The sequence below is a fragment of the Diplotaxodon limnothrissa genome, linkage group LG22 (genome assembly GCF_057381915.1).
Source record: "Diplotaxodon limnothrissa isolate DT_005_m linkage group LG22, D_limnothrissa_male_GT1.1, whole genome shotgun sequence".
NCBI classification, from domain to species: domain Eukaryota; kingdom Metazoa; phylum Chordata; class Actinopteri; order Cichliformes; family Cichlidae; genus Diplotaxodon; species Diplotaxodon limnothrissa.
In genome coordinates, this window is record NC_140616.1 from 4,388,876 (window position 1) to 4,449,775 (window position 60,900).

Sequence of the window (60,900 nt, forward strand, 5' to 3'; positions counted from 1 at the left end):
GCAGCTGAACTTGCAGGAAAACGTGTGGTGCTGTAGACGTACAGGAGGGTTGGTTTAATACCAATCGGCGGCAGAAACAAAGCCCTCGACCCCTCTACAAGCTTGCCATGAAAAGTTTTGAACAGTTCAGGGTTTCCGCCAGAGAAGTTGTCGACCCCAGCCACCATTTAACATTGCTGATGTTGCACCTATAGCAGAAACATTTTGGCCATTTTGTTGAGCGATAACAAAACAACCCTGTTTCTGGGTCCAAATGTAAAATTAATGGTGTTAAAATGGGATTTTTGGTTTTTGAAAATGATTGCAGCTCCATCTGAAATCTTAATAACTGCCATCCAAAATCACTTTACCAAAAATCAGAAACTATTAAAATTTTTTCCTCCAAAGCTAGCTATCCTAGCCATGAGCTAACGGTGTCTCAGACACAAAATATTTAGCGTGCCGACTAAGATTTCAGTGTAAGCAGTCAACTTAGGCTCAGGACTTTTTACATTTTTCATAACCTTGTGTCATGGATGAGGCTCAGATGTTATCTTAGGTGAAGTGCGTTCCATTTTTATTACCTTCTTCCGGTCAATGAAATCATAGGAAACAAAAGATGGACTTGGCTTCTTGGTCTGATTCAATGAAGACATCGGTCTCAGCGAGAAACCTCAACTTGGACTTTATATTAGTTTGTTTTAGACTAAACATAGCTCTATATGGCAAATGGCACCAGTTATATGTCAACTAGCTTAGCTTCACTTGACAAGATCAACTAACCTAATTCTAACTCCAGCTTAGTAAACCTTCTTTTCCATGATTGCTGGAATGTTAAACTTTACTGGGAGAACGAGCGCACAGATCCTTTTATTCAAGCTTGGAATTTGGAATTTTTTAACTCTCAAAGTTTCCTCAATGACTCTTTTCTTTTGGGACCCAGAAATGCCCAATGATGTCAGACTTAATATGCAGTTAGCTCTCACTTTATATCTCTGGATACAAATTGAGTGTTTTTTCCCACTTTACTGTGCTATACCACCCACAGAGCCCACAATATGGTTATAGTTGTTCACTTATGGCTAGGAATCATGTAGCTTACTGTCATTTGTAAATAGTAGATGTCCACCAAAGCTAATGCTTTAAGTTTAACATTGTTTTCTATTTTCTTTTTTAAATTATTGTACTATTAGCTGATCTGAAAAATGGGTAACAATAAAAACAGGATAATAAGATACATTAGCTAACGTTACAAATGTAGCTTTTGTTTATAAAAGTGTGGGAGGTGGTCAATTAAAAAGCTGCTAAGTCTATGGTAGACTGGCGGAAACCCTACAGTTGCTGAAGAATGTTTGGTCAGTCAGTCAATGTATGAGATTGGCTCAGTTCAAAACTTTCTTAGCCTACGAATTACACAATGTTTCATAGATGATATACACCCACTAGATTTCACTGTACAAGAGCATAGTCAGCTAAAATCATACTGCAAAGTGGACTTCACTTGTAAAGCCCGGTCACACCAGAAACACAGGCGAACATCTGGATTCAAAATGTTTTAGAAGTAGCAACTTGAGACATTCACAATAGCTCCTCAACCGTCTTTATTTTTATCCTTCCCTTTATCATTAACTGGCACTTAGTTCTTGGGAGTTTTCGTGAAATGCTGGTGTGACTGGGCCTTTATGGCAGCGCTTTGACTTGCTTTTCGTCTCTAAACGGCTCATTTTATTTATTTATCTTTAGCTTGAGTGAATCGAGCTATAAAGAAATCAAATGAGAGTTAACTGCTGCATTATTTCAGCAGTTTTACTTTGATAGTCCAATCACGACTAGAGAAAGAAATGACAGACTGATCATATGACCAGTCTTTACATTACAAAGTGGCTGGCTAAAGGATAAATATGTTTTCAACTAAGTATACACAAAATCCTACAGGGCTCAGTTATGCTAATATTATTATTATTATTAGTAGTAGTAATAGTATCAGGTTAATTTCATACAAAAGCAACTTGTTTGGTTTTAAATACTTGTATAAATACACTGACAAGCAAACCCGTCTGCCTCTGCCTCGGCGCTCTGACATCCACAGTGGATTCAAAGATGGATGAATTTCTGTCGGAGCACTCGAGGACTCAGAGGACAGCGCAACAAAACTCAAGGACAATTCAACAAATTTGACTCAGTGGATATCCTTCAATAAAAGTCACAGCGAATACCCAGCAGCCTTTAACTGCTTTTTTCTTTTCTTTTTTTTTTTTTTGCTCTTTACTTGGGCATTTGTCTTCTCTTCACAAAGAATAGGTGAAATTTCTCTTTTCCAATACACAAGTGACAAAGAGAGAATCAATTGGCTTTACTCACTAATGTTGCCATCCACCACTTTTTATTTTATGAAGGGGGCTGTGTGCAGCTGAGAGCAGCCCTGTGAGGGAGCCAGCTGATATCAAACCACTTGCTTGTTTCTTTGCCATTTCCTGCTCATATCTTCACACTAAAAACCTCGCTGCTTCCCTCTCTTCATCTGGTCTTCAGCTTCTTTTCATCTGCACCTCTTCTCCACCACTCTTCCTCTCACACTGTCACCTCATTCTTACTCCCAGTCCGGAGTCCCTGGCCTCCACCTCCTCCGGGGATGAAGTGCAGCTGTTCAATCGTGTTCTGCCTCTTGCTGGCGAAAGCCATACGTCGGGCGTTGGGGTGGCCTCCACCTGTCCCGCCGTGGGAGTCCCAGCCACCGTGCATGCCCATGCCGGACATGGTCGTGGTGCTGCGGTCGTGCTCATGGCCTGATGTGGGGTGGGAGTTCATCTTGATCATGTGGTGGCGGTCCATGGATGGCGTGACACAAATGTTCTGCTGTGACTGAGCCTTCTGGTGGTGGCTGAGCCGGCCCATGGTGGGAACCATCCCGGTTCCTCCCCCTCGCTCACTCGTTCCCGGCAGCAGACCCATCGTCATCAGCCGGTCCTCCAGACGGTCAGGGGAGACCAGGAGCCGCTCATGGGACCTGGAAACACAGACTTCTTGTCAGTGTCATAAAAGTATTACAATATTTGAATATTAATTTTACTGGAAGCTTTATGATTTGAAAATGGTATAGAGTACTTTCCTGGGTATTGGAATTGAATTCAAAGTTCTAGTATCACGACAACTCTAAGGGGGACCATCTTAAATTGTGGAAATTTGAAGTATAATGCACTTTTTCAGCTCCATGTTTTTATTTATTAGAGTAGCTTTGCATGATGATAATGGTTAGTCTATGGGTATTCATGGAAATGGCAGAAAGGCACAGCTGGAATTCATTTTATTTAAGAGTACCGACAACGAGACAGCCTGTTAGGAAAAGCACTAAAATCAAAGCTGTGTTTTGAAGGATGGATGAGCTACACTGTGTCAAGCTCAAACTTTAAAGATTACTTTTAGGACGTATACGATTTTAACTAGTTAAATAAGGTATAATATGGGACCTCTAATATATCCCAAACAGAATTTTTGTTACCTAAATTTAATAGCGTGAACCCTCACTTTGCCAGACTCTTTAAACTTTGATGAAACTGTCCCACTCTTGATACTGATTAAATATTACACCCTGATTCCCTTTGTTCTTGTGTTTTCTTAATGGGATTTGACTCATCTCACCTCCATCTTCTCATGTCATCTCATATCTCTATGATCCCTTCTTTTCTCTTGTCTTCCTCTTCTCTGATCTGACTCCTTTGTCTTTAGTATTTCATCTGCTGCTTCTCTTTGTCCTATCTGATCACACCTCACCTCTTATCCCCGATCTCACCTGCGGAGCGTCTGTGATGTAGAGCTCCTGCTGGTGCTCATCATGGCTTTGTAGTACTGGTGTTGCTGGTTCTTGGACAGGCGGGACAGAGTGTTGCCTTCCCCAAATGCCAGCAGCTGGTCCTGGGAACGGACACGGCGTGGTGGCCTATCGAAGCTGGAGCTGGTGTAATGTGTCTGGGAGGGGAGCGGGTATGGGTTGGGGGTGGAGGGCGGCATGTGGAGGTGGGGCCGAGAGCCATGGAGTGGTAGCGTGCCTCTGGATCCCAGCGTGTAGTCCCCTCCAAAGGGCAGGTGGTGCTGAGAGGAGTAGAAGGAGGGCGGAGCGTTGTTGGAGCGGCGCTTGGAGTTGTAGTAGCTGGAATACTCATCAAGTTCTTTCTCTGATTCACAAAAACACAAAGAGAAATGTGTAATATGTAAAAAGCTATTTTGTATGTTGATGATTAACACAGAATGATAATTATTGATGATTATATACAGCTGATTGTTTGGTTTGATAGGAAAGGTGTAATCACTGTAGTCATTCTCAGGTAAGTCTCTGGAATTAACATAAAGATACATTGTTACAAATTTAAAGTTTGATTACTGAACAAAACTTTCACAGAATCAGAAGTTGTTGCCTTTATGGGACTGGAGATAACATGGACAACACATTACTCCACAAGCTTGCTGTGAAAAAAGAGGGGGACCACAATTTGCTCATGTTGTATTAATCAAGGTAGAGGCCATGAACTCATCAGGAAAGGGTCTCTCTTTTATACAACACCCCCTGCAAGTCTTAAGAAAAAATACAGGTTTAGGTTCGAAATGCCTTCATGTATAATCTAAGCTTGCTGGCTACATTTGCAGTATCATGCATCTTTTACTACTGTACACATATATGAGGTATCCCATTAGTTTTGCATCCAGGGTCCATTGTCATCACTCACTGTAAAAACTCAACCGGCCGAGAAAACAGAAAGTATAAGGGAAAACTAAAGGAATCCACCCAGCTTTTAGAAATGATGAAGCCTTTCAGATGAGAGGTGAAACCTCTTCAAAAAGCCTTTGACTGAACACTTAAGATTACTATGACCTGGATGACTGAGACAAAGGACAAAGCACAAATATGCTAGGAGGAAGTGATAATTAAATATGTCACTGGAGGTGGATGCTGGTGTGGTGGAGGTGTTGAAAGAGCATGCAGGGCAGCACCGACTCCATCAGGTCTGAAAGAGAGATGGGAAATGTGGCAGCTTAAACTGAGAGGCTGTGTTTGATATATGACGTGCGAGTGAGCCGTATGTATGTGCGGCTCAATCTCAATCTATGTGCAGTTCAAAACCCCATTTGTATTGAATCCGCTTCAAAAGTTTAGTGATGTCCGGAAAAATGTATATAGCATCAAATCAAAACAGTCTACTCCTGACGCTTTATATTGTCAGGTAAATAGGCTACAAAAATAGAGAGAAACCCCCAACAATCAGATGGCACGCTATGAAAAAGCACTGGGTGACAGTGGGAAGGAAAAACTCTTAACAGGAAGAAACCTATGGCAGAAGCAGGCTCAGAGAGGGGAAGATACAAGATTCAAGTACAGATTTCACACCGTTATGGTGTCCCTAATGACTCAGTTCAAACATCGTGCTAATTCCAATACAATATTTTTAAGCCTTTGTTTAAAAAGGTTAAAAAACTGCATTTACATTCATGTTTACTACAGCAATGACATTTAAATTGTTAATGAGGGCATCCGTCAGTAGAACAGCTACCTAATGGCCTCTTTGCCATCTATTTTCCCATAGATCTTTGAATGCCTCCTTAAATAATGTCTCTGTTTTAATGTCCGACTGTGCACATGTGACAATGGTGCAAGTAACTGTCCTGTGAATTCACAAGTGTGCAAGTGGGCGTCATGTGTCATGACTCCTACATGCTCCATCCTCATGAAAACAGTATTTCTAGTCACGAGAGGCAGCAAACGATCCCCTGCTGTCTGCTACATGTGAGAAAGGACAACTGCAGATCCCAAAAATGTGGCTCGGTGGTACTGTTAGTTACTCATGTGTGAATATGGCTTCAGTTAAAATAAGGAAGACAAGAGATTTAGAGAAAACACATCTTGAGAGGTCCATTTAGTAGCTGGAGAGCAGCAGTAATAAAATATTATGATCTTCATCAACATCAAGAGATGTTGAAATTAAAATCGTTTACTAAAAATTTTAATGCTTCTTGTCCGTGCAGGAAAAAAGTATCAAAGACCTGCTCATGAAGATCATGCAAAGAGCTCAAATTCACTGACATAATAAAGCTATAAAGCTACTAAATGGTCTTGTGAGACTGTGAGAATCAGATAAAGAGTGGAGCAATAAAAAGGGAGAAGCAGGTGAAAATGAAAGAAAATATAATATCAGAAAGGGCGAACAAATTAGAGCAAGAAATGTCTTGTGTAGCAAGAAACTGACCTTAAATGTCTTGAAAGAGAAGAAAGAAGAATCCAAGAGAGAAAGGAGGAAATGAAAAAGTGAGAAAGACATTTTGTCACAGGAGGACAAAGACAGAAGGCACAAATGGATAATGCAAAAGGAGAGATACGCTGTATATTGCATGAGGCATAAAAGAATAAAGGTAGAAGACAAGCTCAAGGCCAAAGACAGAGAGGACGTGAGGTGAAAATAGGCTTTAAAGGTGGCGAAAGAAGATGTTTCACAGCATAAATGATGTGAAAACAAAGAAGTCGAGGGACAACGTAAAGACAGAAGAAAGGAATGACGGAGAGGGAAGCAGTTAGTCAGTTTCACTAACAGTGAGAAGCAGTGCTTCTGTGCGTAGCCCGAGCCCACTTTAATCTTCAAAGCATTTCCATGGAAGCAGCTCCCCAAGAGCCAATTTAAAGCTGACCTTTAACCAGCCACCTCTCTCTACCTCTGCATTCCCTCTTTCCTTTTCTTTGCTCTCCCTCTCAGGTCTCTTCCCCTCCTTCTGTTTGCCTCTTTGTCTTCACTATTCTCCACACTTTTCTTTTTTTCAGTCTAGTTGTTGTTGCTTTTTCACCTTCTCCTCGCTGTTCAGGCTTTTCTCTCTGCTTCTCTTTCCTCTCTCTGTCCTCAACCTCTCCCTCCTCTCAGTCTTTCTCCTCACTCTCCCTCATGCTCTCTGTTTACTCCCCTCCAATAAGGCTAAATTATCTCAAGGTTTCTCCCTGGCTGCCCTCCTTAGACAAAGAAGCCTTTATCAGTGTCCTTTCTGCAGCGCCGTCTGGGGAACGGCATCAAAAGGATCACGTTTCAGAGAAAGGCTGACGGGAGGCCATATTCCCTCTTTATGTGTCACAATGACAACTTTTTATTCTCCATTTGAAGGAGTGTTTCACCAAAACTGACATTCAGGGTGGTTTTCTTTGAAAAAGCAGGAATCTAATAATCAGACAAGTAGAAGTGAATGAATGATTCAGCCTGAATCTGCTTAACAAAGGGTTTTACATTCCTCTGTGAAAGCGATCAGTGTCTGGGAAATAAAATCATCCAGCACAGACAAAGTGACTGCTTCATGTTTAAAGTGCTCGCTGCCATCACTGCAAGTCTGGTGTAGTCAGATCCTACAGTCCTTAGTAGATTCAGTAGTATAATGTCAAACGTGAGCTACAGCTTAAGGCAAGTTATCTTTGGGATGTCTGAAACTTAAGAGCAACATTGACTGAAGTTAAACGTAGCCACAATGACTGGCTGCGACATCGTGATGTAAAGCTTCTAGCTGAGCATTTTGAAATCAAACCTGGTAAAAGACAACGGACCAAAAGAAACACTGCACGCTCATATGACTTGAAATTTGAAAGGTAGAGTGTTTCCGGTTTTTCCTGTACATTTCTCATTGCACTTCCTTTCAAAGCCAGAGGAGTCGCCCCCTGCTGGCCATTAGAAAAAAAGCAGATTTTGGGCACTTCAGCATTTGGGGTGAAGTTAGTCTAAAAAAATAGCTCCTACCTCCTTTTCTTCTTTCTTGTCATTAGTGGAAAACATCAGGTGAAGAAAAGGTAAATGTGATTTTAGAAGGACCTGAACCTCAGAGTACTAAATCAGCATATTACCCCACTTTTTCCAGCTGATTGAAGTGAAAGTTCATTCACGATAATCCTGAATGGATTACCAATGCAGCCTGGACCTTAAATGCACTTTGATTAATTAACATAACTCATACTCTGGATTTAGAGAGTTTATATAAATCCACTTTCTTCACATGAGGCGTAAATAAAGAGGTTACTACAGAAGTTTTGAGTTCAGCTCTGGCATGAACTGGAAAACTATAAGTAACATTTCTACAATCTGCATCAGTTTATGTGTCAGATGGTGTGTTGGTATGAACGTTGGGATGGAAATAGCTCGAGTCCTTTCATAAAGGATGCTCCAGTCCACTGCTAAACGAGGTAACACAGGAAGCACTGGTGCACCTTTCCTCAGTATTTGGAGAATCTGACCAGCTCTACACGGATGCTTCCGGGTCGCTTCTCTCAGTTAGGAAACACTGCCATGAAAAATCGTCTTTGACTGCATCATTTTTGGGGGATTTTGTTCATGTTTACGTTTAAGTCATTTCCTGCTGTTACTGTTACTTCCTGTCTCTGTTAGTGATCCCTCTTCTGCAACTGTCTGCTTCTCCCGCAACACTTCCACCTCTGTTGAATCTGCCACACCTGTTTACGATTAGCTAAGCTGTGTGTGTGTGCGCGCGTGTATATGCAACCTGTGGAGCTTCTTCTGTTCATGTAGTCAGTTCATGTAACTCCATGTAGTCAGCTTTTCAGCATTACATTAGTGTATCATAGTGTTTTTCCTTTTTCTTTTCTCATGTGGGTATGGGCTGAGACGTTTTCACACACAGCCAGCTGATCTGTGTAGGTTATCAGTAACTAATTTGCTCATTGGAAGTTTGAATTTCACTTCTTTGATTGTCATTGTGAGTTTGAAATTTCCTCCATAAAACACACCAACCCTGTACATTTCCTGGTTCCAGCTATTCTGTTAAATTCAATTTGTTTATACAGCACCAGTTAACAACAGCTACCCATAAGTGCGTTATATTTTAAATAAAAGATCCTACGTTATCAGAGGAAGAAGTCAATCAGACAAATCTCTGAGTAGATTCAGACTCAGGGAGGGGCAGCCATCTACCACGATTGGTTAGAGTGTGAAAAAAGGACAAAACAAAATCAGCAAGTTTCACTTAAAATTAAAAATATGCAGTTTTTCTAAACTCCTGCACGTATTCCCTCGCATCGTCTCTCAGTCATGGAGCAGAGAGAGAAAACAGAGCCACCTGCACACAAACCTCAGAAAACACTCTGTCAAAGTGAAGTGCATGCTACAGCTCTACTGCAAATGTTTTCCTTGGTTTTTTCTTCATTATCTAGAGGTGATTTCTAATTATCAAACAAAATGCAGTGCTCATTCATGCTGCAGGAACACGGCCGCCTGCAATATAAATTAATGTGCTCAGTCATTTGAGGAAGTGCAATTATATGAAGGAGGGACAACAAAAGAGAGAGAAAAAACATGGTGACCAAACAGAAGAAGAAAAAGGAGAAAATAAAGAGGTGAATTATGGGAATGGCATCTGCTTCTCTCTGGGATTTTTCGAAATTTCCTTAAAAAGGCTGCAGGACATCGACCGAGATGCTCATTCATGAATATGAAGGTTTCTGTTCTCTGATGTGAGGAAGCCTTTTTATCTGTTGAAGTGTTTCCTTATTTTGATTGAATTGAAATAGTAAAGAATCTCATCTGGACTCTTCTTCCACCTCATTAATGCTTCCATGTTCACGAAGCGCCACACCGCTTACACACGCACACATATGACCCCCCCACGTAGTAACAATCCATCACTCAGCCTGCAGAGGCGATTCCCCTCCCCCTGCAGTCTTCGGCAATCACAGGGCGAGAGAGGCGACCAGCCACTGCCTCTCCAACGTCTTTTCTTCTCCGTCGAAGGCAGCCAGGCCCCTGCGGACCAGCCAGCCAACGCCCCTCCCCCTGCCTCCACATCTCTTTTTCCTTCAAATCCCTTCTTCCTTTCTTTCACTGCCTCTCTCTCCTTTCTTCTCAGTCTGCTCACTCGAGCTCACAGCATCTCCATCTTCCTTACCATCTCTTTTCCCCCATTAATGCTGCATCCTTATTCACCCAGCCAGCCTTCCCCTGATTTTCCTCTTCTGGTTAACAAACCTGCTTCTCTACCCTCACCCTGCCTCATGTTACCATGCTGCCTTCCCATCTCCTTCAACTTCATTTATCTTTCCTCTCCTCCTCCTCCCTTCCTTCTTTCTTCTTTATTATCCTCTTTTCCCCCACTGTTTCCTCAATTCTCCCTCATCTCATCATCCATCTAACTCCATCTTCTTCTCCATGTCTTTGGCTGTTTAGCAGAAGCAGTTTACACATTCAGACAACACACTGAGATGATTATTTGTCACAAACTCAGGTGGCCATGCCTGGTACCATCATTTAGGTTCCCTGCAGAATCAGCAGCCTGAAATTTTACTAACCAGGCCACAAAAATGCAAACACAGTCATGGCCAGTTTATATGAATAAAACCTGCTCACAGTTTAGTTGGCAGAGACATGATTTGGGATTTGGATGACCAAAAATCAAACAGTAACGTAACCAACTATTTCTATCGACCTCAGTTATGAGTTCATCCGTATAGCAAACCAGCTGAACTGAACCCTCCCTAGCAAATACTTTCTTCATGCAGTCAGTATTTTCACATTAAAGGGAACTTATAAAGAAAGTGAAGTCGTGAATATGGGAAAGAGTAAAGCTGACGGTGCAGTAACACCATTTCACTCGCGTCTGTAACTAAAAACAGATCTGCGAGGACTAAAATGTATTTACAGCCACTTTAATGAGAATCAGCGCAATCAGTCTCAGTTTTTCCTCAACAGGTTAATAATACGACATCAGTGATCAGGACTCTCTGACAGCGAGCGGCAAAGAGGAGGAGGCGACACGACTGAAACAGTCAATCCAGGTTGAGTGAAACATAACATTTTCAAGTAAACACCCGTGCAATTAGTTTAATCAAAATCAAACCCCTGTTCAGCTGTTCAGTAACTTTAAACGTCAAGAAAAGCCAATTTTCACCTACTTCGTCTGCCCCCAGGTTGATCAGCATAGCAGCAGCACAGTATAATCAAGAGGAAACAAACACAAAAGTGTGTGTCACTGTTATGCAGAGACCCCAGATGACGGGCAGTTTGTGTTTGACACCAAAAAGTTTTAAAGGGATGCAGAAGAAGTCAATCTTTAGGCAGGAGTATGTGCAAAAACATGGTAATTAACAGCAAAAGAAAAAAAAATCAATCAAGGAAACTAAAATAAAACTAAAGAAAATACTAAAATACTACAGAAATCACTCTCTCACGTTCCCCTGCTTCTGCCCCAGTCACTCTCTGCTCTGGACCTAATCAAACATGTCTTCACTCCCACTGGTTACCAGCTGAGTCCCAGGAACACTGAGGACTCATCAGAGGCAAAACAATTAAACGAATTAAGTCTGGTTGAATTCAGCTACCAAAATACACCAAAAACAGAAACACACGTGATCAGTGATGACACACTCCACTGACAATATCTGGGAATTGGGCACAGTGAAAAGGGGGAAGGCGTGACAGCTCCACTGTCACACTGACAAACTGCTTGTTTAGCTTTCTACTTTAAATTTGGTGCATTTCTTTTAAACTTTGCTGCAGGCTGACAGCAGCCGTCCTCTCTCTGCCTGTGATACCTGCTGGGTTGAGTTTAAAGGAGAGCACGGCATTTTCTGGTTTTTATGAGATATTTTAGATTTAAATGTCAGTTTAAAGACATTTGCATTAATAGAATATATGTTTTATTGCAATTTCTCCAGGAATTGCACACTTCTAGTTTACTGGCAACCTGCCCAGTGTGTACAACACTTGTTGCTCAATGTTAGCTGGGACAGACTCCAGCCATTCTGTAATCTTATTTGGACAAGCTGCTAAGAACATGGATGGATTTTACACTAAAAGATGGAGGAATTCTCCTGCAGGCAGGGTCAAATGAAAGATGCCATAAAGTGAATAAAAGTGTAGCGATCGAAGTTTTGAGAGTCCATCATCGGCTTACTAGTCCTCACTTTATGACAAACAGATGCAGATAATGTTTTTGTGTATGCTCTGTCCTCATCGTAGGTGCTGTGAAGATTAATCAGCAGTTTTCTGAACACAGAAAACTGTTATCTTCTGTGTTTTGCGGGGCCGGTGTTACAGCCCCTTCTTTGCCTTCTGGCCAAACTTGGTCTTTTTTGAAACTTCCAAATCAATCTGCTATAGTTGCTCTTTTTTGTGATTCACAACTACGTCCTATAAAGTCTCAAAGTATAAACTTTTAATTTATCTTTGTATGACTACATTTGCTTTTTTTCATAATAAAAAGTAATGATTTCTTTGAAAATTTGTAGTGTAATCATCAACACTTAAGAACCAATCAGACACAGCTGAGGCCTTGTGTGCGTTGTTTCACTTGAAAGCTCCCAGTGGTCCTGAACGCTCAATCAGTCCCACTTCATCCCTCACTCCGGTTTCCCTTTTTCCTCCTTTTCCATCCCTTTATCTCCCCCAGCGACTCACCCAGCCTCTTCAGCGAGCTGTAGCGGTTGATCTCAGGTTTCATGTTTGCATCGTAGGACGGTGGCAGCTGAGCCAGGTTGTGGAAGGAGTGCGAAAAAGACGGGTGGCTGCTGTTGTGTCTCAAGACGCTGCCACCGCCGCCTCCCGCACCTTTGCTGCTACCAGAAATCAGGGTGGGCCCGGAAGTGAGCTGGGGGGTGTTGTTCATGCGGGATCCACGCTCTTGAGAGAGAGAAAGACAGAAAGAGGTGGAAAAAGGAAAGAAGAGATAGATGGAGAAGTGAGGAGGAGATGAGGGGGAGAAAGGAGAATGAAGGAGAGAGAAGGTTTGGAGGATGAAAGGAATGATGTGTAAGTGTAAAAGAACAAAGAGAAGGAAAAGAAGAAGTGAAAGAGAGAACAAGAGAAGATTATACAAGCTGGTTAACTATCAGTAAACAGGAAGTGTCTCTGAGCTCCATGGAGACCATCTATTAATACAACTCTGTGCTGTTCATCTGAGGCTCAATAAGACGAACGTATCAGCCACATGTAAATACACAGAAATACACTGATAGCTTCAGGAATCTACACACTCAAGCACACGCACATATTCACATTTATGCAAAGTGCAAAAGCAGCACAGCGATCAATAGACATAAAAAATGATTTGTCTTATGTAAGGTTTGCGGTATGGGGGAGGGGCAGGGGTGTCTGTTTTGCGGCACGTATACTCATATCCATTACATCATAAGGTGTACAAGTACATTCATAGTTTCCAAACAGCAAACAAACAGCAGTGGAAATGACCCAACATGTAGGTGCGCACAGGTCACCTGACATGTGTCGGATCTGTACATTCAAACAGAGGACAGAGGGACACATCTGCAGTGGACAAACACATGCCAGCCATCGCTGGATTAGCATTACAGAGGAATCTGAGAAGCTCGATTGACTGCTAAATGTCAGCAGAGGATGTTTGAAAGGTTAGAAATGTGAGGAAAAACTATGAAGCAGCGATTAAAGCTTGCGTAACTGTGGCCATTTGCTGCTGCTTCCTGTCTTAGACGCAGATATAATCAATGGTGAGTCCATTCGGGGCGGTAACAGCTATGGGCTGCGATCTTGTTAAGATAACTGCAGGACATATACTGGTCATTGACCATTGACAGTAATGGGCAATAATGGCCAATGTTGTCTCTGTTAAGTGCCACCCAGGGAACACACGCCACATCGACTTCTGTACCGTGAATTCTACATACACTCACACATACACACACACGGTGGGGAAAAAGCAATGCTAGCTCTGAGCTCTGAGATCATATGGCTGTAAAGCAGGAGCTGAACAGCAGGATGCAGGCTGTGGAGGAAATAAAAGGTAGAAAGCATCAAATGTCCTACCAATTGCTCTGTGTTTTTGTGCCACCATGCTAAATTAGCCTGGTAATTTCCATGAGTGAGAGGTAATTGATTTTTTTTTTTTTTTTTTTTTGAACACCTACGATGGCTGACAGAGGTTTGGTAATGGTGTCCGGGAAAAATGAACTTTGCTCAGTGTGAGCAGAGTATGTGACTCAGAGAGTTGAGGGGTTTGTGATTGTGTTGTACCAGGAGGCTGGTAACTTTAACACAGGAGGGAACCAGACAAGTGATGCAAAGGAGGTTCTAAAGTCTAAAATCTCACCTTTAGAATCAAAAATATTGAGTACAAACCGGCACAACTGAAGTAAAATCATCAAAATTCTTGGGACTGAAAGTTCAAATATATCAAAGACTTGAAGTGAAGGGCATCTCCTTTATCCAACAGCCTACAGTTTATTTTTATTTTGTTAATTTTAGGTTTGTACTTCCTAATTTGTGCCTGTGTGTCTGGTTGTTTCCTGGTCCAAGACGATTCCCCATAATTTGCATTAACAAGTAATGCCCCCTTAGACCGGGGGTTGTCAAAATGCAGTTCACGGGGGAGCAGTGAGGCACGTGAACGTAACAAATACACTAAATCTGTACATTTTATTCATCCACTTGATGATATAACAGTGCAGAAGCAAACCAAGGGAACATTTCTCTTTAGTCATCACAGCTGACTAAACCTTCCTAACACTGAAAAGCACAGCTGGTGTCAACAAATGTCACCTCACTAATGGTTTAAAACTATAAACCGGCACAGAAAACAATAATTACCCACATAAGCTATTACTCCAAACCTAAAGGCGCGTGCATTTTCTTGTGCGGCCCTCAATCACATACCTAAAATGTCACATAGTTTTATAACAACCTTGTGATGTATTAGACCTGTTAAATCACACAGCGCTGCACAAAATGGCTGAATTTAGATTAAATACAGCAAACGCTAAATTATATATTTAATAGTTTCTTTGTAAGGAAAGACATAAAAAGCAAAAACCGTGTTGTTTAGGTTTTTTTTGACTGTGTCGGGTTTTTGCATAAGGTAGGAAATGTCTTGGGGTTTACCTACCTTATGATTGGCAGGTTTAGCTTAATGGTTAATCACAGTCATCATCAAAACCCCAAGATGTGTAAACCGGCTCATTTATAGACCAATTTACTCCTAAAAATATGTTTTATTTTGTCTATTGACGGTTTTGATTTAGAAAGCGATGAAGACAAACACATTTCTAACTGCACCTTTAACTCCTCCAATAAAATCTGCCTTTATCTGATATTCAGATTTCTACTCTTGAAATCTATGCAATAAAACTCATGCATATTTAGATACACCAATAGAGACATTAGTGTCTTTTGCATATGCTGCTTTTCAATTTTTCTGTGCTCTCTGTGTTTCTAGGACCAGAAAACTTTATCTTTAATGTAAGTCACTGACTAGTTTTATGTAATAATACAAAATGTTTACACTTTTTGCCCCGTAGTGTCTCTCCTTAGATGAATTAAGTTGAAAATGATGATGTAATTGTACTTGCTGGTTAATATTTGCTGTCCTCTCAGCCGGTTTTACTCTTTGCTGTTGCCTTCTTGTGTAATCCGCTGCATGAGGGGCACATGTAGGTGTAATAGCTTGCAAAAACTGGCACTGAAACAACTTAAAAAGTTAAATGGAAATCATGCTCATCTCCATCAACACCATCATATTTCCATGGCAACCTTATCCTGTATCCTGTCAGAGTCATGTTAGAGGCATAAAATCAGCCTTCGCAGATAATTATCTGACTTGCAGTAGGAGTTCATGTGTTTCCTGGGTGCAGCACAATGACCTTTGGTGGAGATGAATCACTCGCGCTAGCATTGCTTTTCTGTTTTCTTCGTGTAAAGCCTGCGAAAACAGACTCGGGTTAAAGCGGTGACCTCCTTCGAAGTTTGGTATCACACTTGCACATCACTGCTGCACAGAGAGAGGAGGAAGGACGAACAAGCACATCTGGAAGCAGGCTTGTGGGGGGGAGTGAGTGAATAGGGAAGACGGGCTTGCATTAAGCAAAGGGCAGGCCAGACAAGTTTAAGCTCACACTCTTATGAAAGATCTGTCAGATTCAACACAACCGTGTGACGGGGGAAATCACTGGAAACGTACAGCACGCTGTGATTTCGAGCACAAATCTGCGCGTAGCCACAGGGTGGGGTTGACAATGGCACAGCTGTTTTAAGAGCGCAGCACAACAGGCCGTCATACTGACATCGAGACAGACAGACAGTGGTGGAGGTGAGGCTGCGAGTCCGGCTCACTGGGCTGCTAACCACGAGGCTTACCGATGGTAGCAGAGTGTTTGGGGCTGGAAGCAGACCCCTGCTGGTTAAAATGATGGTGCAAGTTCCCAGCTGCAAAGAGAGCAGAGCCGACAAACTGATGGGACAGCCACTCGAGAGACACGGGAGGCATGTCGAGTAAGCATTTGTGTCAGTAAAGAGACAGAGAGAGAGAGAGAGAGACAGTGGGTGAGACAGGACAGTGAGAGGGGAGGACAGAAAAGAGACAGACTCAGTCCCTCCAGGAATGAGCTGACTTTTGCATTTCTTATTTAAATGACAAAGGTTGTCGCAATTAACTGAATCGAACTGGCAACCCCCAGATTAAATCTTTTATGCAACACTGGCAAAAGTGAGGTCGTTTGGTTTTTACTTTGCATTGTGAAGCAGCACGCGAATATCCTTAAACGGTCATCTCAGGTGTAGAAGCCACACCCACCTGCTATTAAAGTCTCTTTGCAAGTGGCAGCCAATGAGAATAAAGGTTTTTCAAATGTTACAAATAACAATTATTTTGAACTGTGACTCATACAAAGCACCTCTAGCAGAGTCTAGAGTTGGAAACATGCACAGTGGGTCCTTTTAAAGCAAAGTTCCAACTCTTTAAAGTGCAGATTTTCACCGTCTTTCCCTTTTTATGATTGCAAGCTGAGCTTTAGAGTAACCGTTGGACACAAGAGACTGAAAAGACACTGCCGTTTTCTAGCAATTCAAAAGCTGAATTGTTATTCAACAATAAAAAAAAAAAGATTTCTCAGCTCCTGTCTGTAAACTACACAAAAAATCTAGTTTCATAATTTCTGCAGTTGCTAAAATGTGAAGCTTTGGTACTACAAGGCGCTCTTACCATTTTTACCTCAAGAGAATCAAGAGCAGCTAAATAAATAATTTAAAAAATCCACTATATTTGGCACATTTTTCATCTTTTCTTGGCTGGAATTTGCAATTTTCCAACCTTATTTGCAGAGTCAGAGAACAATCGAATTCCTAGAGAGGCTGAAAGAAGAGAGAGCTGGTTTAGTGAAAGACGAGACAGAGCGACAGAGAGATAAAGCAGAGGTAAAGAGAGAAATGTGTGTGTGTTTCATTTCTGTGATTTTCCTGTGTGAGAAAACAGAAACATTCATGTCCTTCTGATAATCACCAGAGAGGAAAAACTTTGTGAAATCACACAAACGCTGCGTTTAATTCTATGATCGTGTTGACTTTAGTGTTCTAGTGTTTGCAGCATTTTTCCTCAGCAGATTCAACACAAAGCTCCTCTGTGTGTGGGCAACATAAGCATCTAAATAGGAGTGGAGGTTTTTCTTATATTAAAGCTTAAATCATGAGATTCAACCTGAACATTTCATACAAAATATAAAACACATCCCCCTGTGGTAGCACTATTTAGAAAAAAGTGACAGTCAACATAAAGGAACCTTTAAAAGACACTTTTTAAAACACTGATGAGCCAAAACATTGGGACCACCAGTCTATTAACCTGTTAGTACTTTCTGTGTGCCTAAACCAGCTTAAGGTGCTCATTTCTCCCATACCTGACATAATACCCTGCAAAGCTGGCTGTTCGTGCAGACTGAAACAATTATTCAGGGTGAGAATTTGACTCTATCCCAGGCTACTTAGTCTAACCATATGTGTTATTTAAGCAACATATCTTGTTTCTCCTGAGTGATAAAAAGAATTCACTTTCATGATATGTTTGTCTCTCATTTTGGCTGTAAATTACAATCAATAGAAGAGTGAAGGGAGGGTGGAGAGAGTGTGCATACATAACTTACAGCTTTTTTAGGATATAATTATTAAAGTTATCTGTGATACTAGTAGGTATATGGAAACTCCCTTAAGGTTGGAATCTGTTTGTCTTGTTATACAGATGAGCTGCACAGTCTGTGTTTCAGGATAAGCTAACATTATGAAGTTGCAACAATCGGAGTACCTGCTGCAGCAGAAGCAGGTTTCCATCCTGTGCTTTGCAGAGAAAAGAGTGCTGGCATGCTGTGGTATAAAGGTGACCGTGACTGAGTCACTGCTCAAATTAATAGCAGGCCAAAGTCCCCCAAATGCTACACTCACCCTGCGGAAAACACTGGCTGGAGACGGCACAACCAAAAGGATTGTAACTGTGTCCAATGATCTTGTCATCTTCACAAAGGCTTAAATTATTTATAAAAGGGAGTGAGTGTGTTTGCAATTGAATGTCAGTTAAGCTGTTTATGATAAACCACAGTTAACTTTGGTAAAATGTTAAAAATCACAAATCTGTTGCTGAGCTACATACACGGAAAACCTAATTTAAGAAAACTTCATATTAACTACTTACAGTCAGAGTCCAGCCAGAAGCTCATACATATTAAATAGAAACTCAGATGGTCCTCCACAAATAGTGACATAGTTGATTGCAAAATGACATAACCTTTCTTTCATATAGAAACATAAGCAGAGAACAACTAAATGGCAGCCAGTGAATCAGATCCTTGATTGCAAACAGATGTGTCGGAGACAAGTTTGCAACATTTCTGCAGTCTGTCTGAGTTTGAACATTACACCAATTATTTGCAGACCTTCTCCAGTCTGTCTGTCAGTGACTGCATTCAGTCCGAGTTGGACCTCGATTGTTTGGAGACAAACTGACGCTCACCAGGTGGCTTCTACAATTGCAAAACAATTGAAAGTGGAAAGTAACCAACTTGATTGCAACAACAACTAGCTGCAATCATTTGTAGACTGGGAAAAAAAACCAAGTGCAATCACTGGACAACCAAGATTTTCCTGGTTGCAAGGAGTTTGGTGTCCTATTGAGCGAGTGGTTAGACCAGGAAGTATCCTCATCCTCCCAATGGGCAAATTTAAGCAAAGTTATTTCCTTCATCTGTGAGTGGTCAAAATGTTTCAGCTCATCTGTGTGCAGGTCATGTTTGTGCAGAAATATAGAAAGCTGAATGAGAATTAACCTTTAAAAAAATAAAACACATCTCTAAACATTTTATTTTTCAGATTTAAAAACTGTTAAATTCAATGCATACTTTTATGTTTTAATTCAGATGAATACATTTTTGCAAGATCACTTGAGTAATAAAGAGCAGAAGGTGAATCCAGACAGGAAGCCAACCCTTTAAAAGTCTGAATCCATGTTGTTTCATTTCAAAAGACCCTCTGAGATTACTGATGTTAAACAATAATCTCAGGGGGCTTTTTTAAATGAAACAACATCTGGCAACAATTCACTCACAACAAATGTATTCCACCTGAAGTAAGAAGTGTGTTGCTGATATTTGAAACAAGAGCAGCGACAATTACCACCTTTTCCACTGGGGACGAGACAAGCTGGCCTCATTCGAATGCTCGTTTAACCTGAATATAATAATCGTCACTCACTGCGGTTGTCTTTGATCTGCAGGATGGGGGTGTACAGGTTTTTGGATGTGCGTCCGTCTGAGGTGGTCGTCAGCACTGTGCTGTTGTTCCTCTCGCCCTGCTGCACGGGGCTCGACTGGTGACGCAAGATATCCACCAGTGATCTGACGCAGCAGCGGGAGGACGGAGGGAGAGAAGCACGAGGGCAGAAAGACAAGAGGAACAACAGATGTGAGGAGAATAGTGAGAAAAGATCATGTGGAGGAAACATTTTCTCAGTCAGTTATACTTCAGAGCACTTTCCAAATGTGTCCAAAGCAATCCTATCATTGAAAATAATGCAGTTACGTTTCACTTTGATCTGTTTGTAAATCTTCTAAAACCTCAGTCTCACATGTCTTAAAAGTTTTCATGTTCCGCTGCAAACTGAGACGTTTTAACACCTCACCTCTGGCTGAAGATCATCATTATTATTATTATTATTATTAATATTAATATAATCGCATGTGTAATATATAATCATTTACCAAGATAGCAACAACTAGATTAAAAGGAGACATGAATAATTGGTTTCATAGACACAATTTCTGTAACTGAAAGCTGAAATGAGTCTTAAACTTGCATTGTTTCCAATGGCCAGCAGGGGGAGACTCCCTCTGCTTTTCCAGGTTCATTGAAGTCTATGAAAAAAAGAGCCCACCGGTCACCTGATTTATGACCTCAGTAAACACCTTCCTGACTAGTTTAGGGGCTCAGTCACTAGTTTCTTGTTTAATACAACAAGCGTATTTTATAAGTTATAGTATGGCTTACTTAAAGTACCTTTTAGGGCAGAAATGACTTGTGATTGACAAGTTGGCCATATGCACCTCTACAGGTGACTAAGATGATTCTCTTCAAACTAGGACTTCACCCATCTTTATATGCAGACATTTCACAGATATTTATTGATCATAAGCATACGTTTTGCATTTGAATTTTTAGAAAGACATTTCAATTTAACTTTTTTCTCTGAATGGTCTTTTCTTAGCAGCGTTTAATGCCTGGCAGAATCTGGCTTCACCGTCTGTGCTCCTCGTGGATAGCATCGGGTTTCGTGTCTTTGCTGTACGTCTAAACTGAGAAGCCAAGCAGCCGTCCAGCAGTCTCACCTGGGCATGTTGATGTCTCGGTTTCGGGGTCGACGAGCCACCTTGCTGAAGGCAATCCTGACGCCCACGGCCACCACCACAGTGAAGGAGATCACACCTCCGATCACATAGGCCGTGCTGTTTATAGAAAAGAAATTACATCAGGGCACTCAGCAGGAAAAACTACACGCTTTTCAGCTTCTTTTTCATTTTATAGTAAATTTTCAGTACGATTCATGTCTCTAGCCTTAATTGGAAATAATATTGTACTTCAAGTACAATTAGGGGCGCATCAATAGAAATTCATAGGTGATACTATTTTTCCTCATTGTTGCAGGATCAAACAAGAACTCTGTTTCATTGTTAAAAGTTTTTAGCTCCTCTTCAAGCAATTTTTTAACACACAGCACAAACTTTTTATTTTTACAAATAGCGTTTACAGAAAGTGTTACAAATTTTTAGAAAGATTTTAGTGCTTATGCAATTACTTCAACTTGTTTTTACCCTTGATTTCTTAAAAATGTGCTCAAAATGAAAAATCCAAAAGAATACCAACTCTATACCCCTGAAATTCATCTGTAAATAATAAATATGCAAACACATTATTTTTTAAAAACATTTAATGCAAATATTACTCATTAAATTAACTTGTTTCTGTCAAGATCGGGAGGTTATTTTGACAAATTATGCTGCTCTTTATTTATCTTTGCTTTCGAGATGATTCTAATATATTGTACTTTTCCTCTGATGGCTCTGTGACTGACACATCCAGACTCTGACCTGCTGCTCTGCTGCGGAAACGTCTCAAAGTCGGGGTCTGTTTTCACCGCGGGCACAGTGACGGGGACCTGCGGGTCAGCCCAGTCGGGGGACTTGTAGTTGGTGCAGGAATCCTGATCTAGCTGGTTCCTCTGGTGCTCGCAGCAGAACCGGTAGTGGCAGGTGCCGCAGCAGTAGATGTAACTGCCCTGGGAGCAGTTGAACGAGTTGTCAAATTGCCCCATCACATCATAGTAACCCCTGCGGAGTAAAGTTGGTAAAAACGTAACATTAATGCCGTCGTGTACCGCGCCTCTGCTGCTTAAGGTTCTTCTTTGACCCTGAAAGTTCACAGGATGTGAGCGTTTGGCATGCATCATAATTTCGATTTCTGCCAATACAATCTTCTCCCACATCTTTACCTCCTGACGCTACATTAAAGTACATTAAAGACAGAACTCTTAAAAAAAAAAAAGAATGGTTATTTTCACTAAAACACTGGTGAAAAAATAATAACAGAATAGAGTGAATGTCCACAAACTGGTAGAGGTGTGATGCCTAGTGCTGTGATCTGGAGCTTGAAATATTAGTGAAATCTGAAAGCCATTTGTAAATTTACTGCCAGTCCTGAGCCTCTTTTAAGTGTTTGTGATACTCCATATCTCAGGAATGCAATACCCAGCAAACAACTGAGTGAGCTGCCTTTGTGTTGCATATGTGTAGTATACTGTTTATATGACATTACTGCTCCTCAGTGTTAAAATCATGCTTATTCGACAGTTTCTGCAGACTTTATCCACTATATGATCTTATGTTTAGCTGCCTGCTGTGCTGTCTGACCAGAGATTTATGTCACTGTTTTAAACTCTAGATTTAGGACAACTGTCAAGGGTCATGCTGGGTCCATTTAATGGATCAACTGGTCAAATACTGGACATTTTTTTCAAAACTGTGATCAAGCTTATTTTAATTCTACTCGGGTATATTTGCAGTTGCAGTATAATCCTGCAGTTGCTGTATTGTGTAGTTGAAGTTTTACGTAGGTGCATCCCAGGCTAGGCCCTAGCCTCAGGCTTTGGGGCCCCATTATACAGTGCCATCGCCAAAGCTCTGTAGCATTTATGCCTGCATGTAGGGTGCTATTGTCGCCACTCAGACAAAACCTCCACATCAGTGCTGATGTAGGAGGAGAAAAAGTCAAAAGCTGAAGCAAAGAAATCACATTTTTGTCCAAAGTCTCCTTTTTTCAAACTGTGATGGTACCGGCACAAACCGTGTGAGGTTACAAAAACTGAGAGGTGCACAACTGAGCACAACACCACCAAAGCAGAGGATGTGACATCACTGTTGTCTTGCCTTGTCATTTGCTGGGAGGAGAGTGGCAACATAACAGTCACATTAGGGTTATGTGGCTCTACATTAGGTGTGGATGCAGCAGTGGGAGGTTTTTGTTACTGCTTTTGAACTGGCTTTGAAGCCTTTCATGGACTTCCCCTGACTGAGATATTACCTTTATTGTTGCAGGACCTCTCTGAGCACTCCGAGCTAAAACTCGTCGTCTCAAAGGCGATAAATGTTTTAGGTAAATCCTGCATTTGTTCTGCGGAGAGCTTTTTGGGCTCGCAGAGTAGCGCAAAGGAAAACGTAGAACGGAGCTCTGTCTTCACTGCAGCGCTTCGTGCTGCTTTCTTGTGCCTGAATGTAGCTGCTGTTGATAGTCGTAGCGTGTGGCTCGCCAACACACATCTGACTTAGAGCTGATTATACGTTGCTTAGCAACAGCAAGACGCCTCTCAGTGAAAAATATGAGCTTCTGTGAGATGAAGATCCGAGCTGAAGGAGGGGAATCATGATGTGCCTCGCTTTTATGGCATCCAGAGTGATCAAGCCATCACATTGATGGATGTAAATTAGGGCGATAAAAAGATCCGCAGGCCTTCGACGACAAGCAAAACTTCAGCACAGCGGAAGATATAAAACAAGGAAAATCGTGATATTTCAACTACATTTTTATTAAAAGCCATTTACGTTCATGTAATCTGATGTTTCTGTCTAGAATTTACTTTTTTTAATTCACATTTTGTATGTCAACTTAACCCCAGAACTAAAAATGCCTGAACAGCTGCTAAGAATTTAATTTCTGACCCGATTGTGGAATATGAGTTATGTCAGCTGTAGAAGAATTGGATGCTTCTCTTGGTACCATGACAAAACACATGTTGATGCTTTAACAGCTCACTCTGCTGACCTGCTATTCCTAATGGAGTATAGTTTTTCAAAACAGATTAAAATAGTTTGGATTAGAGCTACACTGATCCAAGCTTTTGTGCTCTGATACATTATCGAGACCTTGGCTTCAGCCCCACAGATTGGCCACACTGTTGCATCCACAATTTTCAACTCTGGAACAGTTACAAAAATGTATCTAATATAAAATGTATATAGATATTTGGAATGATTTTAGCTGACAAAAATGTGTTTCCATGTCCAAAGATTTCATTTTAGGTTACCTTAATAATTTAGCACTTATCCTCCTTTCCTGCTCAAACAATAAAAGATGTTTTTACGTGTCCTGTAATTCTAGTTAGCTCATACTGATGTCTCATCCAGTAACATTTCTTTGACATAATTATAGACTGTATATAAAGGATGGATGTGGGCATTGTGATATGACTCAGTGGTTGGTGAAGTCCCGTACTGAAGTTTTGAGTTCAGTTTTTTGACCGTCAGTGTCTGCTTTCAAATAAAGACATTACAGTCAAGGGATAATTCTGACTAAGGACACTGCATGCTCATACAGCACACATGGGCTCAACCCCATTCCGTTCCTATTTGATTAGAGAGAGTGTAAAATGTGAATGCAGCTTCCTAGTCTGAAAAATAAAGCCAACATAGACGTATAAAAGTCACTAAGATTTTTCAAATTTGGAACCATTCTACTAAAACTTATGGAGTTTAGCACAATTCAGCACAACATTCATCATGTTTCAGCTGAGTAGTTCAAAATGTGGCCGTATACTTTTTCCAAATTATTAAGAACTCCTGAGAAAACTGTTACCTGACTCATAAAGCACAGCCTTCTTTACTGTTCAAGTGACTCTAACATGGGACAATAATTTAAATGGCCATGCAATAAAAAAAACACTTAAAGCTAGAAAATGAGATTATAAACTCATTTACTAACTAGTTAAAAATCAAGCGAGTAATTTTTCCATAGATTTTTACAACAGCTAACTTCTCTCTGCAGTTACAAGAGTCTCCCCCTGCTGGAGCTAAGACAATGCAGGTTTAAAGCGCCGCCATTGCATCGGCTTTCTGTTTAAAACGCCTCGACTTTGTTCATCTTTAATATTCATTTTATGGATATTAGTTAAAAGTTCTCACAACTAAAAGAGCCCACATACAGAAACATGTTCCATTAGCTTTTAAGACTTAACAAAAACAGTGATAAACACTACACAGAATTTCTGACAACATTACTTGCACAGGTCCACATCCACCAGCTGTCTCGGGGCTGGAGCCACCTGGGCCGGTGCGAGGGGAGGCTTCAGTGCTGCCGTTACGTTCCTTGGCAACATGGACTGAGGGAGGGGCTTTGGTGGCAGCTCAGCCATGACCGGTGGATCATCCCCGTCCTCCACCTCTGCCGCTTTTGGCGGCACTTTGGGTCCGGCAGGCAGCCGTGGGAGTGGCGGCTTGTAGCCCGTCAGGAGGAACAAGGTGGTACTCGTTTTACCAGAAGCGGCAGAGCCGCCCCTGCCGGTCAGAGTCCTGATATCACCATCGACAGCGCGTCGCCGAGTGGTGATGGTTACAGTGGAAACAGCGAGGCAGGAGAAAAGCAAGAGGATAAGGGATAAGCAAAGCATCCCCTTTAATATTTTAGACGTCATTGTTTTATCACAAAGTTCTCGAGCCAAAAAAGTCACAAACAGCTTCAAATGTCAGCGAGATCCTCCAAAAAAACCCTCCATTACGAAAAGTTTTATCTGCAGTCTGATGAACTAATCCCTTGGGTTGGATTTCAGCAGATTCACGTTGTTCGAGCAGTGTTTCATGAATGCGTTTGGCGTGTCACTCCGTCATCTGAATGTAAACATTTCCGTCTGAATACAAATCCTTCCCATAAGCAGCGTTTGTAAACATTGAGGTCTTTTAGAGTTTTTTAGGCCCTATGCGATGTGTCTGTACAATGGCTGTAGACCTAAAGTAATCTAACTTAAAATTGATTAGAAATAGAGAATAATGTGGGTTTGTTTTATGGCAGCAGGTATTAAATGTTTAATTTTGGTCTGTCGGTCGACAAAGTGCCGTTTTACAGTCCGTTGGCCTAAAATCTTCAAAACAGGCAGTATTGAGACGTTTTCTGTAAACAAAATGAGTATGAAAAACTGTAAACTCGTCGTATAATGACTCGTCCAGAAGAAGAGTCCTATGTCTCTGAATGCAGGGTGTTCTGGGAGCTGTTTATGGCACAAAAGTCATGTAAGAAACTGCAATGAAAACTGTGGTCTGTAAACATTTAGTGCTGAATGTAAACTTTGTATTCAATGAGCTCTCACAGACGCTGGGTGTATTCTTCTCGGAGTTTGGCACTTCTGTTGTCCTGGGTGGAGAACTAATGTGTGAAAATTATACATGGAAATGAAATCAAATTAAACATCGAGCTCCGTGTGTCTCGTGTCTGTAAACAACAGTGCTGGCAGCTTTAGAGATCTCAGCTCTGTTTGGTGAACAAGCTGAGAGGAAGTCCGTGTAAATTTGGCACAAGCTGTTACTTAAACTTCTCTTACGCCACGCTCACAGTTTGCCCAATAAACCAAATCTCCCTTTCAAAGAATTTAGAGGAAGAGGAGCAGTAAAGGTCAGTATGCTTGAAATTTTGGTTTCGAACAATGGAACGGTGAATTTATGAGTCGTGGGCTGTGAGCGCAACTAATAAAGGTACTATCACTGACGGCATTAAGCAGCATCAAATCTATAAGAAAGAAGTCCTTCCAGCAGCTACCGGAGGACAGACATCAGTTCATTAAGCGAGCGTGTCAAGGCATTCACAAAAGAGTGATCGATGGCGAGGATCTGGTGGATGAATTACAGGAAGAGACGACAGAACAAAGCGAGGATCTATGTGCGTTTGATACCCTCGCGCGAGTGTCTTTGCTCTGAATTTAGCTTGGCCCAGCAGAAGAGGACGAAGGAGGGCTTGGGCCCGGTTCTAGCAGGGCAGCGAGGTTCTGCCCACAGAACAGACATGAAACTGTCCGGATTCATCCGTCAAGACAGAGGAACGCAGGGTGATGATGGGAACTCGACACGACCACTGCCACGCTTGACACCACAGGCTGTGCGATCTAAAAACACGCAGGTAGAAAAAACTTACAAAGCCGCTCTTTCATCCAAAGGAATGAAATTTCGGGTCACTAGCAGTTTCTTCATCGACTCCCTGAATGTGTGTGTGCGTGCACCGACGTGACTGAGGATCACTTTGTTGTAGAGACCTTCAACATCGTGAGCTCTGTAAATGTATTCGTATGGCTGGTGTTCAGTATGGCTTTAGGTTATGTTCTTTTTTGTTATTTTTAAATATCTTTACAAATTTGATTTCCTTCCACAAAAAATGAAAGTACAGTGAAAGGTTTTAAATTGCATGTTTTTAATAGAATAAAAGGAAGAACGCAAAAAAGGTGTAAGAGGTCACTGGGAGTAGATAAAGGGGGCTTTTTAGGTTGCTCGGCGCGGCGTAATCAAGAGCCACGTGTGGAAGAAACAGAAGACGACAAAAGGGCGAGAGGCCTCTCTCGTAGAAGCGACTGGAAGAAGGAGATAGGCAAAGTGTCAACAGTGTTTCACAGCGCAGACTGAAACGACGGCGTACCTCCGAGCCTTTGAGATAGCAGCAGCGGTGGCGGTGGTGTTGCCTCTGTTTATCTGTTTGACGTGGCTCGTGTTGCCTGTCAGTCAAACGCCGTCAGAGTTATCACAGCTTACCACACGCCTCCTCTGCTATGCATAACCATGAGCAGACCGACAGCTGGAGGATTTGTCTATAAAGCACTTTGAACCAATAATGCACTGATCGCCGCCCCAGTGAGAAAAATCACGAAGTTCTAACATTAAAAGCAGCAAACATCGACCAAACGGAATGGATATATAAACTTTTACAGACGTTATCTTGAAATTCAATGTGGTTTTAATGGGACGTTGGATGTTTTAATGTATTTGTGGGTGATGTATCCAAAGCTGGGTGACTAAATAAACTCTTTATATGAAGAGTTGTAGATTTTTTTGCTTCTTCTCTTGACACAGTCGGTTTGGCACCTGGTTTTGGTTGTGATTGGAACAAAAGAGCAGTCAGAAATCGTGATTCCAACCACATAAAAATAAAAAGAGTGGAAAAGGAGCAGGAAGTGTTCAGAGCCTCGGCTCTGAAAACAGCTGAGAAAGTCCTCCAGGAAAACCTCCACTTGGCACAGGGACGGTCCGGATCAGATCCTTTACTCTGTTTCTTCAAGTCTTCCCGTCTCTCACAGGTTCGCGTCCACTTCTTCACCGGCTTTCACACTGCAACATAAGAACAGGAAACACAGGGTGTTGTAAGACGTTTTGCTGAGCTGGCTGTTATTGGTGCAGCGTCTCCACAGAGATATACTCAACTTATGGTGGGGGATGGGCATGCTGTGAAAGGATGCTTTCAGAATTAAACCAAGTTGTTTGTGCTTAATAAATAAATGGCCAAGCTAATCAAGTTGCATTCCACATTCATAGACTGCAGCTGGCAGTCCTCGCTCTGCTCTGCAGCCTTGCCACATGAACCAGCGCTCCACCCGCTGCAAGTTCTGGTTAGGATGACTTTCACTGCAAAACAAGAACTACTTCTGCAGTCTGACCACAGCAGCACAGCAGCAACGTGGCAGCAGGTTAACTTAACACAGCAAGAGAGAGGCACTTCATCTATGTATTTATTAGTGGCTGAACTAATATTACTATATTATTAACTATATTAGTAATATTAGGGTTTGGTGGCATGTTTAAAATGTGTCTGTTTCCAACCAGAATTTGCTGTTATACTTGTGAGGTGTGTGCACCGAGCAAAGCATTTTTTCTTTTTGGTTGTGCTAGCTTGTCTCCTCTGCTTTGCTCTCTGTTTCACCATGTGCATAAGCTCCTCCCCCTACACAGAGCGAAAGACAACACTGGGAACAGGAGGAAAAAAGCTTTTAGCCCCCCCCCCCAAAAAAAAAGCCTGCCAACATGCTGTATCAAAGTATGGTACGGCAGCTGCACTAAGGCGGACAGAGCGAGACTTCAGCGTGTAGTCAAGGCAGCACAGAAGATCATCGGCTGCTCTCTTCCCTCCCTGATGGGCATTTATTCTTCCCGCTGCCTCAGCAGAGCAGCAAACATCATCAAAGACAGCTCCCACCCTGGTTTTAACCTGTTCAGCCTGCTTCCCTCAGGGAAGCGCTACAGGTGCATCAACACAAAGACCCACAGACTCAAGAACAGTTTCTTCCCAAAGGCCATAACCACCCTTAACTCATACACTTACCGATAACACAGTCCCATCCCTCCATTTTCCCATTTCCCCCTATAAACCACCACTGTGCAATACCATGTTCTATGTGCAATAACCCGAACTGTATATACATCACACTATTTATTTACATATTTACTTTTTTACATCAGATTGTATATTTTTACATTTCATATATTTTGTTTCTGTTAATACTGCTCATATGTATATAGTGCTGCAGAACTGTTGGAGATGCTCTGTATCTCACTGAACAACTGTATAGTGACAATAAAGGCATTCTATTCTATTCTATTCTATTCTATATTGTCAAAACAAGGCCACAGCTCATTTAAAATGACCACTCCTGGTCTGAAATGTTTACACGATGGAGGGGTTAATGCTGCACACCTTTTTCTTCTGTTCACAAGGAGATTTTGAGACTGGCTTTGTTACTTCCTGTGTCAAGAAACAAAACCCTAGAATTTAAGTTGAGATTGAATTTAGGCAGGAAATCCGTTATTAGGGCAACTGCGAAACAAGCCAGGAGGCTGGTGGTAATTTCCTATACTACTCTTGCATTGAGTACAGCTTCTTGACACTGAAACTGTGCTCAGCTGAAGGAGCTACAGCACACAAACATACACAAAAAACATCAGCTGACAGAGGAGATGGGAGCAGCTGTGATGTGACTTTGATAAAAAAGAGAGCAGACGACATGACAGATGCCATATGGACTCATTTGACAGAAGGACAGAGGAAAGACAGACCACAGATGTGTGTCTGTGTGTGTTCTGTTTGCAAAATGAGGCCTCCAGTGTTGGGAGTGGGAGGCATGCATAAGAGCGCTCTCAGGAAAAAAAAATCTAACGCACCCTCATTTTCTTGCTCTTAATTAATGCTTGCAGTTTACACTTAAATCTGCTCTGACTGACATTTATTTCCTGTGACATCACAAAGTCTACAGTCATCTTGTTTAAAAAAACATGCAAGTTTCATAAAAAACATGGCATTATAATGCAGTGACAAACTAATGTAAAGCAACAAACAAACAGATATTATTTAGGTTATTCAATGCATCAGCTATTCTTCATATGCACATGTAACAAATCTCTGATCTGGGAATCAGGGATCATTATATTATCCTACTTCATATAACTGTCAGAGCAGGAGCAGAGAGCAGAAATGAAGATGGAGAATTAAATGTCTCTACGGGGCTGTGGATGAGGAGCTTAATGGCCAAATTGTCCCTGAGAAGTATTTTCTTAGGTTTTATTTTAAGTTATCAAAGTGTTTAAAGTATTTAAATCAACTAAAGCCTAAATGTGTTTTACTTTCAGAAGAAGAACAAGAAGAAGAACAAGAACAAGAACAAGAAGAAGAAGAAGAAGAACAAGAAGAACAACAACAAGAAGAAGAAGAACAAGAAGAAGAAGAAGAACAAGAAGAAAGAAAGAAAGAAAGAAAGAAAGAAAGAAAGAAAGAAAGAGTATTAAGGGTTTTTCTTCACTGGGTCAGTGTCTGGCTGCACTGGATGCAACTCAGGGGTTAGAAGAAGAATGGAGTCACTCAATGATGCAACAACATTTTCTATTACAGGAAGGGAGCAAAATATTGAAAAAAAACTGATAGAACAAACAAAACAAGAGTTAAAATAGAAAATTTCATCCAGTTTTATTTTCTCCTTGAAAGCAAAGGCAGCTTTTATTCTAATCAGTTCATTCATTTATAACCCGGTGTGCTGCTATCTACAGTTATTCCACTAGGAAAGGATCTAAATATATTTTGGATCTCAGTGTTTACGTGAATGGACAGCAAATATTAGTCTTCATAATCCACAGAAAAAATAATAACAGATCAGGTATTGTTTTCTTAATTTATACACGTGCGTGTATCCATCTGTAATAAAGAAAAATCACTCTGGGGTCACACCAGGAACAATTCCAGCATATTAATAACTATTTGCTGTGGCGAACTCTTGTTTATAATGCAGCTTAGAATACAAACCTTAACTTCTGTAATTAGAAGCCCCAAATTACTCTGGCACCTCCAAAATCAAAATCCTGGCACTTCGCCTGACATATGCCACTACATGCCTCACAATGAAAACGTACACTGCTGTGCAGCACGGTTAAATGAGAGAGGAAAATATCTAGCTGACTAGTCCAAAAGTGTGAACACTTAAAATTGGGTTAAAAAAAATCGGTGTATAATAGAAAAGAGGTCTTGCTAACTACTAAAACATCTTTATTTCAATAGTTAGCTGCTGACTAACCAGGACGCCAACTTTTAATTTGTAGAGTCAAGTAGTAGAATCGATTCCCTCCCTTCTGGAGAAGCTTCATTAATGATTTGCCTTTTACAGTTAGATAACTGACTCTGAGACTATATTTGTAATAGGCTACTTTGTGATCTTCCCTGTAATAAGTCTCCATTGAGGAACAAGTCAGATGTTCTGACTGCCAGTTAAAAATCCAAATGAACAGTTTTTGAGGAAGACCGACTCCACATTAATTTGCAGGATGAACAATCCAATAGAGAAACAGGCAAAAGTGCAGTAAACACTTCAGAAGGTTGCACACGAGGAAACATGAAAGCTGGCTGCAAAGCTTGAGTAACAAAAAAGAGCAAAGAAAGGAGAACATCTGCAGGTGTGAATACTGAGGACACTAATCCAACCCACGGAAGTGTAAGAAAAACAAGACTTCAGAATAAAACAGGAAGCAGAACTGAATAATCAGTTCTCCAAACATTAAAGAAATGTTCTTCCACACGTCTATTACCTCCTTTAGCAGAGGATACACTGGAGCATCGTTCATGAGATGGAAAGGAGATAATTAAATTCCATAATAACAGCACACCCTCTGACCAGAAAGAACAAATAAAAAAGTGGGACAAATCATGTACATGCTACTTATAGATGCATTTGCACTTCATGCCATAACCTGCAGATATGTTTTAGACTTCACTAACAGGCTGTTAAACCCTCAGCTGAACTCGGCTGAAATCAAACCTGCCTTTTATTGAGATGTCATGTTGTGTGAAGAGGATAGATTTAAGTTCCACATGTGAGTTTAACAAAGTGTGTTTAAGGTTTAAGGTGTATAATTCAGTTTCCATTAGTAATAGCCATTCATGGATTACAGCTGTTAAGACCATCATGATTTAATTTTTACTTTGGGTCAGCTTGGAGAAACGATGGATGGAGGGAATTTTAGTTCAGTCACTGAAATCCTAAACATGGAAGAGAAAAAGAATTACACTGGATCACATCTCTGGAAGGAAAAAATTAGAAAATACAATTTATTTTACTGTCCTCCTTCACACCCTTCCATCACCTCATGACATTTGATCACGTTTTGATGCTCAATCATCCAGGTAAGAAAATCCCAGAAAGTTGATTCTGACTTGGATGAGTGACAAAATGTTTCTTCTACTGAAAACACAACGTCTGAGATAAAGTGGTTAGAAAAAAGGAGTCAAGCCAGGATTGTACCACTGCAAGCCTGAGTGACATAAACATCATGATCAGACTGCTCGGGTGTCGTGGACCTGACATGTAGTTACAATTGTGGAGCACGTGGGTTCCAGAGTAGGGTATGCCACAGGGTTCAGACGGGTTTGCGGGAAATAACTAAACACAAAAGTCCTGACCTAACTCATTTTTAGGTTACTCTCTTAATTCAAACTCTGTGAAAATACCTCCATTGTTTTATTTCTACATCTGACTGTTGCTTCTTTCTGGAGCAAAGAAAAATGAGATCAGCAGCAGGACAAGAATCAGTCCCCAGAGAAACAACAATACCTACAGCCAACAAAAGCTCCAAAGGCAAAACAAGCAACAGTTAAAAAAGAAGAAGAGGAAAAACAGAATTAATTATTAAATATAAAAGGTTGAAGAGAAGAGTATAAGAGAACAGAATGTTCCAGGGTTAGGGTTAGAGCTGACAGGAACTATTTCTTGAGTCACAGTAACCTCAATAACGCGGTCCTCTCTGCTGGAAAGTTCTGGGCGCTCTGCTGCCCTGACAGCCTGGCTTCACATCAGCGTGCCTCGACCCTCCGGGGGCTTTTCCGACTCGCTTCCTCAGATGTTGTAATTAAGAAGCCTCCGCTGACAAATAGTTTGACTTCCACTGGCTTTCTAGGCAGTAAGAGTATTAATTCAATAATAAAAAATCAAAATCTGTGAAAATGTGCACAGAAATAAAGATGTCCAGACTTCATGGATTAACATGGCGGGGTTAACACTGCGCTCTTCTCTGGGAAGTCAAAGTGAGGGGATTTTAAATTCATTGCGAGCGTGTTTATCAAAGGATATGCTGCTTGTTATTGTGCATTAATCTGTGATTAAGGGTCAAATTTGCAGTGAAAGAGCGGTCAGGAATGCAACATAAGGAAATGGCTCCAAAATGTCCTGTGTGCCCTGTTTAAACCTCCTAATGAAACATTTCCTACAATACACGGCAGATAAACGATTCCAAACAGGAAATCAGAGCGGCATTAAGGCAGCCAAACACACACGCTATTAAAAAATTAGGACCTTTGTTCCATCTTCCAGCCACGCGGCGACCTCTCTGCCCACCGTGTCTTCCTATCTTCCTGCATGTGCCCGAGCTGCTCTTGTTCTACCTGCCTCTGTGTGCGAATCTGTCCATCTGCATAGACCCCTGCTGGTCTCCCTGCTTTTCCTGTCCTCCTGCTGATCTCGGCCATTCGTCTTGCTGTGTGTGGTGCACACATGTATGGATTTGTCCTGCTGCCTGTATACCTGCAGCGCTGCCTCCCTGCCAAGAGTGCGCGCCAGAATACTAACATAGTGGATGGTGTAGTACAGCTGTGTCCCATTTACATCCTGCACACTAAAATATGCAGTATGTATAATTTATATAACCGTTTCTATGTGGATGCAGTGCACTGTTTAGCAGCAGTGGGTGATATGACAGGAAGCAGGGAGGAACATCACCTGCAGCTTAAGCTTTAAATTCCTATCAGGATGCCGGTTTGGTAAATTATCCCCCAAATTTTTATCTTTTAAGATCTGAAATAAACTGAAGCTGCGATATAAACGTTATTAGATAGAATGTGATTCTCTAACGAGGGACTCCATCCCTATTGTATTGTGCTAGCAGGGAATGATTTCTGATTCTCAAAGGCAATGTTTTTAATTAATCTTGCTGTTTTAAGCGCCCTTCAGTAGCTCCTTTATTTCCTTCATGCAGTGAATTATGGGAAACTATTGTACATCGATATTAGACTCATAAATACAAGAGAAAAGTACCGTCAAGTGTAACTGGTTTGGCATTAATATGAAGTAGTGAATTTTACCTTCGACTTAGAATTTAGTTTTAGTAAAGTACTATAATAATCTATCAGAATCTTTAATATTCTACTCTAATCTTTTCCAATAGATTAGATGAAACGTTATTAATCCCTCAGGTGGGTTCCTCTGGGAAATTCAGTAATTTCAATGAACATTATCTACAGTAATTTATGCCAACTGCTGTAATCCTGAGGAAAATGTACTTCAAAATGCAGTTATTTTAAGCACCCTGTGTTACAAAACCTAAATGTATGAGTAATGCCTCCCTGAGTGATGCAAACATTCAGAGGCGTGGTGCCAGTCTGTCGACTCTCGGCCATATTGTGCTTCATTTACCATGAACCAGATAACCTATAGTTCAGTAGGCACATATGGAGCACTTAATCCCCGGTCACAGGGAGATATGAGGTCTCCAGCCCTCACAGGAGAACAAAGTCATTCTCAAACAGCCAAAATTTATTTTAAAAAATGAATCCAGGCATTTGTATTTTCCTTTTGAATCTTTACAGGATGCATTCAGACATGGACAATTGTTGAAAGTGATCATATCAGAGCTGCAGTAAGATATCAGTTGGATGTTTTCTGGACAAAAATCAGGAAATGAGATGACATTTAACCTGCTGATGTTAAACTTTGGTGCCACATCGATTTCGTGCTGGCTAAATGTGCAGAATAGAGCAAAGACATGCAAGCACCACACTTTATATTGATGGTTCATCTGCTCAGCAACAGAAAAACTACCCAAACAAAACAAACCTGACAGTATTTGCTACTGGCTGTCATTTTAAACACTGATATTAGCCACTTGGCCCAAACTCTGTCATGAGCATCACTTTGCCAAAGGATACTGCGAGCTGTTTTAGATACCTGCAGCTTTCTGTGTGTTCTGACTGCAGAAACCAGCCCTGTAGGAGAACATTTACCTCCTGAGCAGCCCTGAACAAAAAAGGGAGCAGGGAGCTGAGTTAAACCAATCTCAAGTTTGAAGCAAGTAATAAGAACAAATTAATAGGACAGAAGAATAGATGTAGATAGATAGCATCCCTACAGCCTGAAACCATCAGCTATAAACATAATCGGAGGTTATGATATGTAACCAATGTTCCCTCAGTTGTTGTTCTAACTTAGAACAGACGTCTTAATCAAAGCTGTTGTAAAATATCACTTCATCCAAAGTCAAACAATCCAAGAGCCATCTTGAAACAACTGAATTCCCTCATTTTGGTACTTATGTTATAGGATGAGCTAAACGAGCATGTCAGTGGGGACTGGGGCATCCATCTGGTGGCTCACACAGTGCACACAGGCTCCAAGAACCAATTACAAGGGCTGTTCCATTCCTGCCCTGATTTCCTGCAGTGGCAAAAAATTAGCAAAAACCCAGGCAAGAAAATAGACTCATGAATAGAAGCCATACAAACTCTACAAAAACGAGCCACGGTTTGCAAGCAGGACCCGCCTGCTGTGAGGCAACACTGATAACCACTGAGCCACCACGCTGAGATCGATCAGATAAAAAAAAAATCAGATCCAAGAACACGGAAAACATGGAAAACTTGCATCCAGAAACAGAAATCAATAGATTGAAAGTTGTGGGAATTTCATGATCTACTGTGAGACAGCGATAGTTATAAGCATATCATTTTGTGTTATGTATCAACACACACAAATACTTAAGCACTGATGGCTGCCTCCAGCTTACAGTATGTGTGTATATGTCCCTGTATGTCTGTCCCGCTGCTTCATGCCTGCCTGACTTCCTCCTTTACAGAAACACACAAGCTTTAAAGACACAGACGCTCCCTGACAGGCAACGAGTTAGTGCAGCAGACCCCCGCTCCACCTCCCCATAACACACACATGTGCACACACTCCATCTCTCCTCTTCATCCCTCCATCCATTCACTCCCTCCCTCTCCGACAGAGCGTGGGCTGAAGCATCTCTCTCAGAATAGCACTGCAGCATTGAAAAGAGAGAAAGCAAGAAAAAGAAAAAAACAAGAGGACAAGAAGAAGAAGAAGAAAAATAACGACTTTTGTTCCTGTTATTATCTGGATCGTCTTTTTTGTGTGTTTTCTGCAACGGTTTCAGTCAGTTCCGCTGACTTGCGTCCGTATCAACCATGTCGGTCGGCTGTCATCTCTCAGGAGTTTTTTTTATAAATATATATACATGATTCCTTTTTCTCATTCACTGTCTTCCTCCTCCACCTCCTCCTCCCTCCTCTTCTCCCATCCATCTTCACTAGTTTCAAATCATTCTCGTTCCCTTTTTTACACCATCTCCCTTTAACTCCTCTGCCCCCCCCCCCCATTCTTCTCCCTTTCCTCCCACCATTCACTACACTTCCGTCTCTCTGAAGCCTGATGGGAAAAGTTCCAGTGCATGAGGGCATGCAGCAGAAACAGGAGCAATATGGCTCAGTATCGCAATGTGGGCCGGGGCGAAGCTGGCAGAGCCGTCGCTGCAGTGAACTCGGGCCATAAAGGTCAGTGCACTGCCCTTGTGATGCAGCAGTGGAATAAAACTGGTTTAAAAATAAAATCCATTAATGTAGCCTAGTTTTCAGATGATAACACGGAGTCGGGAGTATTATGAGAGACTCATGCTTCCATTAACTCTCATCGCAATGAAACAACATAATGTTATAATGATTTATTTCAGAGCTGAGTAATCTGGTGTTTGGTGGGCTGATCCACTACAACACAGTTTAACAAAGCATATTTAGACCTGCAAAATACAAACAGAGCACACTCGGGTCAATAACTGTGAGATTTAGTTTCATTTTACAGGCAGCACATAGCTTTAATGAAACTTTATTTAACTTCTCGCATTTGACTCCAGGAATCAGCTTCAAACACTCCCCACACAGCTGCTGTTTATGAGGGGCATCCTATCAGAAGACAGCTGGCTTAAAGGGGAGGAGCTAAAACTTAGAGTTTTAGAGAATGAACTGAAGGAAGGAACCATTTTGAACTGTAAAAGAACACGCTATTAGCACTATTAGCACACGCTATTACAATCAGGAAATGTATTGCTTATTACAAACTACAGCTCACAGCTTCATTTCCAAGAAGAAAACATGCCTGTACGGATGATGTGAAAATTGCCTTTGTCACTTTTGTTTTTTGCCTGAAACTTCAGCCTTTGTAGTGCGACTGTTAGCCCAGCTGCACTGTTATCCAATTCTTTTTCAAAACTACCGTGACTAAAGCGCTGCATTTAGAGAGTCCTTGAGTTCGGAAACACCCGACCAAAGGCTGTGATGATCATGACTCAGTTTCCAAATGCATCTTCGTTGTGGGCGTGTTATACATTCAAGTATCCTAAAACTTCTCTATGACCGGATCAACTCCCCCTCAGACAAGAGCAGCCAAACATTTAAACGTCACTTTACAAACTAGCAATGGAAAAGTCTCATCGGGCGTATCAGAACTTTACTTTTCATTATTCTATATTTTTTAAGAGGAAAAATGCAATCTATATTGATTGCATTTCTCATACGTGCTGTATACAAATTAACGTTCTTGAGCAACAAACTTCAACAGAACTGCATTGAATTAAAAGCTAATCACTAAATCCACCCCTGCTCTGAACAGGAACTTGTGACTGACAGTTCCTACAGCTAAACAATCAGCTGCCTAATAGATACTTACAATCATTAAGCCATTTATATATAATTAAGTCGCCTCTGTGTGTGGGCTTATGCTGCTATAATGACTAGCACACCTGGCACAGAGAGATGAACTACTGTGTTTCTCTCTGTCTTATGGACATTTGCGTTTCCATATTTACATGCAAAACACTGTCAGCGCTGACTCTAGGGACGTGTTTCCAACTTTTAAATATTTTATTCTCCTCACCGTTGTTACAAAGAGAAGTGTTTCTCTCTTTCTGTGCCGCAGCATGTAAGAGGAGTAAAAAACATAAACAACAGGAAATGCATTGAGTCCATTTAGGTAAGGGGACATGGACTTATTGTGATAACTATATGTGGAACAATCAATCAAGCCTACATGTGTGTCAGTCACTCCACAAAGATACATTTTAGCATTAGGAAAACCTGATCTATGAATCATAAAGTCTAAATGATTTCCTTTGTCTCACTTTAAGTGATATTTGGTGAAATTCATTCATTTCTAAAGTTCTGCACAGGAACACAAATCCTGTTCATTCACTGTGGTCCATCTGGCCTACTTTCACAGAGTCGCTGTATATCTTCGTGTCCCAGTTCCTCGGGACACACACCATGAAAATGCCACATCCTAACATAAAGGGACTAGCTCACAGTGTTTGGGAGTTTCTGAGGCACTCCATCCAGGATAAACGATTTTCATCAGGGCCTGAGACGCTGATAAAGACTTGATACGTGTTGGTTTGTCTTGCTTGCTGAATTGCTTGAGGTATACATTTATTTTTTACATGTTTTAAATTCGTAGCTGGTGTTAGAGCACCTGTTGGATAAGCCTTTAGAGCCATATAGCATTTCCCTTTTCTCTTTTTTTGCACAGTATTTGGATTAATTCCAACAGAACCTTGAAAAATGCATTGCATGCTTATCAAGCGAAGGTCCTGCAAGACACAAAATCAATGCAGCAGAGATAAAATCCTGCCTTTTTGAGTAGTTAATGCTGAATAAACCAAATGAGATGTAGATGGAAATAATATTCCTGTTGTTTTCTTGATTAACTGATTCATTGTTTAGTCTTTGACGAAGAACATTTTAGACATTTTTACTTTTATTTATTCTATTTTGCTTTACTGAATTTATTGAGCTATTTTACTTTAATGACACACTTAATTTTACTACATTCAGATTTTTGATTGGAATTTATCCTATTTCAAAAATCATCTTATTTTTATTATTGTTCTGATTTTTACATTCCAATATGTTTCATTTAGATTAGCCCAGTATTGTTTGATCTGTATATTTGTTAGGTGGTTGCTAGATGTAAGGTATTTGTAATAAGTTATTTCTTCCAGGACCTTGATGTCAGCTTTTCAGTTCATACATGTTCTTATTAGTTTCCTAGAATATTCGCTTCACCTTCCTTTTAGCTTCTAGCTTTCAGGGATCAACCTCCTCAAGCACGACTTGACTTGTCTTTCAGATCCTTTCTGGACTCCTCCTGTCCTTAAGAGTTACTTTTTCCAGTAGGAACTCTTAACTCCCAATGAGTACACACCCGCATAGAGTACCAAGACTATTTGTACCATCATACACACAGTCACCATTTGGTTTGGTGTGATGGGCATGGCTGCCCTGGTAGTCAATCTACCACGGGCTTTCATAACACCATTTCTGTACAAGGCTGAAATGATCTATTCAGCCCTCTTTGTCTTTGCTTTGGCCCGAGGTCTCCTCAAGCATCCAGGCTAGCAACACTGTAGTACAAGTTGTTATTACTGTGTTCCTCTTCCCTTTGGATTTTTGGCAGTTTCTCCATTTTTAAGAACTATTCTATTCTATCAACCTCCACAGCCTATCCACGCCTGGTATGTATCCTGAGTCCCTCAGATTTTGGTATAGCTTTATTATGGTACCGGTGTTGTAGACACCTAGGTACTTGGCCAAAGACACGCTCATGGTCTGGTTTATTGTTGCCACTAGCAGTGACAGGCTTCACTCACATACTATATCATGCACAATTCAAGTTTTAAAGTTTTTATTTTGTAAAACTGAAATTGGCTACGATGGTTTTACAAGGTGTTATAGATGCTTGAAGGCTGCAAATGGGTCATTTTAGCCCAATGGTAGGTGGTTGCTAGGCAACATGATAAAATCATGATATCTGATAGCGATAAGAACTTTCAGAGGCATAAGACGTACCTGTTGTTGCTCATCTATAAGTACCTTTTGATTTTAAAGCCACCTTATAGGAAAAAATAGAAGAATGTTGCTTGATAATATTAATTTTAAGGATATATAATTAATTATAATATTTAAATATAATTATAAGGGATATTAAACTGTTGTTACTATTATTATTATTATTATTATTATTATTATTATTATTATTATTATTAATAATAATAATAATAATAATAATAATAATAATAATAATAATAATAAAAGTATAACAGTTATTATTATGGGATGCCGTATGCAAAAGTTCTTTTTTACATGATGCACTCAGTTTATTGCACCATATGCTCTGCTCATAACTGTGAAGCAGACAGTGACAGCCACTGTGAATGAGGAGAATAGTGAGACATCTCACAGATATCTCTCAGATTTATCCGCTTGTTACTCCCAAAGCTGCAGACCTGCGAAACCGCTCTGAATATTTTCCTCAAAAGATTATCGAGCATAATTAGTCAGTTGGATCTCGACGATCTCCATTCCTGCGCCATGGGAACAGAGGTGCAGTTTTTGCTGCGACGGTTTCAGAAGGCGTAAATTAAACATAATGTTTTGCTGTCACGTACATGCAGCAGTGGGATGTTTGCCACGCACGCCCATCTGCTGAAGGTGATGGATAGGACTTGGTGAAAAAAAGAAATGAATGATTTTTTTTTTAAAATGGCCGCACGGAGCTGCACCTCCCTCACAGCCAACTGAAAGGTGTCGGCGCAGCGACTGGCTTTTTCAGTTCTCATTTAGCCCGTCGTACACAACTCGAGGCCTGAGTGCGATGACTAACCTCTTGGTAAATAATTTCAGTTTGAGCAGCTCAAACAGTGACACTGGCAAGCAGCTCTGACAAAACAAGTCAACAGACACTCTGCAACAACAATCACTTCTGCCAAGAGTCTCAGACCCGATGTTGTGGGAAGATACCAGAGAAAGTCAATACATGGATACAATTTGAGAGTTTCTCTGTGTGGAAGGCACTGTGGTTAACCCCCAAGCAACCGAGCGAAATTAGCTATTGGAGCCAATTATGCCCATATTGTATCAAAAAGAGATAAAGTAGAGGTAAAATGAGATGGGGATTCAAGACCTTATATTCTGGATTAACTGGAGGGTTTTCAAGGAGTTTTTAGGAATTTGTTTTTTACATGATGAATTACAACAGTCCACTGTAGGAGTAATAAATGCATGGACTAGTTCTTCAGTATCACCGAATCTTTTAACGGCTCCTTTTGCTTGTATTATACACACACTGATTCCTTTACCTATGATTTATTAATTTTGGTTTTCAATAATTTTTTTTGACAACCACAAATTATACAAACAAGACAATCGTCATGTGTTACTTTTTACAAACAAGGTATGTTTGAATTACAGTATGTTCACATCATGTTAACACCAAAATATAGATGCCCTGGTCACTCTGTAATACTTTTATTAACAGCAAATTAAAATGAATATACAGTGCTGTTTAAATCAGTTAAAAAACATTTTATGGATATTTGATGTTTTAAATATTGTGCATAAACACAAAAGCTTTTTCTGCAGAGTACTTTCAGCTTGTAATCCATAGATCACTGCAAAACTTAATCTAGTGATCTGAAGTGCAACTACAATAACATCAAAGCCTATAAACAAATATATTTTAAATAACTCTTCATTATCGTGGGCATAGCTCCTGTAAAAAACAAAGAGAGGCTGTTAAAGCTTAATAAGTTAAGAAAATTATTTAGTATTGGATCCATTAGGGCTGTGCGATATGACCAAAATCTCATATCCCGATATAAAACATCTATCGTCCGATAACGATATAAAACACAAAAAATTTAATATTTTCTGTAAATTCTGTGAATCTTGGGTAGGTGAAGTGTTTCTAGCTGGGCGTCGTGTACCTGGAGTCGAGTGTTTTAACCGATGCATGAAACGATACATTTTTAGACATAAGTTGTAACGGCCGCCGTTTTCTTTGTGAGTATTGATTACACGGCGTGTTCTGGGGAAAAGCCTGTTCTAACGTTTATTTTTTAGCACCTGATGACTCTTTTTTGCTTCTCATCCGTCAATAATACTTTTTCACATGATTCCGTTTATTTTGAAAAGTCTCAACAGGATCTTGAGCTTTATTGTGAAAGGTTTATGTGGAAAATAAACAAGTGAACATGCGATGGTTTTACCGTCGTTGTTGCTAACGACAACCCATAAAAAACAGGCGCTTGTCCGTCCGTAGTGTGGTTATATTAAATATAAGAGAAAGAGAGAACTTTAAGAAATGAATATAGTCACTACAGTGACCATCAAAACGATAAAAAAAATATTGCTGTAAACAGTTTATTTTGCGACACCACAAAACAATCGATAGCGTAAAATGATTTTATACGTTTTTATATCGTCATCCGATATATATCGTTATATCGAACAGCCCTAGTATCCATGTTTTTTTCATTTTCCTGTCACTGTCTGCAAAATAAGACATTTTTCCAGGAAATGCATTTACACGTCGATTACAGAGGACATCAGAAACCTCATTAAATCTAGCAAGGAAGTCTCTTTGTTGACAACAACTGCTTAATTTAGAACAAAGTCATATTCTCCCACACAAAAACACAAACTGTATTAGATGGTAAATATCATGGAGACCTTCTCAGTTCTTTTGATGTAGGGGAATATTAAATGAACCACACACAGTCAAATAGAAATGGATAATATGACCTAAAATCTCCACTTTATAATAATGAAGTCACACTTTTTCATAACTCCATCCTGACCGTGTGTCTGATATGTCTACACTAGCCAATTATAACTGTGGCAGCCTCAAAATGTTGGGAAAGGATTGTGGGCATAACCTTGGATGTCTTCTAACTTTCACTCTGAGTGCTCATTTTACTCATTAGTATAGCTGATATCACAGCACAGACATTATCTTTAATGCATAAGGTGATTTTGTCAGACTCCGCTCTGCCCACTGAAGCTTTGCATATTCCCGTCGATTACTGTCAAACCACCAGAGTGCACCAGCTCTACTTTTCAAGCATACCCTCTCCAACAACAACAGCTGGGTGGTATAGTTTTATTTCCCAGCCTGTAATGGGCTCGGGAAATCTGTTAAAGTCGCTCACACCTTTGGCCATTATCAGCAACCCAGCTTTTAACTGACTACGGGTTTTTATTTGAGGAAATGTGATATTTCATTTAGTGGAAGATTGATAATGTCAGTGATTCACTGAATCTGATTTACAGTCCAGCCACTAGCATCTCACCACGATCTATTATGTTGGAGGCGGTTACTCTAATTCACAGAAACCTTGAGCCACTCATGCAAGGACAATATGCCAGATGAAAATAAGGTGCACACACTCTGAAGCTCTGCAGCTTTCATCCATTAGTCATCTCATCTAAAAATATTAGAAAAAAAAACAGAAAGTCACTTAAATCCATCAAAGTGTGAATAACAGGCTTTGTTCTACTTTGCCATTGCATAAGGGATGTGAATGACTCCAAATAACCTCCACAGACACTGAGTCTGCTCCACTGTCGGTCCCAGCTGATACGGGATCAGCCAGCACTGAGCCCAACCAGGACAGACACATGTCAGCATTCACACTGTTAATTAAGACGTCTGCTTTGCACCATTTTTTCAGATAAAACTAATGAAGAGTATTATATGAAATATACAATAGCCAAGAATGATACAGTTAAATATCACTCAGCTTAAAACTAAAAATATGTGTTTAAACTAGCGCTGTCAGCGTTAATCTCGTTAAAATGACGTTAACGCCATAACCGCATTAAAGCAGCAAGTCTCCGTTAGCGACTTAGCATGGATCGCCCAGTGCGAGGGGCTGCTAACGCGCTAACCGCGCCAAAGCGTTGACGCCATGCAGCCCCACAGCACTAGTTTAAACTAATTTTAGCTAACTGAAATAAAAATAATCTAGACTAACTAAAATGTTATTGTGTAACATTCAAATTTTAGTCTTTTGTCTTATAAATAAAACAATAAAACCTAAACTAAATGAGCATACCTCCTCTTAAAATGAACTGAAACTAAAGGGAAAATACAAATAAATCTAATAAGAAAAGTCAAAATTTTAAAATGTATAATAAATCTTTGGGTTTAAATAGCACATGTTTTGGTATGAGTGTGCTCAACTTGAGATCATCCTTTTAAAAATACACCTACAGGTGTTGGATCCGGTCGAGTCACTGCAGAGCACAAAAGAACTTGTTCCTTCCTGAAGGTTGCTGCAAGCTCAGAATACCATCAGTCATTTGTTCCCACGTCTCCAGTGATGACGTGAACACCTGAGACTGCACACAAGCTGCCGGTGAACATCCGGGGTTGGGCTCAAGGTCAACCATCCCCCTCTGAGGAGGGGGCCACTGAAGGCATGACCACCATCAACCAGATTAATCACCGCTGACTCATGAAACAACCATGATTAATGGCGAAGCTGCAGACGATCCACCTCCTCCACCGCACTTGGAATGTGCTGCCGGACCCAACGTGCACTAGCACGCTGAAGTCAACAGCCATGCGACAAAGGACAGCAACTTAGAGCCTTTTATGACATTAAACTCTGCAACTCTGCCCAAAATAAACCACATTTTACGAACACCCTCCCTCTGATAGTCTCAAACTCTTATATCATCCCTCTGTGATGTGTAACTATTTTGTCATCAGGCTGCTATCCCCACGTTCTCCCCAGCTTCCACTTCAATCTGTGATTCCCTGCTTTTCCCAGAATGCCCTTCAACAGCTCGCAGAGAGTGGGCGGGAGCATGTTGGTTTCACTCAGAGGCAGGTAGGCGTGTATAGGTACACATGCAGCTTGAAAGCTGTGGGGTTATTCACATCTATATCTGCAGCCCCTTCCTCAGACGTGTCCTGTAGCTACACTGCATTCAGCTCCACCGAGGCCACTGTGGGTGTACACAGTGAGCTCTCATGGGGTTTTTACCCCCTGTTAATACAACATGTTGGTGTAAAAGAGCTGATTGCAAGGAAGCAGAAACAGAAACGAGTCTATATATGCGTCACTTATCCTGGTTTAATAATTCAACTTCTGTTCAATAGTTTTCTGAAAAATATATTCAAACACCTCAGAAACAAGACAGGTTGCTAGAAACATCTGAATTTAAAGATAAGGGTTTTTCTGTTAATGAGAAATTTTGGCACCCTCAAAAGAACAATCACCTGGACTATAATAAAAAATATTATTATTCCAAGAAGAATAATCCTTTCAGTGTGGTCTTCCCAGGATCTCCTTCCAGCTGAACAGAAACACCTCAGGAGCTGTCCAAGAGGCATCTTAATCAGATGCTGAACCACCTCAGCTGGCTTCTTTTGATGCAGAGGAGTAGCGACTGTACTCTGAGCCCCTCGTGCTATCTCTAACACAGAGCCCAGACATCGTTCAGAGAAAGCCGATTTCTGCTGCTCGTATCCATGAATTCATTCTTTCAGTCACTACCCACAGTGTGTGGTCGAAGGTGAGGTTAGCACAAACCAGTAAATCAACCAGTACACTCAGCTCTCCGTTTACTACGGCAGACCTGTACCCATTAATCTGTTGATCTACCGCTTCTCTTTTCCCCAGCGAGACACTGAGGCATGTTCTCCTACTTTCATCCCTCTGTACCACTTACTGGACAAGCAGCGGGACAGTTTATCCAACAGACTGATTCCATGCTGCTGCCAAATGGACAGATACAGGAAATCTTTTACACCACACGCTATCACCTCAATATGACAATAAGTCTAAGAAAAAATGAAGCAGGTATTTCACCCCTCATTGCTGAAAGTGTCTAAATTTCATTATATCGCTGCTACGATCTCATGAATATCGCCTTGTTAGCGTTAGTGATTGGTTGTGGCTACGATAACTGCTCCAGTAAAACTACATTTTTATTTCTTTATTCATTTTTAAAAGTGTCTTATTAAGTGGATTTCAGTGACACTGGGTGAAAACTTATATACCAACCCTCAGCTGCACTTTTCCAGTTTATATTCGGTACTATAATATTTAAGGTGCCACCCAAGATAAGTGGAGCCTCTGTTGCAGAGACATTGACTGACTTTAAATCCCATGAACAAATGCTAGTTTGTGCCTCATTGGCAGACTATGGATGCATATGATTGGTTGTTTTGTATTTTTTCTACTGTATAGACGTTAACATTGAGCAAAAAAAATCCAATTTTTGATTATGGGGATTTTGATTATGAGCCACAACGTGGCAACAATCCAAAGTAGACGAAGAAGAAGAAGGTGTACTTTATTGGTCCCCGTGGGGAAAATCCCTCTCTGCATTTAACCCATTCACTCAGTGAAGCAGTGGGCAGCCATTGGGCGCCCGGGGAGCAGTGTGTAGGGACGGTACCTTGCTCAGGGGTACCTCAGGGTAGCTGTTCAGGGGAATCGAACCCCCGACCTTCCGATCATGACTTACTATGAGCAACATTATTTGCTTCTGCAGAAACAACCTTCAGACTCAACCTCGTTTTAGCAAAAACACATTTTATTAGCAATCCAGTGCAAGAAAAAAAAAACTACTCTGCCTGCAATCCTAAACTGAAACAGCGACGTCTCCGGTTGGTGGAGGTTGCAGTTACCATGGAAATGTATAAACCTGCAAATGTCAGGTTGCTTAGTGAAAGAACTTCAGAAACTGTGAGCAGTAACTGTACCATAACTAAGGCAATGCTTTATTACACATTCAAACAATACAAGCTAAATATATATAGAAGTATTCACTTTGTTCAGGTTGGAAATTGGCTGCTGTGGAATCTGGGATTGGCATTATGGGATGAGTAGTTCCTTCACTGTTTTAAGCCATTATGTACTCAGTCTTGTGCCTCTGCCCTGTTTTTCCTTTATTTTTTCATCCAAATTAATTTTTTTTTTTTACTGTAATCTTGTAGCTGTTTGGCTTGGTTGAAGATTTGAAACTCATTCATTCGCACATTACACCTCAGAGATCACAGCGGAAAAAACACAACATTTTTACATGTAGAATTTGATGCTAATTAAACTAAAGCATATTCTTTCTTCAAGATCCACATACTTTTAACTTCTCACACATGTTCACTCCTGTGTAATAAAGCTAGCATCATCATCGCTTGATGGACAGCTGTGCATTTTAATGAAAACCTGAAGCAATTACCGACTTCACAGCAAGTTTCACACTTTGTTAATCCATTAAGTTAGCCACATTGGACACGTTTTCTAGGCCAGTTCAGGCCCTCAGGCCACACCTTTGACTTGGATGGTAAGTCAGAGTGGATGGTAGCATTATAGCATGGTGGCCTCATAACAAGATGGCCCTAAATGATAATTAATGATTCCAAAAATAGTGGCATTTGATATGCAGATGTGTCATTGTTTACAATTATACTGTAATGACAGAACAAAGAGGTTAGAAATGCAGGGTGCACTGCCAGAAGCCTTTTTCTTTCTGTTTTATATATGTAAAGTGTTTTCAGGCTGGATTTAATTTGAAGTTTCAAATTAGTCACTCTGCTGCTGGTGAAGTATCACACCACTATTTTTATGTGGCCCAACAGGCCAAATCTAAGTGCGTAAATAATGGAGGTAGGGGAAGCTCTTCTCTAATGTACCCCCGGTTTCAGTAACCCGGTGAGGCAGGTGTAGGTGTGCAGCTCTAAAAAATCCTGGTTAAAACACATCCTCAACCACACACATGGCCCTGCAACCATATATATGCAAGGTGATATCATCCACAAACATGCACCTACACAGACACCTACACGCATGCATACCCATCGCAAATTCACACAGGCACACACTAAGTTAGGTGAATGCTACTCAACACCTGTGCAGCGCAGAGAAGGGCAGTTAGTTTGCAGGATTTCTGCAATATTTTATCCAGTCATGCGTGTGCGTGTGTGTTCGAGCCCTCTTTCCCCCCTTATAATGTGGTCGCAGATGCAGACAAAAAGCACACAATCATCTCTCTTTTTATGCAGCTAGTGTCTCCATGTATGGCTGATGCTGCAGCTGCATTCAGGGCATCACAGTAAGACATAAAATGGGAGGGTTTTGTTGCATTATGCTGAGGCGTTCCTGCATTGTATGCATGAATGGCTGCAGACGAGCCTCATGATAAAAACCTGTTCGCCTGTCTACCACACTGCAGTACCGACACAATAAAGAGGGCAAATACCTGATTTTTCTTTTACGCAGGGGCTCCACGGAGAGGAGGATGCTGATCCTATAGATGCGGCACCCGTCACCATTTTCCCCTTTGAAGAGAGAGGAAAAAACAACAGTGTGCACAGCAACGTGTAAATTGAAGTAAAATGCAGTTTTGTCCCCATCAGTAAATAAACACAGGCTCTCCAATGAAGCGCAAAGATTGCAATGCCACACATGCGCCCTAGTAGGGAAAATGTGGCACTGCTGATGCCTTTTAAGTTAATTTCAATCGTATTTTACAACAATAAAAAAACAAAAACAAATTGTGGGTTAAAGATGTCTTAATGTAAACTCCGACACTCGCAAACCCAAAATGTGACTACAGCTTTGAAGTTACGCATGATTAAAAGCATCGCATGCCACTCCGGTTCACAATTTTCATGCCTCTCAAAGCAGCAGTGCTCAGAATGAAATAGATTTTTTACCTGCTTCCTTCTTTGTCGCCTCCGCTGGGATCCCTATTGTGATTCGCGGATAGTGAATGGAAATGTGTCACCTACATGTTTCATTGTAATTCCCAGGTCTGGAAAAAGGAAATTGATTAGCCGCAGTGAAGCTTTGCTCGGTTGTTTTTTCGCCTCCTCCAGTATAAGAATGAAAATAAAACCAACACAAAGATAATAAAAATAAAAATCAGTAAGAGGACGCGTTTATAAAATAATCGTTCAAGTGTCGTCGCGTTATTTCAGCCTGCTCTTTGTGGTGGATGTGTGCGCTCTCCCCAGTGATGCTCCAAGGCTCCACGTACGCCCGGCGCTGATGCTGCTTCGGCGTCTCTGCCTCTCTGACAAAAACTGCTCTCACAGAGGTCCGCTGCTCTCTGCGCCCAACTCATTGATTGGACAATATGGCACTAGCCCACGTTCGCCTTTCTAAAGTACTGCAAATGATCGACCAATCCTGTAGCGGATGCCTACATCTGATTGGCTGTGTCCTGTTCGAAATCGTCGGTAAGTTCCTGGAACACGCGCACCTGTGACTACTTAGTTAATGTAAATATTAATGCGCTGGTCGTTAATGTAGCAACATATTAATGTTCTGAGTTCTTATACTCTTTTTTTCTTTGGCTGACTGGGTTCCAAAAGGTAAATTCCACCACCCGCTGCTGTTTACAGTTAATGTAACCATTGATGTAGCTTAACTTAAAGGCTTTACTGGAAACATGACTTTGTGTCATAGGCTTGTTAATATCTGACTCACATGGTAGCACAGGTTTAATTTATTCTAAGTTAGAATGGAACACTTGTAAATCTATTAAGACTTACAGCAACTGTAGGTAATAATGCAATAACCAACAGTGTAGCAACACATTAAAATATAGAGTTCTTATTAATACAAACACTGTAAACCAATAACATCCTTACCCGAAGCATGGATGTCTTGTGTTTTTAATCTGACTAAACGTATTTATGCACACAGGTCTAATCATTGCTTGCACAAGCCTTAATTATTAACCGTTAGCTCCTAAGTGCTAACAGGGCTAATAGAATTTACTGTTTTTTAGTTGCTTGGTCTGCTGTGCCAACGGTCAAGTGATCGATTGGAGAATGAGGGGCTTGCGCACAATTACATTTCTAAGTTAGGGGAAATAATCAGTGAATCTTATGAGTTCCTACTAAAAGCACATTAACTAAAGCCCAGACCATTGTAGCAGCATATTAATGCGCTGACTTCTAATGGTGTGACTGGTTGAAATGAGGTTCCAAAGCACTGATGAACTTTCAGCCCTTCTAACAGTTAACATTAACTATAACGATCATAGCATATGTGCGTTTGTAGAGCGTAGCACTGCAGGCATATCACAACTCACCTGTATGAAAACAGAGCATGAATATTCATTTAATGTTTTATGTATTCACACAAGAAAGGCAGTGACCAGAGACCACAGAAAGCGAATGACATTCCAGGACGTAATTAACTGCTGGCAGTGGGAAGCTGGGAACTCGAGATAAGCTTTTCTCAACTTCCAGCTGAGTGACTGAAGCGACTACCAATGAGAGTGAAGAATGCCTCACACTGCCATATGACATTATGTTATATCTAAAGTACTGCAAGTTGGAAAGTTACCTGGTAACTGTAGCACACTTTAAAACTGAGGTCTCTCGTTTCCTTTAGCATATTTGGTTGCAGGTCATATGTCAATCACAGGTAGGGATAGGAATAGGTTCTTGTAAAGAACCAGCTGCCAGTAATCCAATTCCTTTGAATTGTTAGTCTGCCTGCCGATTGATTCCACTTGTGGTTGCAATTGGCTGATTTTAGTTCATGTGCTGGAGGAGGAAAATAGTGGCGCAGTCTGGATATGGACATTACTTTTGTTTTTATTGTGCAACAGGATAAAAGCACAATGGTAAAGTGCAAACTGGATCCAGAACAAAAACAACAGCTTTATGATGCTAACACAACTTCAGCTCTTTGCAAGCATCTGCACAGACAGCGTGCTAATGCTAAGCTAGCCACGAGCCAAGTGATATTAAAGCTGAGTGAATGCTGACCAAAACCCAGCAGTCAGACCCTGAACTTCAACAGGTAACAAAAGCAGCGATGAGCAGTCAGGCTGCAGCTTCCGTTTCTACCTGTTCATGTTTCTATTGTAGAATCACCGTGACGATCGCCTCAAAGTCTCTGTGCTGGTTTTCTATCTGTGCTCTGTGCTGTCGACTTTGTGTTCAAACCTAAATGCCAAGAGAAAGATCATATGTGTCTCCTCTAGGATGGGGATTTGTGTGTCATGTGGGAGTGTAGTCTATAGGTTTATATTGTTAAATAGTAATTACAAGACAATTTGTTTCAGGTCATTTTACAAAAAAAACATGAAAGTAATGTAATAAGTAATGTAACGAGTTACTGTCTCCTGGAATTACTTAAGTAATCTACTGTATTACTTATAGGAACGTATGTTTGTGTAATTATAATACATCAGTTTCCTTGAGTAACGACCCCAACACTCATTGCAACAAAGAGAGGAAATACCTCTAACATGCAAAAACATGGAATTAATTTGCAGGAATGTAATATCTCTGATATGCTGCTTGCTGATGATGGCGACTCAAAGCAGATTCAATGAGAATCAGTAAGAGAATTGATAAGGAATCAAATCGCTAAGTGATATTAATAATCGTTAAATTCCCATCCCTAATTACAGGTATTCTTCATTCCAACTGTAGTCACTTTAAGAACTCCCTCCCACCTTATGTCACAGTGGTTATTGCTTCCAGGAAGTGATTCACTTAGCAGATCACTACGACTTTCCATGCACTAGATGCTTAGGCATCCCTTTAACATATTTACTACCAACTCATTATTCAGCATTGTTATTGGCAGTTGTATCATCATTCATGTTGAAGGTAAGCAAAGTTGATTTCAGGTCCCGCCCACTTCTCATTGAGAGCAATGTCGACTAGAGACCAACCATCAGCTTCAAAGCAATGTGCAATGAGTGTGCAAATAACCTAAAATTAAGTTAATTAGATCTACCTGAATACAAATGTGCATAAAATGTAAATACTATCAAGCACTTACATCTGTAAAATACGGTGGAATAATACACTTATAAAACATCATCATATTTTTAAAGGACTGCCCTTCACATTAAACGAGTTTTCACTGCAACTATAAGAAATAGTCTGTATGAAAAGCACCAGCACCAAGTATTTAAAGTAATTCTACTCTCAGAATACCCATGGCTGTCTGCACGCTTTGAATGTGGAGGTTAGAGGTAAGTGAGGTCACAGGTTTTTATAATGTGAGTGAAGTGAGCCTTTTAAAGAAAAGAAATTGTGCAGCCCTGTGATGTGCAATTATTATTCATAGTTTACCTGGCCCTGCACTCCCCATTGTAATTCATAATCATCTATTATGGTAATTGACTTTACGAGATTAATACCAGACTAATAAAGGTGCCTGAACTTGCTTCTGTGAATAAATACGTGCTTGATATGAGTTTAGCTGGGGTTACCCTCCCCATTCCTCCCTGCTAAGAGCTGTTCAATGGCTGCTTGATGAATGGGAGGAAAGAGGGAGGATGGAGGGTGCAGAAGCGCCAAGTGATAATGTGGTGTCATCAGTTACCTTGACAACTGCAGCCTCTACATCAAACGTGTTAATTATGAATTTTTTGCCAGGAAATTAGCAGAGGCTTGTTCCCTGTTCTTGGCCTGGCCTGTGCAGCTCGGGGTTTTTTGCCTCCATCACTCACTGCTGACTCCAACAACAAGGGTGAAATATAATATGCAAATCTCCACAGCAACTCTGCCTCAAGCCCAGGCTTATATTGCTCTGCAATAAATAGGTAGTGCTCGTGGAAACGCTGCAGGCAGCATGCTCTTAACCCTGCAGCATCCATGGAGAGTTGAAATTTCAGTAGCATGCAGCAGGCGGGTCAGTTTTGTAACTTGCACACGGGCATGTTAGCGGAAAATAACTGATTAAATAAGTGACCCAGCAGGTCAGCGGGCAGTAAATAAGCAGAGTCCTGTCAGTGCTGCAGCCGGTTCAACGCTGTGATTTCATGGCTATGTGGAAGCTCATTCATAAGGCTCACATTTAGATATTTATCTTACAAACTATTACTATTTGTTAATGTTATGGGTTTAGGCCGTAAAATTGCATGCAAAATTCCAATAAGGTTTAAAAGCTAAAATGAAGATAAAATGTGATTATTCTTCTGTTTCTTAGGATGTCACATATCAGATTTGATAACATTGATTACTGGATGATAAACATCATGTAATACACAAGAGACTTTGTTAAAGGCTCTTATAAATCATTACAACTGCTTTTTATACAAAAAGGAGACTTGACCCTCTCACTGCTACATGAGTACGACTGAATCAGTCAAGCTTTCAGGCTCTATCTTGCTGGAATAGCAAACTTATGTATATCAGGCTCACACTTAATCTACATTTGATTTCATTTCTGATGGTTTTAGGTTTTTCCTCATTTTTTAAATGAGGTTTTTACTTATTTTATTGGTCTTAATTTTATCTTTTTTTGCTGGTTGTTGCTTTTTGATATTATTTTACTGAATTTCTATTTCTCTCAAGAAATTGACTTTTGAGACATGACTCTATGCATATGTCTATTAATTTAATTTACACAGTCTACAAAGTGTTTGCAGCTTTGTGCAGAACATTATTCTTCCACAGTTTTGCTCACTTGCTTTCATCATTTGCATCCAATCACATTTACCAGACACTTTAATTGCACCTTCCTAGCACCAGGTTGGACCCTTTTTGCCTTCAGAGATTTTGTTCCATATTAACACACATGGCTGCACATGTGTGATGCAAATCTCCTTTTCAAGCACATCCCAAAAGGGTTTTTTGGCTTGAGATCTGGGGGCCATTTGAGTACCGTGTCATGTTCAAGCAACCATTTGGAGATGATTTGAGCTTCTTGTCATGTCGCGTTATCCTGCTGGAAGCAGCCATTAAAACACGGGTACACTGTGATCTTAAATGAATGGACATGGTCAGCAGCTATACTCAGGTAGGCTATGGCGTTTAAACAATGCTCAGCTGATACTTAGGGGTTCAGTGTGCACCAAGAAAATTTCCCCCACACCATTACACCACCAGCAGCAGCCTGAACCCCTGATAGAAAGATCCACGAGTTCATGTTGTTTATGCCAAATTCTGAGCTGAACATTGAAGTATTACAGCCAAAAAACTCCTCAGACTCTCTATTCACATCTGATGAGTCCTTGCAAATTGTGGCCTCTGTTTCCAGTTCTTAGCTGACAGAAGTGGACCTAGTGTAGTCTTCTCCTGCTTCCTCTCTTTCACTTCAAGGTGTTGGGCTCTCTCAGATGTTTTGCTTGTATCGAGTGATTATTTGAGTTGCTTGAAACGGTCTCCCTTGACCTCTGGCATTCTCTCAGAGAACCGCCACTTTCCAGATATTTTATCATTTTTGGACCATTCGCTGCAAACCCTAGAGATGGTTGTGTGGGAAAAATCCCAGTAGATCAGCAGTTTCTGAAATATTCACACCACGCTGTCTGGCACTAACAACCATGCCACAAAAGTCACATAAATATCCTTTTTATCCCCATTGTGATGCTCAAGATAACTTAAACTTCAGTAGGCCATCTTGACCATATCTACACACCTAAATGCATGAAGTTGCTGTGATGTGGCTGGTGTTTGTTCATTTATACAGAAAATAAACAATAAAATCTGCCCCATTTTAACTGAAATATCTATGATTCTGTTCTCATTTGACATAAACAAGGTTACATGGAATCAAATTCCCATTGAGCCTTTAATTTATTCATGTTCATGCAAACGAATACTTTATTTAAAGACAGAACATGTCCCAGAGTCGCTCTCACAGATGAATAAGTGCAACTGGAGGATAGCTGGGATTTTACAAATACAAAAACACTAATGTAATGTTAAAAAGGAAAAAAGGAAAAATACTTGAAGTGGAACACATTTCAGGTTTCGTATAAGAATGACCAGACAGCAGTCTTACACATTTAGTATTTTATTGCATAGTTTTTAGACATATTTAATAAAATTATATATAATTTTAAATGTATAAAAAAAATAGAAGTTTACATAAATATTCATCAAAGATGCTGGCAGTCTGTTCCACTCGCAGGTCTGAGTATGCACAGAAACGTCCTCGTTACCTTTAGACGTCTTTTTTTCCACCCTAAACATTTTTTGGAACAAATAATCAGACTTCAGTGTAGAAATATTATTATCACTATAGTTGTTCGTATGTTTACATTATGCCATTTCCTTTTGGAAAATATCACTGCTATCACCCTGAAAAGTAGGTGACCTCACACAGTTTAAATCACTGCATCTTCTCTGAAATCCTGCTCTTCCAATCTGCTGTTTTGTAATGAATCTCCTCACTCAGATTCCTGCCAGCTGCCTTGAAGTTATCATCCATTTTCATGCAGATGAATATTTTATTTCCAAGTCTGTAGGCTTCAGTGGAACGAGCGTCGCTGACCTGAGTTCAACAGAAATCCTGTGGAGGAACCGCAGATGGAAAAGCTACATGTTGGTCTCTGCAGAAATAGCCAGAGGAGTTGGCACAGATCAGCCCGAGCGTTTGCCAGCTGTTCCCTCACCAAAGATGACTCTTGTAACCCTCTCATATGTATATTCAAAGCATTAGGCACATATCACAGCTCACAGGGAGAAAAAAGACATTACACAGATTATGAGAGTAGTAGGCAAAATATTACTATTACCGTCATGGCTCCCTGTAGTTATTTCAGGATGGCAGTGATTTAGGATTGGCTTGCCTGCAGAGAGTTTTCATAACAAGAGCTTAAACTATCAATAGATCAATACCTTCACTAAAGTTGCCATCGATGCGCAGCTGGAGATCAATTCTGTGCAGCATGCTAATGTGATGGATTTCTTTGTGCATGTGTTTGTATGTGTGTGTTCTGCATCAGCTAAGACTGTGCTACACCATATCTACACAGAAATTAGATCAACGTTATTTACACAGAATTTAATTGCTCAATTTGATTGTGTTTAAACAAACTTGTCCCCAAACCTCAATGTGACTAAAAGAAAATCCGATTTTAAAACTCTGAGATAACCCTAAAAATGTTGATTATGTGGCAGTTTACCACCCGAGGGGAATAATATGAATCAGGTACTGGAGAACAACATAAATGCATCAGCTAAATCTTTATTTCATCATGGGGCCTCATGGAGATTAAAAACGGTTTTATGAGCGTGACCTGAAAATGGCAGAGTGAAGCATCAACACAAACAAAAATCATAAAAGAAACGTGTTAAAACAACTCAGATCTCCAAGAGGACCGAACGACTCTAAACACATAACATGTCAATAAACACACAATCCACCAAGTCACAGGAGCTCAACAAACCTGAAGCCCAATGGTTTTCTCTGTGTATAAATTATCTTAAACCGGCATTTTTTTTCCTAAGACCCAGCAGGGGTCGACTCTTCTGTTGCAAAAACCAATGGGAAGCACTTTATTAGTGAGTTTATGGGCTCAATCACTAGTTTTATGTCCTATTGAGCAAATCATGAAGTCCACCTTGCAAATTACAGTCATTAGAGTCAGAACAGAGGAGTATCCATTAAATGCTGATATGGGGAGAAAAAAAAACAAAGAAAAAAAACCCATTGGACAGTTAAAAAAAAAACTACAAATTCTACACTAGATTTGCTTTGAATTTAATCATCTGAATAACTTGTTAGGTGAAAAGCAATCTCTAGAAGCAGTTATCTGCATCAGTGTTGGGGAGTAACGGAATACATGTACCGCCGTTACGTATTTAAAATACAAAATATGAGTAACTGTATTCCGTTACGGTTACCGTTTAAAAAGGTGGTATTCAGAATACAGTTACTTTGTTGAAATAAATGGATTACACTGTGGTACTTTCCTGTTTCATTTTTTCGCGGGTCAGGACTGTTTGGGTTTTGTTTGACAGCTACGTTCTGTTGTTCCAGGCGGCAGCGTTACGGTTGCCATGGTTACAGGGCGACGCTCTCTCTCTCTCTCTGCGACTGTGTGTTTCCTGGGTGAGAGAGCGCCTTTTCGTTGTTGTTATGCTAAGCTAACAGGCAGAATGCTACAAGCATAGCTCTAAAGAATGTAGCATCATGGGCAGTGTAGTCCGTGTTGCAGGGAGAATGGACTGCCATACACGTTATGGGTCTGTGAGCGCGAGGAGGGAGAAAAAGGGGAGTGGAAAGGTACGAGCTGTCATCGAGGAAAAACGGGAGCTGGAAGCATGTAAATATAATAATAACCACTGCAGCCAAGAAGAGTGCCTGACGAGCCCAGTTGTAAGTAAGCTATTAAGACTCGACTGTACACAGTGTTCGTGTTTTCCTCCGAAAACAATAAGTTCCGTTGGAGCAGCCTTTCAACGCCTCTCTCTGTCTCTCGCAAGAAAAGTTGACCCACACAACAAAGTAAAGCTATTTTTCGGCTACGAGCCGACAGGGACCCCGCCGTATTAGTCAGAGGTCCCTTTACTACAGTTCGGAGTTGCGGACCTTCAGTAACAGTAATAAATCACACAGCAATAGTACATTCACGTTGTTGTAAAAAGCATGATAATATATTAAGTAATCTAAAGTATTCAGAATACGTTACTGTCATTGAGTAACGTAACGGAATACGTTACAGAATACATTTTGGGGCATGTATTCTGTATTCTGTAATGGAATACATTTTAAAAGTAACCTTCCCAACACTGTCTGCATCTGAGTTTAGAGAAAGATTTCCACACAAACTACAAATGGTAACTGATTTCAGAAAAGTGAAAGCAGAGCCTTTGGCATCTTGTCCAGTCTCGTATCCGTTTCCTGTCAAACACCAGTTTATCCACAATGCGCATGTGCAAATAGCCATAAAAAAAAAAGAAAGCTGCTGGCCTGGCTGCTTGTCAAGCTCTTTGCATTATAGGGCTTTGGAGCGTGATGTCACGGGGGGTGGGCGTGGAAAGGATTTTGGCCCGATCCGCCATTTTGGGGGTCTAGCGCAAGTGAAAAGGGAGCGAAGTCACACACAACACCGGCAAGAGAATAAGGTTGAAAATGGTTTCTCTTTTCATTCTTTCCCAACCTGGAAGCAACATGAGGCAGCTCGTGTATTGATGTTACCAAACGAAGGCGTCTAGCCTGGATAGCAGCTGTGAGACGAGCTGACGTGCAGTTCTCTTCCATCTCCAGATATCTGTTGGTGCTCCAGACATTTTCATTCCGGTAAGTTCTAAATATGTTCATATCTCTCTTTATAGCCTATTAGTTTTATTTTCGATGCGCTCTGAGGTCATAGCAAATTAGAACAAACATCCTACTGAGTGATTTTGCAGAACTACCTTCTATCTATAGAGATGCTAATTATTTGGCATTATTGCAGCAAACCAGCCTATGAAATGGATGAAACATCGTGACTGGGTTCCAGTGCTACACAAGGGACCTGCTGCAAACATACCACCATGCCAATTAGATTACTTCTTCCATGTGAGGGTGAAGAGGTGACCCTCCTGGATAAGATGGTGAAGGTTTGCTGCCGTTTTGATGAACAGTGTGATAATAAAACCAGGGAAGAATGAAACCTGCTCCTGTTAAATATTCTTAAGTATTGTGCTGTTAAAATTGCTGTATTTTTTCAAAAGATACAGTAAATAATGTTAGTAGTGGGTGATGTCATGGACACGCCCATGAGAACACCCATAAAGATTACAGTAGCATGTAATCAAGCGGAGTCATTCCTGCTTCTAGAGACAAAAGCCAGCTGCAGCCACAAGATGGCATTAATGTGAAAGATGGATGCAAACAGTTATGAAAGCTTTATGATAGAATGCTGAGATTAAAGGAAAGTGATTACATTACTTTGGTGCATTTTAATTGATTTCTAGTTTTAGATTTCACTAGACAAGCATCACTGGAATATGCAGAATCAATAGACAAAGCACATGGACTCTACCCTCACACTCTGGCTGCTAGACTCGGCTCAGCAGGCACTCAGCTGTATCATAACTCTGGGTTCTTGTCTAGCTTTGTGTTAGCATGCTGTCTGTGCATGTGCTAGCAAAGAGCTGATGTTCTGTTAGCAGTATGTGTTTTTTTCCTGTCATGGCTGCAGTTTGGATTTTACCGTTGAGCTCTTGTCCTTTTAAAAATAAAAGTAATGTCCATATCTCTACTGTAGACTGCTCCAATATTTTACTGAAATAAGCTGACTGTAGTGCAAGTGCACAGAAAGGAAAAAGGCATGTTTTTTTGCTAATAATCATAACTGTAATGTAATTATTGAATTTATTATAGTAACACATGTTAGTGCATTACTGAAGAAAATAATTCTACTGTACTACTGTCAGTAACAAGCACACCCTGGATTATCCACTTGCATGACTCTGAGGACCATAATTCACAAAACTGTATTCATGCTGTGTAAAATATTACTTGAGCTCATCAACTAATCGGGAAAGTTTTTACTGAGGTGTTTCTAAGAGACTTCTACAGAACTGGAAGTCAAGCGATGGTGCCAAAGATGGACATGGCTGCAGTTACAGCACCTATTGGTTTTGGACTCGTCATTTTGAAACGATTATTTTTTGGAGCCTGAAATCACCTCATATGGATTAGAGGGAGGGGTGTTCAATTACCAGCAAGCATTAGTTTGTTTGGCAAGTTGCATTCATAACTGTAGGTGTGCAGCATACGAATACAGATAATGGTTAATCAACACTAGGTAGCAAACTAATAAAATACTAGAATTTCACTCAGCAGAACTGGTGAATGGACTGTTTCTTATAAAAGGACTTTTCTATCCCACTGGAGAACTCCAAGCACGTTATACAGCATGCCTTATTCAACCAGTCACACAAGCACTTTTTTCCTATGCCTAAGTGCTTTCAATTCAATATTCACACACATTCATACCCCAATGAATGCATCAGAGAGCAACTAAGGGTTCAGTATCTTATCCAAGGATAGTTTGGCACACAGACTGAAGCAGACAGGGATCAAACCATCAACCTCCTAATTAGTGGATGACCTGCTCTTCCATCTGAGCTACAGCCAACCCTGAAACACATGTTCTTTAACCAAAGCCAAACAAACAGCACCCCTACCTGCTGGAGAGAAGAGCACAAGAATGTCTGCACCAAGCCCTTTTTAAATAATTAGCCAAGTGCCAACAGGTGAGACCACACAGGTAAGTGAGCCTGAAAGAACCAAAATGTATCTAATTAACTTGAATTAAATGTAGAACGGCTAAATCAGTGTGTGAATGCAGTTGGAGCCAGCCTTAGGCACCCAGAGGAGAACTTTAGAAAACTCTGATATAAACAAAAGGGACAGTTGTTCACTTTTTAGAGCTGAATGTAAACATCTTGTTAAAAATAGAATATTAATCAAAAAGAGCCGCTGATTCGTTATAAGGTGAGAATGAGGTAAAATCACTCACAATTCTTTGTTGGATTTATGTATTTTTCTGGACATCACTCCAGAAAATCCTCAAATAACAGTCAGGTAATCAGTAACATATGGCCCACAAAGCAGGAGAGCCCCTCCTTTAGGTTAACACCTTAGAAAATATAAAAAAAAAAAACTTCTGAGTGGACCTTGTAGATCATCAGCAAAGAGCTGAGGTTCAAAGACAGAAGATTTTCTTTTTGTGAGCTCTGGATGAAAATGTAACAACAGAAAGCTGGAAAAAGAGAGAGAGAGATGTTTTTTCAAGAGCAAAATTAGAGCATGTGGAGGAGGAGGATTTGGCCGAGCAGATATGATTCAGAGGGGGCAGCGTGATGTGAGGTATTTCTTGAAGAAATGAACCTTTAATGATCGTCTTGGGGATTCAGTCAGACTGACAGCAGAAGACGAGGAGGGACGCCGCTGTTCAGATTATACGAAGAAGGTCAAAATCTCAGCTCTCATGCAGCTGACGGCACAGCATCATTTTCTACAACTTCCCCCACTCCTTCCACCCCCCGGACAGGAAATCAGTAACTCCACCCTGAGGGCTTCTACAATTAGTGTATGGCTGCACCACAGAACAGGAGAAAGACTCATGTAGGGGATGAAAACACAAGAATATCAACTCTCATTAAAAATATATACATTTGCATATTATTCCCACATTACCATCTAGCATGGGTAAGGAATACATGGTGATAACACTGAATGGG

General features: G+C 40.7%; 1 protein-coding gene across 1 annotated transcript; it reads right to left on the minus strand.

The window, feature by feature from the left end:
* Window positions 1–2,550: 2,550 nt before the first annotated feature.
* shisa7b (shisa family member 7) lies at window positions 2,551–25,233 on the minus strand. The gene is made up of 8 exons (XM_085346635.1): window positions 24,821–25,233; window positions 21,362–21,601; window positions 20,603–20,719; window positions 19,473–19,615; window positions 16,098–16,166; window positions 12,396–12,617; window positions 3,770–4,151; window positions 2,551–2,986 (listed from the first exon to the last, which is right to left on the minus strand). The coding sequence occupies exons 1-8, from the start codon at window positions 25,231–25,233 to the stop codon at window positions 2,551–2,553; spliced, it is 2,022 nt and encodes a 673-aa protein (XP_085202761.1).
* Between the last annotated feature and the right edge of the window lie 35,667 nt (window positions 25,234–60,900).

Coding starts and splice junctions, on each gene's coding strand:
- shisa7b (XM_085346635.1), bottom strand. CDS start 25,233: ATGACGTCTAAAATATTAAAGGGGATGCTTTGCTTATCCCTTATCCTC. Junction 19,616..20,602: donor CGAGACATCAACATGCCCAG/GTGAGACTGCTG, acceptor CTGCTGCGTCAG/ATCACTGGTGGATATCTTGC. Junction 16,167..19,472: donor GCAGATCAAAGACAACCGCA/GTGAGTGACGAT, acceptor CTCTCTTTGCAG/CTGGGAACTTGCACCATCAT.